At 38.4% G+C, this 72,089-nt stretch overlaps 1 protein-coding gene across 1 annotated transcript; it reads right to left on the minus strand.

Moving 5' to 3' along the window:
* Window positions 1–5,066: 5,066 nt before the first annotated feature.
* Window positions 5,067–44,776, minus strand: CPB1 (carboxypeptidase B1). Its single transcript, XM_029215244.1, has 11 exons — window positions 44,689–44,776; window positions 44,509–44,584; window positions 36,870–36,994; window positions 23,358–23,457; window positions 23,168–23,269; window positions 22,231–22,332; window positions 19,774–19,884; window positions 19,594–19,684; window positions 18,714–18,916; window positions 7,161–7,245; window positions 5,067–5,438 (listed from the first exon to the last, which is right to left on the minus strand). Exons 1-11 carry the CDS (start codon window positions 44,757–44,759, stop codon window positions 5,251–5,253), a joined length of 1,254 nt encoding a protein of 417 aa, XP_029071077.1. The 5' UTR covers window positions 44,760–44,776; the 3' UTR covers window positions 5,067–5,250.
* Between the last annotated feature and the right edge of the window lie 27,313 nt (window positions 44,777–72,089).

Below are 72,089 nucleotides of genomic sequence, written 5' to 3' on the forward strand. Positions count from 1 at the left end.
GACTTGGTGGATGGTAGGTACAAAAAACATGCCTGTGTCCCCTAAGCAGTTAATACAATTGTCAAGTTCTGTAAACACACTTGCTGGCCACTGTCAGGCTGCAGAACTGATGAGTATCGGCATGTATCCTGTGGTAGGTTAAAGTGGTAGCTGTGTCCTGTAAGGCCAAAATCTCTCTCTGTATTTGTTTTAATGTGGACTTCTTAAAGAAAAAACAATTTTATGTTATAGTTTTGCTTTTTGGAATTTTGTTTGGATTCTAAAATAATGATAATAATAAATGCCCATTGAAAATAATTTAGCAAAATATGGAAAAGTTGAAGGAAGAAAATAGAAGTCACTCTTAATTCTAGCATTCTGATACACTTTCCATGTTAAAGCCTTTTTCTGGGTGACTGCTTTTAAAACTGTATAGAGAAGGCTTGTGTGTCTGTTTTTCAGGTCAGCTAGGAAGGACACTTTTATTTGGGTAACTAAATGTTTGAAGGATCCTGGTATTTCTCAAGATAAGACTTTGATGATAAATAATCTTTGACTTCTTAATATCTGTTGCATATTGACAATTCCTTGTTTCTGGAATAGGACATAGACATATGATGCTTTAAGACCTCCCACCCCTCCCCAATCTATTTAGCCTCTGAAAAACAGTACAATAGATGGATTTCAAGAATATTTTGGAGCTCTTTCTCAGAACAAGTATGGTTTCTTAGCAGGCATAGTTCAGTAAAACCTTGTATTACTGAATCAAGATTTATGAAAGGTCTTGGCATATGTATGGAGTAGGATGAATAGTTGTTAGACACCATATCATTTTAGGATGGACTATGTAAGATGGTGTGATGTTTCATAGGTTAATTTAATCTCTTTAAAAATATTTAAAGTTGAATGCTTCACACGACAATAATTTTTCCATCTTTCTGGATCTTTGCACTCCTAGGATTTTTGTATGTCTAGACACAGTTAAAAATACCACTGTATTTTTTAAACTATGCTTTTCTGCATATTTTTCAAACATTATCACTATGAAAGAAATGTCCTAGAAAATGGTATTGAAAGTTCTCTTGTGATTTACTACAGTCTTTCAAATAATTCTCTATCTTCAAATCAAATATAGTAAACTTCTGGAATACCTTTAGATATCTCATAAAGGATATGTTGAAAGAAAAATGTGTTGCCTTTAGTTACGGATATTGGATTTTTTAACATTGAAATTAAACTGCCCTGGAAAATGCTGCAGAGAAGCTTGTCTTTTATTAGTTGCAGGAAAGGTGGCATTTCTGGACAGAGACGTGGGTGAGTGATTCAGGCAGTGTCAGACCTGGCTAGAGGGGGAGTGACTACCTGCTCAAATGAGATGACCTAAGAGGCTCATCAAGACCCCATTTGGCCCCCAAATCATTAACTATCATGGTTCCTCCGTCTTCCTTCTACTCCTGAAATTCTCTCTTTGTCCAGTGCATATAGGTTATCTGGCAAAGCAGGTGAACACATGAGATGTGATTCTAGATATGTAGACCTCCCATATTCCAGACTGGAAAACCAGTCTTGCTATTTTGTAGCAACACTGTTTGAGGTAGGAAAGATCCAGGGGGCCGAGCCCCTGCTGTTTGTTAATTGCTGCTTTGGGGAGGTGAGAGTTAGGGACTGAAGGAGCCTAGAGCCAGTCCTAGGTCCTTCTCAGGGTGGGAATTAGCCAAAGAAAGGGAGAAGAGAGGTGCCGTCACAGCCAGGGGCTCCTGTGTGGGCAAGGCTGGGCAATGTCTGGTCTGGCAAGGCAGCAGAGTCTCTGGTCAGCCGGGCAGGAAGGCATAAAGTACTATATTGCAGTAGGAAGGCCTAAAGCAGAAACTTCTTTTCTCTTTTTTCTTGGTGAAGCTCAGGCAAGTGGCACTGCTAGCTGCTAGCTGTTAACTTTCAGTTGGCAAGAGATATAGCAAAAATATCTCCAGTGCAGGAAATCTCAGGTACATGGATTTTACTTGCTTTCCTATTTCTAATTCTTCTTAAAAATTCCTTGAAATTTTAGAAAAGCCCATGTATATTCCTAATTTCTGTTTTAAAGCACTGAACTTTGGGCCACAGCATCCCTTAGTTAGAAGTCGATGGCATCTGCTAGAGGTAGGGTAAGGGAGTGTCCTGTGGAACTGAGTTGAATGATACACCTCCAGCAACAGAATGGGAGAGAGAAACAATAATTTCGCTAAATTACATCTATTTTTAAAATTAGCATCAATACTGCTTAAGAATTTATGGGAATTTCTTTTTTGGCACTTAAGGGTCTCTCTTTTTCTGTGCCTATTTAAATGATATATTACTAAATTATTTTGAAGGTGGTTGCCTGACAAATTGTAGCAGCTGCACTGCTACCATCTAGTGGACAATTAATGCAATTAATCATTCTTTGGCTTGACAGCTTCCAAACAAATCATTGTGACGTTAATGGATTCTGTTTTTGAATGGAACACTGTTATAGATAATTCAACATATTATGCTAGATATGGAATCTTCTCTTCCTTGAATCTACATGGAAAACAATGAGGTAATGTTTTGTTTTATGATTTTAAATAAGCAATGCCCCCAAATTATAATCTAAATACATATTATTATATTTTAAAATTTGAACTTTGCACAGTACTCTCCAACATTACTAGCACGTTCAGTTTTAATTCTGGAAAACTTCAAGTCATGTTTGACATACAAGTCCCTGGTACCTTCTTGTTTCACTTCCAGTCTGCTTTCCACACCGTAGCCTGGCTGGTGTTTAAAAAAACAAAAAACAAACTCTTATCATGTCATTTACAATTTAACATCTCCAGTGGCTTCTCATTGCTCTTTTTTTATTGAATGAAAGTTTCTTTAAATTCTATAGTACTTTACAGTTTTCAAAAGTTTCACACACTTGATTTCATATAATCACATAATAACCCCTTTTTCCCCCTATCCCTATATTGCCCCTTCCACATTCCCTCTCCCCACTAGTAACCACTAGTTTGTTCTCTATATCTGTGAATCTGCCTACTTTTTTTTTTATTCACTAGTTTGTTGTATTTTTTAGATTCCATATATAGTGATATTGTACAGTATTTGTCTTTCTCTGTCTGACTTATTTCACTCAGCGTAATGCCCTCCAAGTCCATCCATGTTGCTGCAAATGGCAAAATTTCATTCTTTTTTATGAATGAGTAGTATTCCATTGTATCTATGTACCACATCTTCTTCATCCATTCATCTGTTGATGGACACATGTTGCTTCCATATATTGGCAATTGTAAATAATGCTGCTGTGAACATTGGGGTGCATGTATCATTTCAAATTAGTGTTTAGGGCTTCCCTGGTGGCGCAGTGGTTGAGAATCCTCCTGCCGATGCAGGGGACAGGGGTTCGTGCCCCGGTCTGGGAAGATCTCACATGCTGCGGAGTGGCTGGGCCCGTGAGCCATGGCCGCTGAGCCTGCACGTCCAGAGCCTGTGCTCCGCAACGGGAGAGGCCACAACAGTGAGAGGCCCGCGTACCACAAAAAAAAAAAAAAAAAAAAAAATTAGTGTTTATATTTTTTGGGATGTATACCCAGGAGTGGAATTGCTGGGTCATATGGTAGTTCCACTTTTAGTTTTTTGAGAAACTTCCATACTGTTTTCCACAGTGGCTGCACCAATTTACATTCCCACCAACAGTGTAGGAGGGTTCCCTTTTCTCCACACCCTCACAACACTTGTTATTTGTGTTCTTTTTGATGATAGCCATTCTGACAGGTGTGAGGTGATATCTCGTTGTTATTTTGATTTGCATTTCCCTGATGATTAGTGATGTAGAGCATCTTTTCATGTGCCTGTTGGCCATCTGCATTTTCCCTTTGGGAAAATGTCTATTCAGTTCTTCTGCCCATTTTTTAATCCGGTTGTTTATTTTTTTGATGTTGAGTTGTATGAGCTGTTTATATAAGTCGGGTATTAACCCCTCATCAGTCAAATCATTTGCAAATATCTTCTCCCATTCAGTAGGTTGCCTTTTTGTTTTGTCAATGGTTTTCTTTGCTGTGCAAAAGCTTTTAAGTTTAATTAGGTCCCATTTGTTTATTTTTGCTTTGGTTTCCTTTACTTATTAATGTATGACAAAAGAGGCAAGAATATACAATGGAGAAAAGACAGTCTCTTCAGTAAGTGGTGCTGGGAAAACTGGACAGCCACTTGTAAAAGAATGAAATTAGAACATTCTCTAATACCATACACAAAAATAAACTCGAAATGGCTTAAAGACCTAAATGTAAGACCGGATACTATAAAACTCCTAGAGGAAACCATAGGCAGGACACTCTGTGACACAAATCACAGCAGTACTTTTTTGGATCCGTCTCCTAAGGCTTCTCATTGTTCTTAGATCAGTTGTTCCAAATCCTTAACATGACCTCTAACCCTGCCTGATATGATCCCCAACTCCCTCCTCAGCCCTTTCACATGCCCGTGTTCCCTCAGTTCTCTGAGTTCCACCCTCTCTTGCTTTCTTCTTACAGCTTCTGCATAGTTACAGGGCCTGGAAGGGGTGCTCCCTTCTTCGAGCTAACTGTGAATCATTCTTCAGGCTTTAGCACTTCCTGAGAGAGCTTCCTCCTCCACGTCAGATAGGTAATATAAATTAAATCACTAATTGCTACATAATTAGTTAAATAATTATTTGTTTCATGTCCATCTTCTCAAGTGGCTTATACAACCATTGAGGGCAGAAATGTTTTTTTTCTTTTTCATTGCTCTGTCCTCAGTTGCTTAGCAAAGTGCTTGGCATGTGGTAAACAGCTCAGAAAATAACTTGAGTGAGCCGACATGAAAGCTAAACCATGATTGGATCGTTTCACCTATACCACATTTTACAGTCCTGGATTTCCCCTTACATGTCTTCTTCCTCATCAGCACCTCGCTATAACCTGTGCACGTCTGCAGTCTGCCAGGGTTGGCAACACTCCAAGGACTTTAACTCCCGTATGGCTGACCTACATCATTGGTTGTGCATGGCTTGCCTTAGTCATCCGTTCACATCTTTTTTCCCCCAAAGAAGTAGACAGTCTGTCAGGTTTTTCAATTGTAATGGTTCATTTTTATTATGATCAATATTAAAGACCCAGGTAGTTTAATAGACCCAGAATCTTAAAAGAAAGAGGAGGATCTGGAAAACATCTAGGCAAACAAAAGTCAGAATTCAGGATAGAAAAGAAACAAAGAGTGCGCATTTAGAGATAAGGCTGTTAGTGCTCTGGGCTAGTACAGATGTTCCAGGACATAGCCGGTAATGTATTTGATCGCCAGCATTGTCTCCTCACAGGTTGGCCGGATCTGGGATTCAGGGAGGGCAAAGCCATATCTGCCTTTATCCCGGAGTTCAAAGGTGAAGGAATATTTGATTCCTTGGTCATAAGCCCAGTCATCAGAGCCCCCAGCAGCAGGATCTGAAATGAGCAAACAGAAGAAAGAAAAATTTTAAATCTAGGAAGGAGATTTAAAAACCCCACCAGCTTTCTTTTATAATTACAAATGTTTTACTGCACAAAACAGTATAGGTAGGCGAATTTTCTAGTAAACTGGATCACAAAAGCTATGGGGGCTGTTTTAAAAATTTGTCCAGTCTTACCTCTAAGTCTACTTAGTGGGAGTGATGTGTTTAATACCCCAGGAAGTATGTAATTTGTAATATATAAACTTCTCAGAGTGCTTGTATGCTGAGGTAAACTGTGCTATGTAGTGTGTAATCTGTTTACAAAATATATACAGTTTCTGGGAAAAGAATGTGTATCTCCTAGAAAAATAAGGAAAACTGCATGATGACTGGTAAGAGGAGAGGACTCCAAACCCTGCTGAAACTGTGCTGAGTGATGAAACTGGAGCAGCTTGAGGGCAGGGCTGTGCCTTCATTTTTGTTTCTTCAGGGTCTAGCATATGGCCTGGCACAGATTAGGCATTCCTTCAGTTATTCATTTGGTGACAGTTATGATGTCATTCATTTATTCAATCACTCATTTGTTCATTCATTCATTCAGTCAACAGTTGTATAGCTCTCACTTAGTAGTAGGCCATGTGCTCAATCAACTCCGGAGATGCTAGGACAAAGGAAAGACATGGCCCCTGCCCTCCAGGGGCTTACACTGTAATGGAAAGAGAAACCTCATTGAACTTGCCTGAAGAAAACCTACAAGACGTTCACCATATGTGAATAGGTGCAATGTCACTGGGTTATTTCTGATAGAACCCCCTTAAGAAAATAGTATACCCCATCTGATACAGAGAAGTTTAATAAAGAACAAGAATACAGGAAACTGTATTCTACATGAAGCTTTTAGAAACCCCTCAGGTTTGGAACCTCTCCAACTGCATTGAAGCCCCCCTTGATGATGGGACTGGCCTTTTTTCCTTGTATTTCTGGTCCTTTAAGACCTGGGGCAGAAAGAGATCATGCAAAGGCAAATATATGTAGAAATTGAAAATGGGGCCTGCAGAATGCGCCTTCCCAGCGGAATCTGAACTGCAGCCCCAAGGCTCTGGGGTCTAGCCGCTATCTAACTCTTTTGCCACTTGCTTGCATCCCTTGCAAATAGCTTGAGCCTGAAGTAGCCTTTCGAAACTGCCATCTGTTAGCCAGGAAAACCTTCCCTTTACTGCTTTCCTCCAGCAATTGTCCTTCCAGATAAAGCTTCTGTGTCATCATCCTGGGAACTTATTCCTGATACTGTGGAGTGGGGTGGTTAGTCTTTGGGTGTGCTCTTTTCTTAGACATCCTTCTGTCGCAGCACTTAGCTCCTGTATGACAATTAATGTTTACTCTTCCCGCTTCCCTGCTGTGGGTTCTTTGAAGATTGCTCCAGCCCTCCTCCTTCCTTCCCCCTTCCCTCTTGCCTTCTCTCCATCCTTCTTTCCTTTCTCTCCTAGCATCTGTTGAGGGCCTGGCAAGTGGTAGACGCTCAATAGATGTTTACGGAGAGCAAATGTTTCCGTGGGCTGAAAGGGATATTTCTCCCCCTTTTTTCTGAACAGGAAACTGATTACGTATTTTTAAAAAAAATTCACTGTCAGGCAAAAGTCACATGCTTTAAATGATAGAAAGGAAAGACGCTGGGAACTGTTTGTTGCCTTTGAAGCACGTGGGTTCTTTGCACAGTTCTGACGCCAAGACTTACAGATTGTTGAAGCTCCTGGGCCATATTTGTACTTGGTGCTGTACAGTGTGGCAAGTTCTTTAATGGCAGCTTTAGCCATGCTGTTCTGCAAAAGAGCCAGCAGTAAGTGAGTGAAGAAATAAAAGCACACACCGACAAAAACCAAACATTTGTACATTATTTTTAAGACGTTGAAGACATGTAAGTCACAGCTCGGGTTAGTGTTTTAAACTTATTCAGTGCGCATCCCCATTTTCCAGCGAACTTTGTCATATGATCCAAGTGATTCTTGTGGAAGGATGTCTTCCCTAATGCCCTCCTCAAGCACTCACTCTGAGCTTCTCTTTGTCACACACAGAGTTGTGTCATATTGTGTCAATACCATTAGCTGCCCTCTGAGTTCTCAGTGACTTTTTCTGTCCTTTATCTCCGTGTCCCCAGGGCCTAGCCCAGGGTTTGTTACTTAGTGGTTACTCAGTAACTGTTTGTTGAAGCTCTGAGATGGTTAGTACTCTTCTTACCCTATTATTTGAGAATTAGGTCCTTACATTTATTTTAAATGATCGTTGCAGTAAAATCTGGGTCCTAGCTGTAAACTCTGTTGTATCCAGAGTTTATTCTTTTACTTTGTTTTCTTTTTTATTTACATAGAATTTAGTTGCTCTTTTTTTTTTCCTGGAATTCTTATTTAGGCTTGTTAAACATTTTTTTTAAAACCTTAGTTCAGGCTGGAGAAATGAGGCTATAGCGATTTGTAACTGTCCCAGATACCACATTTATTGACATAGTAAAATGTCACTGTGTGTGAAGAATTAGGTTGTATCTAAGGATTAGTCTGGCAAATCTATCTTGTCTCTGGAGCTTGTGAGAGAAAAGCAGGAGGCAAGGAGGTCTTTGTGGTTGTGCAAAGAGATTGTCTACCTATTAGAGGCAAACAAAAATCAAAAACGTACAAAATAATTCCAAACAAAACAATGCAAAAACCACCTGGAAATAGGGCAGGTTATAAAGTGAAGATTAAGTCATGACAGGATTATGTGAGTTGGGGTAGGAGTGTTAAAAACCACTCAAAAGAATGATTGGATAGTCGGTTGCAACCTTCAGTGATAGTGTAAAAATGTTTAAGAATGGACAATTCCAAGGAGGAGTGGTAGTTCCAGCGTGGAAGATTTTTTAGACCGAAAAATGAGAGAATATTTATTTTATTTCAAAAGGCAGAACATTGGAATTCCAGAATTAAAAAAAGTAGCAAGTATTAACTTACTTTTTTTTTTTTTTATTATTAGAAGCAGCATCACCTTTTCATCAGACCCACTGCCCTCCAGCCCCTACACCCAGCCCCTCAGGGAGAAGGGCTGTGCACTCAGCTCCTCCCTGCACAGTAAACTCTCCAGTGTCCACTGACAAATTGTCTATTTAACTGAATCACTTTGAAATCAAGCTTTACTTTTCTGTCTGGAGAACACAGATTTGTGAATCTGATTGTTACTACAGGAGAATTAGCCATAACTCATTCTGGCTATGAAACTAGCTATATTTCTTACTTTGGCATCATAATTGTCTTGTACATATGCCTGGAAAACTGTTGAAGTTGGTGATGACATCAGAATAATTCTGTTTCTACAAAGTAGCAGCTTCCCTTAATCCTTGTTCTAATATTAAAACCAGTTCAGTCAAGTCTTAAGTCAAATTGATGAGGGCATGGCTGTAAGACTTTAAGAATTTCAGCTCCCAAAGCATCAATGCTTCATCGAAACAAGAGGTAAATTTGGAAATTTAAAAGGAATTATAAAACTTAAATCATGACTTTCTGGTCTGAAATGATGCAATCAGTTTCTTGGAACTAACTTATTATTCTTAGAGTTTTGGGACAGTAATTTGAACATTTTAGGGTTTCATTTCCCTTTTTCCCAAACTGGTAAACTAATATGTGCTTTGTCATACTGTATGGAATCTTTACTGTTGTGATCTAAAGGTATTGTTTCTGTTGTTTAATCTTATTCTAACCAACATACTAGAGTTAGGTCTTCTCTCCATCCTTTAGTATAAGGCCTGTTGCCAGTTGAAATCAGAAATAATGTGTAAACATTGCACAATGCTCAGAATACATTTAAAACCATCTTTTAGAGATGTGAAACATGGTGAGGTACTTGTTCTTTTGGTAGGCAAACAACATGTTTCCTACTGTTCTACAATTTCTTTAACTTGCGATTCATCCAAGGAAATTTCTAGTTACTTATTTTTCTGTAAGGCAGAACCCCTAATCCTAAAGAACTCTTATTCCTTCCCTAGCTACCTTCCTCAGGCTTTTCTTCTGTTCTGCTTTTTTCCCCCCTTAAACCTTGAATTCTTACTTTTAGTTAGTAGAAATAAGATTCTAATAAATTCCAGGCATGTAATGTACAGCGGGGGTCCCCAACCCCTGGGCCGTGGACCAGTACTAGTCCGTGGCCTGTTAGGAGCCGGGCCGCACAGCAGGAGGCGAGTGGTGGGTGAGTAAGCGAAGCTCCGTCGGCCGCCCCCCCATTGCTCGTATTACTGCCTGAACCATCCCCCTGCCCCACCCCCAGTCCATGGAAAAATTGTCTTCCATGAAACCGGTCCCTGGTGCCAAAAAGGTTGGGGACCGCTGCTGTATAGCACTGTGACTGTAGTTAACAATACTGCGTCGTATACTTAAAGATGCCAATGAGAATAGAGCTTTAATGTTCTCACCGTAACAACAAAATGACAATTATGTGAGGTAGAGGGTGTGTAAACTAATGTGGTAAACATTTTACAGTATATACGTGTATCAAATCATCACATTGTTATATGTCAATTACATACCAGTAAAGCTGTAAAAAAAGGAAATTCTTCAGGATTAGTTCCAAATGTGAGAATTTATGATGACTATAGACAATTTAAGACAAGATCATTGTCTTTATCTCTTGACCTCCTGTGTGTCAGATGGCTTTCAAGTCTCTCAATCTTTTTATTGGTGTAACATAAGAATTGAGTTATCTGGCAAAATTGAAGGGGCTTACTTGTGATCTGTTATTGCTTCTGATTTATCAACTTATCCATTTAGTCATAACTACCCTTAGGGCCACACAAAAATGTTTAGTTTGCCTTTCCTTAGAGCGATAACCAAGTGCTTTCTAAGCCTTCAGAGGCATCTTTTGGAAACAGTTGCTCTGCCTGTGATGCTGAGGCAATATCTAAGATTGATGTTAACTTAAAATGGCTGTTATTTTGTTCCTGTCACGGGTACCCACTGAAGGAACATCTAGTCTGTGTCTCAGCCTTGGTTCTCCTTGTCCTAAGTTGCTCTCTCATCTTGATGTCTACCTCATCACTTGTCCTCTGACCATCACCTCACCATCACATCCTTCAATGACTCGCTCACCTTCTGTTGGAAGTCTGGCCTCCTTTCTTGACATAAAGAGCCTTTGTGAGCTTGTCCCCCTCTTCCCTCTCAGGCTGCATCACTTGCCGTGCATCCCCATGTTCCTTCCGAGCCAGGTTTCCCTGAACTACTTTCCGTACCCTTCCCCGCCTCTCCTTACCTCCGTGACGTTGGGTGTCCTTCTCCCTTTGTAGGAAATCTCATTCCCTCTTTGTTCACAAGGAGGCTTGCTATTGTTCTTCCAAATTCAGTCTAAATGTCATCTTCTTTGCAAAGCTGCCCCCAACTCTCTTAGGGAGCAATGAGCACCCCTTCTTTGTGAGGGCTCACATGTCTCTATCAGAGTTCCTATCACTCTGTGCTGTAATCATTTGTTTTTGCATCTATTTGTCCCCTAGGTGAGCTTTTTGTGGGGGGAGGATTCTTGGCTATTCATCTTGTATCCTCAGCGGATTGCATTAACACCTAGCACATTGTTGGTTGGTTGATTTAGTCTCTTCCTAGGGCTTCAGGTGAGCCTGATTTGGATGGGGGTGCAGAGTGCTGAGCTCTACAAAGGCTGGACTGTGACCCCCCTGAGTGGAGATTGAGGATGCTTGTGGGGAGAGTGGTGGTACCATGCAGTGATGGTTGATGGGTTACCACATTTAGACATTGACCTCTGCTGGGCACTTAACTTATTTCCTTTGATTAAAAAAAAAGTGAAGTCTGTAGACCCTTTCTCTCAGCCCCTCTGAGGCCAAGGGACAAAAAAGTCAGAGCAGACGTTAATCAACCAAAATATCATATTTTAAGTTCCAAGTATTGTAACAAAAATCCCTGGAATCAGTGTGGGTCTTTTTTTTTAAGAGTTCAAATACTTTTACAAATGTTGCTCATTTATCTTCCTAACATTATCTGTCCACATTTCATCAACACAGAATTTTCTAGCAGAATGGAATGCCATGGGGGCAGCACGCTTGGTGGGAATGTTCCAACCAAGCTGGGTGACTGACCCCTGCCAGAAATGGTAGAGAGAGGGGTGATTCCTGAATTTGCTAAAATATTAGAGAGGTAACTCCTTTTCCTTGTATGTTTCTGTAAAAAGGGACTAAGACAGCTGACAAAAGACTGGCAGAAACAATAGTACATCAGAGAGCATGATCCATGTCTTGAAACTCTAATTAATGACATTTTCTATGTAACCTGTCATTTGAGGGAGATCTTACATCCTTGCTCAGTGGGTTCAAAATAAGAACTAACATTTACATAAAACCTTAGACTTTGACAAAGAGCTCTTGATAAGAGCTAGATATTTTTATCCCCATTTTACAGATAAAAGAACTGAAACTCGGAGAGGATAAAAGAACTTGCCCAAGGGCATGCAGCCCCATAAGTGGCTGACTTGAGCTAGGTTCTTCTTGCTTTAAATCCTGTGCTCTTTTTCACTTCTCCTTGTGGCCTTGGAATACTTCAAAAGAAGTGTTGCTAGAGCTGGTTTTACCAGTTGTAAAGAACAGAAGGAAGCTAAATATAAATCAGCCTCAGAGAAAACTTTGCTTTCAGTCAAGGCCAAACATGGCCAGCCTTTATTAATCCTTAGATATGAGTTTCCTACCACGTCTTATGCATGTTCTCTTTTGTCACCTGTTTTCTTAAAAAGAGGCCTTGGTCATAGAGCAAAAGACAGAGAGAGTCTAAAATGTCACATCTAACTCAAAGCCCAAGAGACAAAGGACCAACTAGTGTAACATTTCCCCAGGCTCTGAGCTCCAGGGGGCTGGTGAGATGAATAAGGCGAGGGTGTTCTTTTCCACAGACCTGCATTCCTAAGGAACATGTGATCAGGAAGCCCCGTCTCGTGACTGTGCTCATGGTCGTCATTGCAACCTCTACGTACACAGCCAAGTGTCATGACAGTGGGGTCTCGCCTCTTCTAATCTTCCACTGGTCCATCATTACCGTACAAGAAAACGAAAGCCCCAAACTGACGGTGGGGTATATACCAATTCAAAGGGAATTTTCTTCAGAACTTTGCTTCTAACTTCAAGTTCTGAGTTTAACCATCCCTCTGGGTGAATACATGTGATAATGGAAGCGTCAAAATGATCTTTAGCAGCAGTTTCCTTCCTTCTGTCCTGTGATAATGGGTAGCTTACACCAAGGGACCAATGAGGAATTGAACTTTTATAAGTTTGGTGCGAAAGGAGAAGCCTCCAAGGCCTACTGAGGCAGGGACTGAGGAGAAAGCCTTTGAAACAAATATGTTTCTGAGAAAAAGGAGGAGAGTAAACAAGTGCAGGCTCTGGTTGCAAAGCCTTGAGATGAAGAAAAGGCAAGGAGTGTGGGAAGGCCTGCTTTAGAGAGCAGGGCCTGTCTGTTCTGGCAGACTCCATGGGGAGCGTGGCAATGCTTTCACTGATGGAAACCAAATTCTTTCTTTGCCTGATCTGAATACATATTTTTAAGCTCTTTAAAATTCAGGTAAAATGTGAGGCACGAGTCAGCTGAAGTTGCAAAGTCCAGAATTTTTTTTTTTTCCCCCGGTGGCGGTAGCGCTTCTTCCAAATAAATGTTAAAAAATAAATGCCGTATGATGGGAATGTACTCTCCCACGCTTGAGATTTGCAGAAAATTGTAAGCTCTTTGTGAGGAGGTGTAGGATCCTGAAAGCCAGGGACCTTTGGCCAGGAATGAGACTTTTCTTACCTTTGCTTAAAGCAGGGTTTCTCCACCTTGGCACTTGTGACACGTGGGCTGGATAATCCTTTGCTGTGGAGGCTTGTCGTGAGCTTTGTAGGGTGTTTATCAGTCTCCCCTGGCCTCCACCCAAGGCATGCCAGGAGCATTCCCACAGTGACAACAATCAAAAAGGCCCCCCACCCCCACCCCCGCCAGATGTCCTCTGGGGGAAGGGAAGGAGGCAAAATTAGCTTAAAGGAAAGTCAGATAAAAGATGTAATTATGTTAAAGAAGAAAGTATTTTAGAGAGAAAAACTGAAAAAGAAGACAGCTGGTTTTAAAGGTGCTCTGAATGCCTTGTTTTCCTCTGCTGACGATAGTACAAGTGTCTCCGAAGCCCCGCTGCTAGGTCACACCTGCCAAAATCACACTTTACCTGCAGGGTTGCCAGATTTAGCCAAAAATACAGGATACCCAGTTAAATTTAAATTTCAGGTAAACAATGAATGCTTTTCCAGTATAAGTCTGTCCCATGCGATATTTGGAGCATACTTAAACACTAAAAATTATTTGTTGTTTATCTGAAATCAGATCTAACTGGGAGCTCTGTATTTGACGTGGCCATTCTGTTTACCAGGTTACTGGCACCAGGGCCCGCTGTGACACAGGAGTCATCCTGACATTAAAGTCCTCGGTAACCTGGTTACCTCACTCCCACTCTTCCTTCGAGAGAACATTCACAACAGGCTGACCCCCTCTGCTCCCTTCCTCACGGCAGGAACCAGGGTTTATGCCGAGCACTTAATAGGTGCTCAGTGGAATTTCTGGTAATTGCCTGATGAGTCATGTACTGACCAGGCCCTGCAAGAGAACTTTAACAGGCCAGAAAGCCACTTAAAATGTATAATGGTAAATCAGCACCCGGTTTCTCTAATCAAAGAAATTCTGCAGTTGTCACTTAAAATTTCTTTGGTCTTATAAGTGAGATTAGAAATTCTGAGAAAATTCCTGAAGCAAATGTTCTGTGCCTCCAGTCCTGCCTAAGCTGCTGGCAGCCTGCCTGACACAGGGACTGTGACCCGGTTGCTCTTGTTATTAGGCAAGGACGTGGTGACAGCAGTGATGGAGTGTGCGCATGACCCTGCAATTGTCCACCTCCTAATCACAATATTTCTTCCCCCCTGATTTTTACGTTTATCTCTAATCATAGTCCCGGCTTATGCTCACGTGCTTGGGTGGAGCAGTGGGTTTCTGTTTTGGTGGCTCATTAACTAAAGCTTTAATTAAGAGGTAGTGAGGTGTCTCTGGACTAGAAGGTGTTAGATTTTAGAAATGGATTTCTATCTTTTGGTCAAGTTTAATAATTTTTCAGAAATTTTTAAACTGTCATATTTCTCCTGGTTAATGTACGTATACCCATGCAAGTACTGGCCAGAATCATGAAGACTGGGCCCTGAGAAGTCAGGGATCTTACTTGACCAGTGTAAATCCTTAGCAGTGTCCGGGGTCAGAGGTAATAATGATATATTTGTGGGATAAAAGACTTTATTTAATGAATGGTCTTTTGCAAACCAGCTGCATGGAGCACCACCATAGAACACGGCCACACAAATATGTGTGTGTGCATCTTTGGAAGTTGGGGCAGCTTAGGAAATTCTTCAGCATGCACTAGCTCCATGCCCAAGGCTGCCTCTACTACTGGTGTTGGCTTAACCAAGCCTTCATTGTCTAAGCTAGAAAATGAGAAAGCAGAACCAGAGAAATTCCAAGATTTCCACCTGTGAAATTCTGTGCTTCTAATGTAGAAATGTAATGATAGATGCATGCCCTGGATTGGTATCTTTGTGTAGTATCCATCAGCTTTCCATTTGGTCAGTCTGGGAAATGGGTGAAGATACTTAGTTGATTGGTATTATTCTGGGTTTCTGCTTTTGAATTTAGGAGTAGTGTTATAGTAATAATTATTATTAACAGAGCCGTGTGTGCCTCCTTGGGGGGAAGGTAGACCAAAGATTGGGAGCTTTTCCATGCTCAATAAATGCAAAGATATGGATAGGTTTGGGAGCCTTTTCAATTATGTCTCCTAGTTTTTATTTCCTCTGATGATGAAGAGGTCATATAACTCAATATTTCATTACCCTTTAGAATTTTGGAAATGTAAAGATATTCTTTTTCTGGATATTAAAACTTCCTTTGAAGATAGTGATAGCTTTATACTGAAGAAGTCAACGCTGAGGGACTGGACGTTTATGAAGTCATTGGAAACTCACAGTGCATTTTGTATTCTTTCTTTAAATAGTATATGCGTGTAAAAACAGTTTGCAGTCAGGAAAGCATTATGCATGTAAGACACTCTTATGTTTCCTCAAACTTTTTTTTACTCATCTGCTGAAGATGTATTTTTTGGTAGCCTTTGTAATCCAGGCTATTACTTCTGTACTTTAACTTCATTGGTCTTTTGCATTCCCATCTCTGCCTTTCTTCCCTCTGAAGGTTGTCTCCTGATATAAGTAATTGTCAGGTAATCTACATGTAAGATCTTTCAGAAATGAAGCCGTACACATTTTCATCACGACTCAAATGTCAAAGGATTGCTACTTAACGGTATGTTCTAAATTTGAACTGAGAGAGTGCTAATGTTTCTATACAGAATAATTCCCTTCCAATTATTTCACTGAAGCATTTTTTTAGCTACAAATATGATTTTATATACATGCATATATATATACTAAAATCTGTATAAGACAAAGTCAGCTTTGTAGTCCTGTAAGAAAATTCTGAGTTATCTATAATGTGGTATGGTGCCAATAATTCATCTTATTAGTCTTTTACTATCTTTTGTTTTCTACAGTGGGGTCACATTTTTCTAATTGAGAATTAATATGGAGGCACTAGATTTGGGTGGAACATTCATCTTTCTAGGTCAAGAGTTTTAGTTTTTTAAAGTGATATCCTCATTACAAATAAAAACCATGGAAAAGCCAATATCTTTCTTCTTGGGAGACTCAAATTCTCTTTTGGCTATACATGTATTTGTGATAACACTATAGTTATGAGTTGTTCTAGCAAAATGTTCTTAGGAAGTAAGTGAATTAGATTTATACAAAATAAGAAAAAGACTGAAAGGATTTCTAGTTAACTATTCAAATGATTTAAATTGTTTTGGGGTGCCAACTAAATTCAGATCTCAAATGAATCAAATAATCAAATAATATGCATCTTAGATTTTACTGATGGCATTTAAGTATCTCTTTTAAGATACTAGGCAAAATTTTAATCACAGAAAAGATTATTGGAAATTAAAGTAACTTTTAAATCAATGTGTGTGATATAAGTGCAAAGAATTTTTTATTTTATTCACCTATCTTATGCTCTAGAAAACATAAGAAGTAACATGTCCTTTTCCTTGAATTTATTAGATTTGTGGGTATAAATTTAAACAAGGTAAGATTATTTTGTGGTTTATGCTTGTTTGAGAATTGATTATGAATATTTTACTTTGATATAGTTCTGTTTCACTTCTTTGTTAATTAGAATTTAAAAACAATTTTGGAGGATGGAATTTCTAATATATATATATATATATTTTACTATTACCTCTCTTTCCTTGATTTTAAATGAAGAAGTGATTCTTAGAGGAAAGTATCAGTGGATCACATTCTCTGGAATGGTTTCACACCATTTGGGGCACATATTGAATTGGCCCACTAAACCCACTTTGAGTCTTGGGTCTTTTCCTGGAGAAACCACAGGAAGTAGCAAGAATTATTCATGAGATTCTAAAGGTAGAACTTACTTGATTCTTTTTTTTAAAGGAAAGTTTGTAGACTTCTAGAGCAGTCATATACTATGTTATTGTATGGAGCCAGTGGGGCAACAAAGTTTTCATTGCTAAAAGGGCTTAAACTTATTCCCCAAGTAAGAAAAAGTATTGAAACTTCGTGCAGCAGCTCAATTCCAAAGAACACTTTAAGCTTTTCTGTTAGCATTAGTCTTTTAGTGTTTATGTTTAAAACTAGTTATTAAGCAAATTGGATATATTGGTGGTTACATTTAATATGGTTTATAATTTTAGTTTTAATATTTTACTTACTAACTCATTCGTGCTTAGTTTGTATGGCTTTGTGTTTTTCTCTTTTGATGTGGTACAGCTTAAACATATTCACATGAGTTAAGCAAACAACATACCCCCACCTCCTCTCCTCTGGTGGCCCTGGAAATCGAGGACTGAAATGAGGAGCTGACCACACCCATCTCTGGGACAGCAGGCCTGTGAGCACCCACTGCTGGGAACACTTACAGACTGAGCCTAATTGGAAAACTGAAATATTGAATGGTTCCAACTAATGATGTCCTGTTTTGTTTTTTGGCTACAGATAGGGAAAATGGGAAGATTTTCCTGAAATGAAATGAAATGAAAAATAGCTTTTTTTTTTTTTTTTTTTTAAAGAACAGGACCTGGCTAACTATTAGCTATCAGTTTTCTAAGAAGCTGAGTTATTTTTCCATTTTGCTCTTCACAAGATATTTACAGCATTACATGTTTTATTTGGTCTCTGAAAGACTGAATCTGAAAGTACAAAACAGTTTCCAGTTGACAAAGTTATTGGGTCTTTGAATTTATGCATTTAGGTAAGCCAAATATCTATGTCGTTGTCTAGGTGGAATACTTTTTTTTTTTTTTTGGCATAACTCAAATGCTTTAAATCTTACACTTGTTCTTTCAGATCATTGGTCCCAACTTCTGGCAGCCAGATGTTCATAAATTTAAAAAAAAGTTGAAGGATTCAAACCTGCTTATTTAAAAAATTTATACATTGATGTACCATATTTGTTAATTTGAATAGTATAAAACTCTTATATTATTTAACTTTTCATGTGGTTGTATCTTGATTCTCCAACAAGATTGCTAATTTTTTGAGTCAGGGATAGTTCATTTTCTTTGCAATATTTCTCATATATAGTAAGGACCCATTCACATCATTTGTTCATTGATTGATTTACATCTGTGTCTCACCTAATCCAACAATTTAGAAATAAGCAATATTAGGATCTTATCACTTAACCAGATATCAACCAAATGTGCAAATTCCTAACGACATCTGCCGTACTCTGCCTGTGCATGTCAAATCCAGCTCAAGGCAACTTGATAAAATTGACTTTCTGATTAAGATTATGTATGAAGTGAAGGAACTTTGTTGATTATCTCAGATGCGTCTGAAATCATCATGTGTGTCAGTGCTGTGGTGAAGCAGGAAGAAGTGGAACTGTTGTCATTTTGAAGATTAGTGAATTAACCGCATTTTGGCGATCATTCCCTACATCAAAATCACATTTCTTCTAGCCAATTTATGTAGCCAATTTCAGATGCCTTGTAAATTTGTGTTGGTAAGTTTTTTGCTTCTATTACCGAAAATCAAGAATGGAACTTCCCGAAATTTTTTGTATATATATATATTTTTTCCAGGAATAGAATTTAAAAATCTCAACAGTGAAATACTATATCTACTACCATGACTACTTACCAACTCAGCATTGTTCTTGGGGAGTTTGTAATCATAGGAGTAAGGGTAGAGTATCATCTGGGAGTATGAGTGGATTGTCAGATATGCTTTGATGGAAGAGAGGTTGTTGCGGATGAAATTAGCCAGGGCCTTGGTCTCTTTTTCAGACTCTGCAGCAGATCCACAGTAAGTTTCATCACAGGGGTTTTTAGAGGCTCCGATAGCTGGAAAAACGTATTGTTGTTAATGGCAAATGGTCATCTACTGACATTCCCACAGGTCATGTTTCAAAATTTCAAATTAGAGAGTTAGAGGGTTAAAAAATAAGTTGTTTTCACAGGAGTTTTTATAATCATCCTCATGTATGTGTACATTATAAAGTATGCATACATTTAATCACAAGAGTAGGGTGTTTTTAAGCTAACAGGCTAAAAAGTTGCATGTGAAATCACCAGTATGTCCCTGTGTAGTGCTAAACAATGAGATCAATATAGTGTAAGAAGATTAATAAGTAGGAACAAACTAATATCCATGAGAAATTTCTATATTAGTATAATCATTTACTGAGAGTTGAATCACAATTTTATTTAAATAATTGTTTAAATAATTATTTAATGATGGTCTCCTCTAGATTTTACATTCCACAAGTAGTAGGATTATGTCTGGTTTGTTCAGTCTTATGTTTCCAGCGTCTAGCACAGCTGGGAACATAATAAAATAAGCAATACATTTTTATTGACTGAATAAACAAGCTGTTTATTGTCTGTGCTTTCAGAAAGTTAGAACTCTAAAATATAAAATTTTATATTTTTTTCTTATTTTAGACACTAATGTGTTTTCCTGTTACTTTCTTCCTATGCTTTTCAAAAGATGCATGCAAAATGGTCAGCCAGATACTTACTGCACCAACCAGCATCAAAATTTCTGTTGGGGTCTGTGCCAATGCAGGTGGATCCAGCGTTGGTGGAGCGGGTCTTTCTCCACATTCGGTACTGAAAAGTGCAGTTTATGGTTAGGACAAGTATAGTAGAAAGTGGTTGGTTTTAATTTCATTGGCCCCTCTCAGTATTGGTTCATATACCTTGGTCCAGGTATAGATGTAGCCATCGATATTGACCACAGGCAAGACATAAAAGTCTAGCTTGTCGAGAAATTCTGTCATGTTGCTCTCATGTCCATAGGTGCCAACAGCCTGTGTATAAATTACAAAGCAGAATTTCATGGAAAAATGGAATGCATTATGCTGCTAAAATTTACATAGACGAGATGAATGTTGACTTTGGTAACAAAAGTGGCATCCCCTTTTGAAGTAGATATTATTAATATTTAAAAAGCAAATAGCAAAATATTACTGACAGTTTTGTTTAAAATAGTTTCTAGTTCTTCCCTTTTTCTAGGATACTCTGTTTCAGTGGTCCCCAACCTTTTTGGCACCAGGCACCGGTTTCGTGGAAGACAGTTTTTCCACGGATGGGGGTGGGGGGTGTTCAGGCGGTAACGCGAGTGATGGTTCAGGCGGTAACGCGAGCGCTGGGGAGCGGCAGATGAAGCTTCACTCGCTCACCCGCCACTCACCTCCTGCTGTGCGGCCCAGTTCCTGACAGGCCGTGGACAGGTACCAGTCCACAGCCCGGGCGTTGGGGACCCCTGCTCTATTTCATCCATATATACCTCATATAATTATTACTTTTTATTTTAACTACTTTAAAGATGAACGAAAATTCAATAAAATTAAAGACTTAAAGAACGTGAATACTCATTTCCTTTGAAATAGTAACTGTGATAACTTTTTTTCAAAGTTAGTAGGATATGAGGGTAAGAACTTTCTTTCAAAGTTAGTAGGCTATGAGGGTATTCCTAGTAAGTAAGGAATGTCTGTGGATGGCTCTGCATGTTCCTAATACTGTCATCTAGAAATTTGTTTAATTTTGGTGAGACCTCCTGTAGATGGTCTCAGTAGAGGAAGAAGAATGAAAAAGGCTCCCACTATGAAGTGAGATCACACTGATGGATTTTGGAGAGGCTCTCACCAAGTCTCAAGTTGCATAATGATGGAAGTCTTCTTCTTATTCCTCTTACTTGAGAAGGGAACTCTGTTAAGGGTCTAGCTCTCCCTGCTAAGTGATGTGGATACCTATCTATGAATGAAGGACCTCATACCCATTTATTATGTTCTCTTAGTCACAGTTCTTCAGCCCCAGGATTACATTAAATTTACGTTCAACTCTTCCCTAGGCTTGCTTGAAGGGATTTTTAAGATATTTACGGTTTCTGTGTAGTAACAGTTTTTATATATTCTTCATGGCTCTATACATGTATGTTTATTAAAATAACACATGGTAAAGCATGTGCTTTTTCTGTTGGAAGAGCTATAGAACCATGTTCTGTTAGTGGTCTGTGATTAGTGGTAACCAAAGTAATGATGAAAGTCTTTCTTTCTAGATGGCAGATAATGAGATACTCACTGAAATTAAATGGTGCCAGTTGGACACATAACATGTCTAGAAACCAAGAGCCTAAAGAATAGATACAGAAGTGCTTTACCCAAAAGAAATTATCTTGTATATAATAATAGTCTTATATTTTTAAAGTATTTCAATATTTTAAACTTTACTTTTGAAATAATTTTAGACTTATAGAAGAGTTGCAGATACAGGGAGTTCTCATATACCTTTTACCCAGCTTCCCCGCACTGTAGTTGGTCGTCACGTCTCCTCTTATCTGTGACAATTCCTCAGACTTTCCTTTATGACTTTGACACAGGTGTTGTTAACCTTGATCACCTGGTTAAGGTAGTTTCTGCTAGGCTTCTCCACTGTAAATTTTGCCTTTGTAATGTAATACATATTTTTTAAGAGATACTTTGCTGCTGCAAATAACCTAGTTGTCTTTAAACTTTTACCCACTAATCCTTGTATCCATCTGTAGATTTTCATGAAGTAGTTATTACTGTGGTGTTCTAATGGTAACTTTCTATTTTGCTCATTTGTACATGTATTAGTTGTAATTCTTCTATAAGAAAGAGTTGTTCCTTCTCTCCCTTTTTTTTAATTTATTGAATCATCTATACCATTATGGACTCATGGATATTTAAAAGGGTTTTTACATATATCTTACCATTAGAATTATAAAGGAGTGGAAAACAGTATCATTTAGAATAGGGACCACTATGTATTGTTTTCTTTTACTCTGAAGTATACATTGATTATTACCTAGGAGATAATGATCAAGTTAGTGGTTTTTCCACAATCATTAACTTTTAAATGACCTATCCACGATATTTACTACCTGTTAGCCTTTCTACCAAAGGTGGGTAAGAAAGTTAAGATGAGTGAAATACAAATAAATACCATTTGCTAGCTGTTTAAAAATTTTGCCTTATCAAGTTTCTTGGTGACCTTTATAGCTTGGACCTTGGAATTATGAATTTTTTCTATGCTATTATTCTCTTTTATTATAGTTAGATTACAAGGGATTGATTGAAATAAAAAAAAATACTTTCTACTTTCCTCTGCCAGTAATCATTCTACATACTGACCTCTCTCACAAACCACTGGCAAAATGCAGGGGAAATCCACTCTCTGGCATGGAAACCGCAGTCCATGAAAATGGCAGGCTTATTTGGTCCAGGTCTCCCAACCTATTACAAACAAAAGGAAAAGGGAAACTGTGATTCATCATATTCAGGGGTTAACATTCACTACCCATCTGGGCTTTGGACTCAACAGGTGAAACCTGACAGCAGCAAGAGGTACATTCCATGATTAAATTAAAACATAATACTAGCACGGTATGTTCTTGCCTCTAGACACTCACAATATTTGAGCTGAAGGCTTACATGGCTGTTTATTATTTTTATTAAGCTTGACAAGCTCATATTTTTCAGAAGATGCTTGATTACCCTGCTTAATTGTACTCACATGGAGGTTATTTTCTGCTGCTACTATTAGGAGACGTGACCAAGACAACTGGATGAGTAATTAGAAGTAATCATGATTCTTGCTAATCTTGTAAGAAGTTTTCCTTCTCTCCCATTTATTCCATGTCTTTTTATTTTCTTCATTAGAATTGCATGATAAAAATGGCATTAGAGGACGACAGAAACAAATTGTTGATACGCTGTGTACCGTTGTCTGATAGATATGAAGTTTATGAACCTCTTTAGCAAATGGATTTGCAAACAACATCTGGGAGAGGACAATTTCATCAAGGTAGATGATCATTTACATTGCTTACAGGAATGTGGTTAAATTTATAGAACTGCTCTTATTTTATTGCATTTTTTCTTTTGAATAAATCAAAATAATGATTTTAAAATTTACATATGATAAAACAATCTGGGGAATCTGTTTGAGGCAGGGAAAGAGTTATAACAATGTTTGGGATGAATATGTCTGTGAAACAGATGTTAATGTGTTAGAATTCATTGATTTAAAGCCCTCAGACATGGGAAGGTTATGGTTAAAAAGGATTACCTTGAGGAGGTATATAGTGTTTCCTAAAAATGTAGTTCCGATGGCACTGCGAGAGATGAGGTCTGGATTTTCACTGGCGACTTGTTGAGTCCAAGCCTCTATCTACCAAATGGAACCATCTGTGAGTTAATGTGACATTCTTGGTTCAATTCCCAAAGCAATGTCTGTCTAAATCACGTGCGCATCATACCGTTTCCCAGTTGTTGTAATTCTCGTAACTGTGTCCAGTTGCACGGAACCTGCTATCAAACTGAGCCTCCAGCACAGATCTGAGGTTGCTTATTAATACCCTGTAATAAATCAGAGGGGGTGCTCCTGTAAACATAAGCATGTCTCCCAGTCAGCAAAAACCCAGAGTTTCTGCTTTAGCCGATGGTACAGTACATTCTCCATGAAGTCAGATCTGTCCTCTGATTATGCCTTTCAACTTGAGCTACTCATCACAAAGTAAGTAAATCATTGAGAAGGATACTGGAGACTATGAGCAAGGCAGGCTCTTCTTTGGCCCAAACTTCACCTGTTTGGGGGTCCTTGGACCTTAAACTTGGAAAATGATTTCCCTGGTACCTGGGGCATTCTGCATCAGGGCCTTGGGCTCAACACAGAAGCATGCCCTTAAGCCCCATCGATGGTCTTTCTTCCTCAAGATTTTCCTTGTTTTAGCACTGAAAGTCCCATGTCCCAGGAACCTACTCAATCCCAGGTAGATTGGGACAGCCAGTCACCTGAGGCCTTTCTCTAGGTTTTGAGAAAAATATCTTGATGGGTGGAAATTCAGAAATATTGACAAGCTAAAGATTTTTTTAGACCAAAGAATACTGAGTTTAAAGTATTCGTTTCTGCTTGCCTTTCTTTTGGCTGGTTTAAAGTAATATAAGAATGGTTCTGTAGCAAGGTAATATGAAAATTGGTGACAGAAACTTTGAGGCTTGCTTATTTCTAAAAATGATTATTCAGGTGAAAGGTCTTATTATAAGAGGCACGTGTGAAGGTGTGGGTATATATGACTTTGTTTCTCTTTGCTACTTTTGAGTGGAAAGTGTGTTCTGAAGGGACAAAATTTTATGAGCATTAATGTCCTTGATCATAGACTGTAAATATCATGGGCAGTAGTTAGTTTACAGAAACTTCTATTATCCACAGTCAAGCCTTGAAATGTTTTTATCTGACACACAGAGAATTGTAGCCGCATATCAAAAGTCTACTTCTCCTCCAGCTGCCCCAAGGGCATTCTGATCAAGTATGTCAGGGACATCCTCTGAACCTCCCTCCTGCTCTCTCCTTCTTTTGGTTAACTGTGCATGAACTTGTGTCTGTTTATGGAAAATACAATAAATTAATACTAAATGATATTTGTTTCCTAGCAAGAGGCAAATACTGTCTTAAGGGCTTAACTATCTTAAGGTAGTATTAAAAAAGAAAAAAAGAAAAGGAGAAGAGTTTAATATTTATTCCGTGGAAAGAAAATTTCCCATTAAGCAGCCATCAGTACTTTGTTAGTGCTTTCATTTCTATGGCTGCTATAAGTTACCACAAACTAAGTGGCTTAAAACAACATGAATTTATTATTTTACAGCTTAGAAGTCCAACACAGGTCTCACTGGGCTAAGATCAACATGTGAACAGTGAAGTGCTTTCTGGAAGCTCTAGGGGAGAGTCTGATTCCTTGCCCTTTAAAGGCTGCCCACATTCCTTGGCTGTTTGCCCTTCTCCATCTTCAAAGCCAGCAATAGCAGCTCAAGTCCTTCTCATGTTTCATCACTCTGACTTCCTCTCCTGCCTCCCTCTTCCACTTGTAAGGACCCTGTGGTTACTTTGGACTTCTCAGGACAATTTAGGATAATCTACCTATTTTAAGTTCAGCTGCTTAGCAAACCTTAATTCCATCTACAATCCTAACTTCTCTTTGCCATTAGCATATATTCAGATGTTCTAGGGGTTGGGATGTAGACATTTTGGAGGGACAGTCATTCTGCCTGCTATAGTTAGGAACAATGATTATAGTAAGTGCTATAATTAATTATATTCAACACCCAAATTGGATTGTTAGGGAACAGGGTGGAATTAGAAAGAATCTAGAATTAGAAATCAAAAGATCAGGGTCATAGTTTTGCCTAACATGTAAATTGGTTTCAGCAAAGTCATTTAATCTCTGGGCCTTATTTCATAATTTGTACAATGGGATATTTATTAGCTGGTATTCAATGTCCTTTTCAGTTCTAAAATGCAATGACTTGACTCAAATTCCTAGGCCTTGGTCATTTACATAGATGTCTTCCAAGGTTTATGAAGAAAAAAAAATTAAACTACAGTAAAGTTGCCAGTTACCACCTTCATAAACTCTAGGGAAACATCTAGAATAGAGATAGTTTAGGTAAATGATTTTCAAATATAGCTAAAAACTAAAAACAAAACCAAAACAAGTAAAACAAAAACCTTGAAAACTGAAAATCAACAGGCAGAAAGCTTTAAGAAAACAACTGTATTCCAAGATTATCAGTTTGAAAGAACAAACTGATAATTCCAAGATTGTCAGTTTGAAAGAACAAATCCTGCCTAACAAGGATGAACTTCTCTGACAGAATGGCAAAACTAAAAATCCAAGAGGAAATGGTAAATGACATCTACTTTCCCTTTAACAAGATTTTCCATTGACAGCGAGTAAAATAATCATCTAGGTCGCATGGCTTCTTAGTGGTGGTCCAGAGAAAAGAAATCATCAGTTAATTGCTCCCAGGCATTCTACAGCCTCAGGACATTCAGTAGACATTTGTCCCTAAGACCATAGCCATAATGATCTCTGACCTACCAGGAACCAGCTCTGAGTAGAGGGGGGAAATAGGGCTTCCACAGCGTATTGCAATATCCTTCTTTTGCATACAATCCTCAAATTCAAATTATTTGGGAGAATAAGTGACAATGTGGAGGTTAGTGTTTTGTTTGGTACTAAGAAGAGACAATCTGTTAGAGTTATTATTATGTTAATATTTAAACATTTTCATCAATAATCAGGACAAAGAAGCATAATAAAACCAGTTAGATTTAAGATGACACCCAAGAGTAAAAGTGTCCTCTAGTAACTTGCAAAAGAGTATCAGAATGAGGTTGAAATGTGGTGCTTTTGCCTGAAGGTGGGAAATTGACCTTAAATGATCCTTTCCAGCCCTATGATTTTATTAGATTTAGAACAAAGTACTACTTTAGCCACATTACAAAATATTATTACTAAATAATGAGCTTCTATTCTAGGAGATTAAAATAATGACTCATAATGTAATAGGGACTGCATTACAGCTGCAAAATACAGAGACACGTACACTATTTTATACTTTTATATGTTCCTTTTATAGTGCTATCCCACTTCTTTTTTTTTTTTTTTTTTCTAAGCATGCAGGCAAATTAGATAACGGGACTCCCAACAAAGCAAGAAACACAATGTCTGAGGAGTAGAGACATGAGTTAGTTTTCTCCCCCTTTCAGATTCCTGAAAAAGGAGTATTAGGTCAGTCCCCAGACTACACACCCATTGCTATTGAAGAACATTACTATGTACACATTGTTATCCAAGGACACTTTACTGATCGAATCTGAAATATGCAGAAAAATGTTATAGGCAGATAGCAACCATCAGTCTCTTCCTGCATTGGATAGGGCATAGACCACCTTACTGAAATTTGTAAGAAGGAATTCTGTGAAGGCCCACCCACCGAAAGATTCTGTCAACTTGGCTTCAGAACCATAAGTGGGAGATTTACACCATCCAATTCCTAGTCTTTCTGTACCTAGGGTGTGACATAAGCATTTAAAAATACAGTTATGGGGGGGGTGAAGTCAAGATGGCAGTGTGGGAAGATGCAGAGTTCACGTCTCCCCACAACTAGGGTGCCTGCCGGATGCTGGTGGGGGACACCGATGCCCAAGGAGACGGGAAGAACCCCCAAGCGAACTGGTAGGACATGGGAGTATGGAGGCCAGACAGGACTGGCGCCCCTGAGGGGTGGCTGAGAGGGACCCTTGGGGACTCAGATCAGGGGGGGAATGGGCCCAGCGTTTCCCCTGCCCAATCGGCCAGGGAAGTCTGCCCAGCTCTCGGGCCAGGTCCTATGACCTCAGAGGTCCCCTCCAGGCCGGGTTGGTCCTGGGAGCATAGGAGGGAGCCCAGGAGAGAACAGGAAAGGCAGGTGGGGGGGCCCTCCAGGACCAGAGGAGTAGAAAGGAGCAGAGGGCGTTTGCCCCACCCACTCGGGCTGGGGGAGCCTGCTGAGCTCCCAAGCCAGTCCCCTGCACTCCAAAGTCCCCTCCAGGCCACGTGGGCCCTGGGGGCATAGGAGGGAGATCAGGAGAGGCAGGTGAGAGGAGACCTCCAGGAGGAACAGGAGAGGAGTGGAGGAAGCCTGCTGGGCTCCCAGGTGGGGTCCTCTGCCCTCTGAGACCAGAGGTGGGAAGCACACCTGGGCCTCTTCTGTTGAGCCTAAGGCCCCCCCACCCTCGGACTTTTCCAGCCCTGTGGGTCCTAAGCAGAGGCCCCGCCCACCACCCAAACCTCACCCCTACTTAGGCCCTGCCCTCCACAGCCAAGGGCTTTTCCACCTTTTTTTTTCTTCCTTCTCTTTTTTTTACTATTGTGGCTCTGTTTTACCTTCCAGTTGTTGTTTCATCTATATTTTTATTTTTATATGTTTTCTAACATAGCTGTTAGTTTCTAAGTCTAATTTTACTTTTTACTTTGTTATTGTCTTTTTTTTTTTTTTTTTTTTGGCCATCCTGCACAACTTGCAGGATCTTGGTTCATGAGCCAGGGGTTGGGACGAAGCTCCTGTGGTGGGAGCTCTGAGTCCGAACCACTGGACTAACAGAAAGCCTCAGACCCCAGGGAATATTCATTGGAGTGAGGTCTCCTGGAGGTCCTCATCTCAGCGCCAAGACCCAGCTCTACCCAACAGCCTACAAACTCCAGTGTTGGAAGCCTCAGGCCCAACAACCAGTAAGACGGGAACACAATCTCACTTATAACAAAAAAGGAAAAAGAAAATTGAGACAGCAAAATAAAAATGTCACAGATGAAGAAGCAAGGTAAAAATCTACAAGACTAAATAAATGAAGAGGAAGTAGGCAATCTACCTGAAAAAGAATTCAGAGTAATGATAGTAAAGATGATCCAGAATCTCTGAAATAGAATGGAGGCATGGATTGAGAAAATACAAGAAATGTTTAACAAAGATCTAGAAGTACTAAAGAACAAACAGAGATGAAAAACACAGTAACTGAAATGGAAAATACACTATAAGGAATCAATAACAGAATAACTGAGGCAGAAGAACGAATAAGTGAGCGGGAAGACAAAATGGTGGAAATAACTGCTGAGGAACAGAACAAAGAAAAAAGAATGAAAAGAGTTGAAGACAATCTCAGAGACCTCTGGGACAACACTAAACGCGCCAACATTCAAATTATAGGGGTCCCAGAAGAAGAAAAAGAAAGGGTCTGAGAAAACATTTGAAGAGATTATAGTGGAAAACTTCCCAAACATGGGAAAGGAAATAGTCACCCAAATCCAGGAAGCACAGAGCATCCCATACAGGATAAACCCTAGGAGAAACACACCAAGACACATATTAATCAAACTAACAAAAATTAAATTCAAAGAAAAAATATTAAAAGAAGCAAGGGAAAACAAAAAATAACATACAAAGGAATCCCCATAAGGTTATCAGCTGATTTTTCAGCAGAAACTCTGCAGGCCAGAAGGGAGTAGTAGGATATACTTAAAGTGATGAAAGAGAAGAACCTACAACCAAGATTGCTCTACCCAGCAACGATCTCATTCAGATTCAACAGAGAAATCAAAAGCTTTTCAGACAAACAAAAGCTAAGAGAATTAAGCAGCACCAAACCAGCTTTACAACAAATGCTAAAGAAACTTCTCTAGGCGGGAAACACAAGAGAAGGAAAGACCCACAAAAAAAACCCCCAAACAATTAAGGAAATGGTAATAGGAACATACATATCAATAATAACCTTGATACAGATGAAGCAGTTTGCAGGGCAGAAGTTGAGACACAGATGTAGAGAACAAACGTATGGACACCAAGGGGGGGAAAGCCATGGGGGGTAGGGATGGTGGTGTGCTGAATTGGGCAATTGAGATTGACATGTATACACTGATGTGTATAAAATTGATGACTAATAAGAACCTGCAGTATAAACAAACAAACAAAAAAACAACTAATACTAAACTTTCTTTGGGTTATTTGTATGGAAATATGTTAATATAAATGTTTCAGACATTACATGAAATTTCTAAAAATCTTATATGTTCTGCTATAATGTTATAAGTCATAATTCTAGTTATTACTTTAAAATATATATCTCAGAAATAACTAAATTTCCTTGTCAATTGCATTATTATGAACTTTCATCAAACCTTTAACCGTGGTCACTTTTAAGTCTTTTGTCATTTACAGATAGTTCTGGGTATACTCTGATGCTTTTGCAAAAATGTTCCTATAAAAGGGTTTCATCTTCAAGGAATTCATGGAAAAGACTGACAAGTACAGGTTTCTGGTAACTGACTATACTGCTGAACTGAATGAATAAGCATTTTCAGAACTCTAATGGAAAACTGATGAATTCATAAAAGTGCTAACAAAAGATCAAGTTGAAAAAAATTAATTACATGGGACTGAGTGAACTGATGAGGATGATTATAATTTTTGTGACTTTCTGTTTGAATTAAAAAAAAAAATCCCACAAGGACTCAGAGGCAAAAAAATATACAAATCAATTTTCACTGCAAAGTAAAGGAGCTGTTACAGTGGAGGATTACAGGACTGAATGTCAATATTATGACATAGTATGAGTGTGTTTTGTGTTTGGTAATTGCAATCATTGTTGCTTTTGTTGTGGTCATCCATTTACAATGCTTGGTGTCAGTTTATTTATCTGTTGTAAAAAAAATACAGTGTATGTGTGTGAAAAGAAAAAAAATAACCTTGAATGTAAATGGATTAAATCCTCCAACCAAAAGACACAGACTGGCTGAATGATACAGAAACAAGACCCATATATATGCTGTCTACAAGAGACCCACTTCAGACCTAGGGATACATACAGACTGAAAGTGAAGGGATGGAAAAAGATATTCCATGCAAATGGAAATCAAAAGAAAGCTGGAGTAGCAAACTCATATCAGATGAAATAGACTTTAAAATAAAGGCTGTTACAAGAGATAAGGAAGGACACTACATAATGATCAAGGGATCAATGCAAGAAGAAGATATAACAATTATAAATGTTTATGCACCCAACATAGGAGCATCTCAACACATAAGGCAAATGCTAACAACCATGAAATGGGAAATCAACAGTAACACAATAAAAATAGGGGACTTTAACACCCCACTTACACCAATTGACAGATCATCCAAATAGAAAATAAATAAGGAAACACAAGCTTTAAATGACACAGTAGACCAGATAGATTTAATTGATATTTATAGAACATTCCACCTGAAAGTGGCAGAATACACTTTCTTCTCAAGTGCACACGGAACATTCTCCAGGATAGATCGCATCTTGGGTCACAAATCAAGCCTCAGAAAATTTAAGAAAATTGAAATTGTATCAGGCATCTTTTCTGACCACAATGCTATGAGACTGGAAATCAATTACAGGGAAAAACCTGTAAAACCCACAAATACATGGAGGCTGAAGTGCACTACTAAATAACCAAGAGGTCACTGAAGAAATAAAAGAAGGAAAAAAATACATAGAAACAAATGACAATAAAAACATAACGACCCAAAACCTATGGGATGCAGCAAAAGCATTTCTAAGAGGGAAGTTTATAGCAATTCAATCTCACCTCAAGAAACAAGAAAAATCTCAAATAAACAATCTAACCCTATACCTAAAGCAGCTAGGGAAAGAAGAACAAAGAAAACCAATGTCAGTATAGAAGGAAAGAAATCATAAAGATCGGAGCAGAAATAAATGAAATAGAAACGAAGGAAACAATAGCAAAGATTAATAAAACTAAAAGTTGGTTCTTTGAGAAGATAGACGAAACTGATAAACCCTTAGCCAGACTGATCAAGAAAATAAGGGAGAGGATGCAAATCAATAAAATTAGAAATGATAAAGGAAAATCACAACTGACACCACAGAAATACAAAGGATTATAAGAGACTACTACAAACAACTATATGCCAATAAAATGGACAACCACGAAGAAATGGACAAATTCTTGGAAAGGTACAGCTTTCCAAGACTGAACCAGGAAGAATTAGAAAATATAAACAGACCTATCACAAGTAATGAAATTGAAAGTGTAATTAAAAATCTTACAACAAAAAAAAGTCCAGGACCAGGTGGCTTCACAGGCAAATTCTATCAAATATTTAGAGAAGAGCTAGCACCCATCCTTCTCAAACTCTTCCAAAACATTGCAGAAGGAGGAACACTCTCAAATTCATTCTATGAAGCCACCATCCCCCTGATACCAAACCAGAGAGGTATCACAAAAAAAGAAAACTATAGAACAATATCACTGATGAATATAGATGCAAAAATCCTGAACAAAATACTAGCAAACAGAATCCAACAACATATTAAAAGGATCATACACCATGATCAAGTGGGATTTATCCCAGGGATGCAGGGATTCTTCAATATATGCAAATCAATCAATGTGATACACCATATTAACAAATTGAAGGATAAAAACCATATTATCATCTCAATAGATGCAGAAAAAGCTTTTGTCAAAATTCAACACCCATTTATGTTAAAAACTCTTCAGAAAATGGTCATAGAGGGAACCTACCACAATATAATAAAGGCCATATATGACAAACCCACAGCAAATACTATACTCAGTGGTGAAAAAATGAAAGCGTTTCCACTAAGATCAGGAAGAAGACAAGGTTGTACTCTCTTGCTCTTAGTCAACATAGTTTTGGAAGTCCTAGTCACGGCAGTCAGAGAAGAAAAAAGAAATAAAAGGGATACAAGTTGGAAAAGAAGAAGTAAAACTGTCACTCTTTGCAGATGACATGATACTATACATAGAAAATCCTAAAGATGCCACCAGAAAACAAATGGAACTAATTAGGGAATTTGGTAAGGTTGCAAGATACAAAATTAATGCACAGAAATCTCTGGCATTCCTATACACTAACAACGAAAAATCAGAAAGAGAAATTAGGGAAACAATCCCATTTACCACTGCAACAAAAAGAATAAAATACCTAGGAATAAACCTACCTAAGGAGGCAAAAGACTTGTACTCAGAAAACTATAAAACACTGATGAAAGAAATTAAAGGTGAGATAAACAGATGGAGAAATATACCATGTTCTTGGATAGGAAGAATCAACATTGTGAAAATGACTCTAGTACCCAAAGAAATCTACAGATTCAATGCAATCCCTTTCAAACTACCAGTGGCATTCTTCACAGAATTAGAACAAAAAATTTTACAATTTATATGGAAACACAAAAGACCCTGAATAGCCAAAGTAGTCTTGAGGGATAAAAACAGAGCTGGAGGAATCAGGCTCCCTGACTTCAAACTATACTACAAAGCTACAGTAATCAAGACAGTATGGTACTGGCACAAAAACAGAAATATAGATCAGTGGAACAGGATAGAAAGCCCAGAGATAAACCCATGCACATATGATCAACCTAATTTATGACAAAGGAGGCAAGAATATACAATGGAGAAAAGACAGCCTCTTTAGTAAGTGGTGCTGGGAAAACTGGACAGCTACATCTAAAAGGATGAAATTAGAACACTCTCTAACACCATACACAAAAATAAACTCAAAGTGGATTAAAGACATAAATATAAGACCAGACAGTATAAAACTCTTAGAGGAAAACATAGGCAGAACACTCTTTGACGTAAACCACAGCAAGATCTTTTTTGACCCACCTCCTAGAGTAATGGAAATAAAAACAAAAATAAATAAATGGGACCTAATGGAACTTCAAAGCTTTTGCACAGCAAAGGAAACCATAAACAAGATGAAAAGACAACCATCAGAACGGGAGAAAATACTTGCAACTGAAACAACAGAGAAAGGATTAATCTCCAAAATATACAGACAGCTCATGGAGCTCAATATCAAAAAAACAAACAATCCAATCCAAAAATGGGCAGAAAACCTAAATAGACATTTCACTGAAGAAAACATACAGATGGCCAAGAGGCACATGAAAAGATGCTCAACATCACTAATTACTAGAGAAATGCAAATCAAAACTACAGTGAGGGGCTTCCCTGGTGGCGCAGTGGTTGGGAGTCTGCCTGCCGACGCGGGGAGCACGGGTTCGTGCCCCGGTCCGGGAGGACCCCACATGCTGCGGAGTGGCTGGGCCCGTGGGCCGTGGCCACTGGGCCTGCGCGTCTGGGGCCTGTGCTCTGCAGTGGGAGAGACCACAGCAGTGAGAGGCCCACATACGACAAAAAAAAAAACAAACAAAACTACAGTGAGGTATCACCACACAGCAGTCAGAATGGCCATTATAAAAAAATCTAGAAACAATAAATAGTGGAAAGGGTGTGGTGAAAAGGGAACCCTCTTGCACTGTTGATGGGAATGTAAATTTGTACAGCCACTATGGAGAACATTATGGAGGTTCCTTAAAAAACTAAAAATAGAATTACCATATGACCCAGCAATCCCACTACTGGGCATATACGCAGAGAAAACCATAATTCAAAAAGACACGTGGACCCTAATGTTCATTGCAGTACTATTTACAATAGCCAGGACATAGAAGCAACCTAAGTATCCATCGACAGATGAATGGATAAAGTAGATGTGGCATATATATACAATGGAATATTACTCAGCCATAAAAAGAAATGAAACAGTTATTTGTAGTGAGGTGGATAGACCTAGAGTCTGTCATACAGAGTGAAGTAAGTCAGAAAGAGAAAAACAAATACCGTATGTAACACATATATATGGAATCTAAAAAAAAAAAGAGAATGGTACTGATGAACCTAGTGGTGGGGCAGAATAAAGACATAGACTTAGATAATGGACTTGCAGACATGGGGTGGCGGGGGAAGCTGGGGCGAAGTGAGAGAGTGGCATGGACATTTATACACTACCAAATGTAAAATGGGTAGCTAGAGGGAGGGGATGTGGAGATATATTTATGCATATGGCTGATTCACTTTGTTGTACAACAGAGACTAACACAGTATTGTGAAGCAATTACACTCCAATAAAGATCTATTAAAAAATACTGTTATTTTTCTCGGTGCACACATTTTAAATTTTTTCCCATGGTAATTCAGAATCTGATTAAAACTACCAAATGATGAAAGTCTTAGTGAAGAGGGTTGGAACCACTGAAAAATCTGAAAATCTATTTTGGTAGAACTTGTACAGTAGATGGTTCCTGTTACATAGAAGAAACAACTGCAAATTCTTGCCAGCAGGAAACCATCTAAATACATATTAGTTACCACATGAGGTAATAATGGGATGCACAGGGACTGCTTGCAGCCCCGGCAAGGATATTGCTGGTGTGCTGCTCCAGGATTTCTAGGGAGTTATTATTACTTAATATTTAGGAAATTATATGCCATAATGTGCTAAGCAAAAATTAACAAGATCTTAGCCTTCAGGGAACATCCTATATTCTACGTGAGACAGCATTCATACACAATTCCCTAAACGTTTACGCATTAAAAAAAGACATGAATTTTCCTCCTGGTAAAAGGAGATTGTTACCTGATTAGAAGCTGTTTTACTACTTTGTGTTCTGAGTAGAATTAGGATGTCAATTCAGGTGGCTAGGGTTAGCTTATGGTCACTGGTCTTCCTTCTGTTTTTCTTAAAGAACTATAAGGAAACTCATCTTTTTGAATATTATTAAGGGCTCCTATAGGCTAGGATTTTAGAAGTCCTTCCTAGTGTAATAGAAAGAGCAAAATATCACAGACGTGAATCTTAATCACATTTTGAAACTTACTGTATTATATCTTTGTTTTAAAAAGACGGTCAATTCTTAAGGTCACATTTTGACACTTCCCTCAAGCAGAAGCAGATAGCTAAGCTGTGTGAAGCATGATAATGGGGTTAAACAAAACAGTTTCTGTTGACCTTTAAAAGATGTATAATCTACCTCTTTGTACAAGAGTAAACTATAGCAGCATTCACAGCAATAAAAGTATCAGTTGCAATTTACTTAAATATTGTTTTATTTCATCTTCACAACAGCCCTTTGAGAGTGGCATTATATATATCTTCACTTTACGAAGATAAGGTTAGAAGGATCCTTTCCTTATAAAGACAAGGGAACTGAAGCTCAGAAAGGTTAAGCAAATTATCCAAGGTCAGACAGCCAGGAAGTTGCAGAGTCAGGATTTAAGCCGTGTCTGTTTTTTCTCAAGGCATTTGCTTGTTGCATTATGCTGTACCACTTCTTCTAATGGAGATGCAGATTTTATAGGTGACAATTCTGATATCTTTACTAGCATAAATACTATTCTGTAGTTTTAGGATGTGAAAAATAAGAGAAAATTTCTGTTAAAATTATGTAGGTCACAGTTTCTCAAAATATAATGGAGACTTGAGCTTATGGTAGGGGATTGTTTGCTAAACATTCGAATGCTCAAGACTGGAGTGTGAGATTGTCTCTTTGCTCCTTGCTGATCCACTCTCTGGAGGAAAAACTCTGCTTTAGACTAAAGACCTCATTTCCTCCTTCCCTCAAATGCAGATTGAGGAAGGTTCTAAGCCTTAACATACAGTCTGTTCTCTACCTAGACTATGATTTTTCATTGTCTTTGTTTGGATAACTCCTCGTCTTTTAGTTCTCAGCTGAAGCCTCCTTTCCTAGTATGGCCCTCCGTGATCCGTAGACTTGATCTATTCCCCTGCAATTCCAGCTCTTTACTCTTCTTGACATCTGTTACACATATTGCAATTCTTTGTTCATTTTCCTCTGAAGGGGATGGGTCCTATCTATTTTTTCAGCATTTGTTATATGTAGATGCTCACTATCTATTTGTTGGATCAACAGATGGACAACTGTCTCCACTTAGAGGACATTCTCATCTTAAAAGGCTTAGATGGATCAGTGCGGTATTTGGGGAAGATTCATGGAGTGATCAGCTTAGCCACCTCTACTCTAGGCCTTTGGGGAACCACTTTCCTTTCTTTCAGTCCTTCTCTCCATGCCTTCTCCTACCATTAGAGATAGCTGGGGACTTTGGGAGGAAAAAGGACAGAAGGACCACTCAGTCTGACTCTAGTCTGGTCCTTAATCTAAAGGAGCATGAAGAACCCTCATGGCTCACAATAGATCTGGTGATCACCTGGCAAGAAGACTTGATATGGTTTGGGACTAAAACTGTGTTGGGCTGATAATAGAATATCCATTGGTTTGGCCTTTAGTCTATATATCACTTGTAAACCAGTAGCAGGTCAAATATCTGGCTAAAGAGTTGGGATTCAAGAGTCAAACCTGTTTTTATTAGAGCAATAACTAAACACAAAATCTACCAGACTTGACATCTTAAGACTTGGAATTCAGGGCCAGCTCTGCCATGACCTATTTGTGGGGCCCTGGGGAAGCCATTATCTTGGTCTTATTTTTATCTTCTCAGGTTTTTTTGGAGACTAGGATGAGAGCATACATGAGAGAGAATTTTCATAACTATAAAACATAAACTTACTCGTATTGTAGTTCATTCTGCTTCAGAAAGTCTTCCACAGTGAAAATATCTTCTGCTTTAACACGGAAGTCAACTGTACTGTGAGGTTTGATTTGTGTGACAGAATCTGGTTTCCAGAAGTCAATCTGAATAAGGAATAAGATGTATTGTACTAGACGCCTATAATTCAATGGGTGGATTAAAAATCTCTCCCTTGAATGAATAAGAGTTGCGACCAAGCAGTTAGATGTCAATAAAAGTGTTTACACATACATGCATAGCATTAATTGATTATGAACAAGCATGAAGAGCATATAGTTATCTCCCATAATGCTAGTTAATGGCAGTATTCTGTAACTGCTCTCTTCTATTTATTGATTTTCTAGAACAGTTGCTTATTGTGATAGCAGTGTTTGTGGTAATGGATGCATGTGCTGAATGAATGATGCTGAATTAACCGGAGCCACAAAATTTAAAAGCGAGAAATTGAGCTTTCTCTTACTTTTTAATGGACTCATTTTATGAGTTTATCTTGGAACTCAGTGCTATACAAGTCATAGTAATGTGTGGAACCAAGAACATCCCTGACCTGTGGAGGATCCATCAGGGAGGAAAAATGTATCTTTCCACAGTGGTTATGTTGGAACCATGGCCAGAAACAAAATATTCTTGAGGATCCAATAATGTGCTGACATTTTCATTTGTTCAATTATTCATCAGCTATTACTGAGGACCTACTATGTGCTAGGCTCTGTGCCTGAGACCAGGAATACACTAGTGAGCAAATCAAACATGGGGAGATTTTAGAGGAAATTGTGCACAAAAGTAGTATGACATATTTGATAATTCTAATGTTTTTCTTTGTGGATGTGTGGTTTCAGATCTCCTTTTTCCTTTGGAAAATATTAACCCATGACATTCCGCCTCTCACAGGTCTCTGTTTTTCTGTTCTTTGCTTGAGCTGAGTAAAGGCCTAGAAACCTGAGGTGACCCTGACATTGGATCTTTCTCTGCCCTGTTTCTCACTGAATACCTGTTTAGATATTTATGAGCTAGTCTAGAAACCTGAGGTGACCCTGACATTGGATCTTTCTCTGCCCTGTTTCTCACTGAATACCTGTTTAGATATTTATGAGCTAGTCTCAGGATGGAGATGTGACAGGTGGTGGTACTTAAGACCATTGCTTTGGAACTTAGAAGGGAGTTTGGGCACACTTAGAGGTTGTGAAATAGAAACTGATGATGTAAGATAATAAGATGACTCAATTTTAGATATACCTGTGGAGAATCCAGGTGCCTATATCCTGTCCTGGTAATCTTCAAACCTCTGTAGATGTCTAGAGGGTACTGAATCATGAGTCAGGGTCATAGGGAAGGTCAGGGGAATGGGATGCAGGGACATTAGGATTACACAGGAGGGATTCCAGAAGAAATAGTGTGAGTATGGTTGTCACTAAGGTATTGAAAAGAGAGAGTACTGATAATTTGACAAGGATTGGCTGCAGATTGTGATCTATTGAGTCGAAGATGAGAGGATAAAGGTGAGAGGTTAAAGGATAGTGGAGGGGGACTCCCCTGGTGGTCCAGTGGTTGAGAATCCGCCTGCCAATGCAGGGCACGCGGGTTTGATCCCTGGTCGGGAAACTAAGATCTCACATGCCAAGGGGCAACTAAACCTGCATGCTCTAGAACCGCACGCCTCAGCTACAGAGAAGCCTGCATGCTACAATGAAGAGCCCGTGAGCACAACGAAGATCCTGCGTGCCGCAAGTAAGACCCAACACAGCCAAATAAATAAATAGATAAATATTAAAAAAAAATAAAAGGTAGTGGAGGAAGTATAAAGGCTTATCATGATAAAGACAGAGAAAGCAAGGGCTGGTGATGAATTCTAGTTAGCCAGCGTTGTAAAGAGAAGGGCCATGAAGACAAGCACGTTATAGGAGAAAGCATATTTTTAAAAGTTAACTCTGAATTTGTGTTCTTAATAAATGCCTGTCATTCCATGGTGGGATGGGAGAGGGAGGTGTATCTTTATTATAGACACAGAGGTTTAGAATTGGTAAAGCACATAAGCATCTGTAGGCAACTTGACAGCGCCTACACTCATACGTAACACTGGGGCCTTTTAGCGTGCTCAGGAGACTCCCCACTGCCAAGATCTGCATCTCTGTGCTTGAAAACTCCCCCAAACTGGAAAAAGCCTAACAGCTCGCAGCAGGTAGGAGGTGCCAAAGAAATAACTCTTTCCAGAGAAGTGCTTAACCAATGACCCTAGCAAGTTGATGTCTAAATATTCCAAATCTGTCATTTCTCAGGTGGGATAATTTTGATGCATGTGGTTTGCACCCTTTCCTGGAATTTCTCTGTAGGGTTAAGCTCTAGTCATCCTCTGTGATAGCTGGCTTAATAGTGCCCCTTTTGTTTGCTGCCCTCCCTTCTTTGTATCACTTCTCACTTGTCTACCCAGCCTCCCTGTACTTTCCAAATGAAATCTTTGCCCTTGAATCTTTGTCTAAGGGTCTGCTCTGGAAGAACCTACATTAAGATGGTAGCTTCCCACTTAGAGTAACAAATACCTGCACAATATCCTTGGTGATGGTTCTGATACAATCTTGAGTATATCTAGTACTACTTCAGAACAGCCTAATTGCCTTTTGATGGTTTTCCTTCTGATATTAAGTTGCAAGTTGCCTTCCCTAATCGTCTAACCTCTTGTACAAACGTTTGTCCTGGCTCTGCCAAATATTGGGAGAAATTATATATATATATATATATATATATATATATATATATAATTTCTCAACCCCATTTAAGAAAATATATATATATATTTTTAAATAGGGTAGAGAAATCTCATAAGCATGTTTGACAGAACTTGCAGACCTAACTTGAGGTCCTGTAAAAACTCTCCTTTGACAAGGAGAAAATTGGTCAGCAAACATACCAACATCCAACACTATGGAGTCCTGCAAATATGATGCAGACTTAGTAACCTGGAGTTAGTCTCCAGTTCTTAGGAGAAACGGAGCCAAAAATCAGGAGCAACATTATAGCCTTATAGATGTTTACAATGCATTAAGTATGGTTACAAATAATGAACTTAAAATATTGGTACAGGGAGATAAATATAAATTTTGGTAATTACCAACACTTTGTGAATGAGATCTATGTTTAAAATATGGAAGTGGAGTAAAGTATGTGATATGAGATATGAGGAATTGAATTATTATATGTAAAGGAGTTACAAAACTGAGGTTATAAAATTATAAATCCAGGAACCTTAGTGACAACCATTTGTTGGAAGATAAAGCAATATCTTTAAGTGATACCACTGTGGGAATGTCAACTTAATCAGCCAGCTGGCTAATATTTAAAGAGTCTTTCCTAAAATATATTACAAAACCAGCACAAAAGCAAGTAGTGTATTCACCTTAAATTCTTTTGGGAAAAAGAAGGATTCATAAAAGAATAAATATTTGTGTTGGGGAATTTTGGTTCTTCACATATTTATAAAAATTTGTTTCTTCACGTTACGTTTGACTATGAGTTGAGCATATGATAGACTCTTCCTTTATCTTGATGGAATTTTCCTTTCTTGTTGGAAGAGGAAATGACTTCTACTCTAGGCCTAGTTCCAGACAGCAGGGAGAAGCTTACAATCATAATGGAAGTGATGGGAACATTGGAAGACTGTAACCAAGTTACCTTGGGCATGCATCTGAAACTACAGAAACGGAGTTCAAGAAAGTACTGAGCAAAGAGAATAGGTTTTGTGGGGAATGTCTCCAATAAAGGAACAAGGAGATAAAATAAAACCCTTACTATACAATTACATATGGAAAGAGGGAGGCTGCTAGAGTCCATTGTGGTCACAGGTCTCTCCAATACATTCAACTTTTAAAAGGACATGTTCAAAAGCAGGGAGGAAGGACACATGGCCAAGGATGAATACAAAGACTAGATGCCCTTGTAATGATCTTATCAGGAAGGCTACAGTCCAGAATATGCTGCACTTGCAAGATTGCTAAGGAGAGTAAAACTTCCTTTTTTTTTAACATCTTTATTGGAGTATAATTGCTTTACAATGTTGTGTTAGTTTCTGCTTTATAACAAAGTGAATCAGCTATATGTGTACATATATCCCCATATGTCCTCCCTCTTGCATCTCCCTCCCACCTTCTCTATCCCAGCCCTCTAGGCGGTCACAAAGCACCGAGCTGATCTCCCTGTGCTATGCAGCTGCTTCCCACTATCTATCTATTTTACATTTGGTAGTATATATTAGTCCACGCCACTCTCTCACTTCGTCCCAGCTTATCCTTCCCCCTCCCCATGTGCTCAAGTCCATTCTCTAGGTCTGCGTCTTTATTCCTGTCCTGCACCTAGGTTCTTCAGAACCATTTTTTTTAAAATTCCATATATATATGTTAGCATACGGTATTTGTCTTTCTCTTTCTGACTTACTTCACTCTGTATGACAGACTCTAAGTCCATCCACCTCACTACAAATAACTCAATTTCGTTTCTTTTTATGGCTGAGTAATATTCCGTTGTATATATGTACCACACCTTCTTTATCCGTCCATCTGTCGATTAAAAATCTCTTTTTCAATCATGTTGGAAATAAAATGAATAAAGAAGAAACACGCAGTCTCACTGCTTGGAGCTAAAGTATGTTTGCAGCTGGAAGAGAGGAAGCAGCCAGATTGAACTCTTGTTTGGCTTTTGTCTTTTCTAAGGAGTTATACTATCTCTTGTTTTTTCTACTTCTATTGAGAGATGAAATTACCATAAGTAAAGAAATTTTCAAATATTATGATTTTAGCAGAAAAACCTTCTTTGGAAAGAGAACATTGAGGCCCAGGATAGATAAGCAGAGAGGGGATTAGTCTGGTAATGCAAAGTGCATTCAAAATCCTGGATCTAATGACAGTAATGATAACAAACGCTTACATAGTTTTTACTATGTAAGTTCTTTCTAAGTGCTTTACTTATATTAATTCTTTTAAATCTCACAACAATCCTGTGAGGTAAATGCTCTTATTCTCCTTATTTGACAAATGAGAAAGTTGAGACCCGGAGAGGCATCCAAGGTCCAGCTAGCAAGTGGTGGAGCCAGGAATCGAACCCAGGAAGTCTGAGTCCGGATTCTCTGCTCTTGGCCACCAGAAAATGTTGAATTTTAGGTAACTAAAAAAATACTGAGGATGTGATTGCAGAACTTTCTCAGCAATCTTGGAGGAATCAGAGCTTGAAGGGATCACTGAGGAGTGGAGGGGGCATGTCTTGGATTTCGTGAACAGGAAGACACGTGAATCCCAGAAGCGGGAGCTCCAGGGGCCTGGCATGGATACTGGCAAAGTAAACTGGAAGCAGATGGACTGTGAATATTCAGAAAAGGAAGCCATGATCCTTGGGAGCCAGCACGGTTTAAAGCAAGAATAAGTCAAGCCAAAAAAAAGAAAAAAAAAAAGAATAAGTCAAGCCCAATTAACTTCATGTTATTCTTGAAAGAGACCACTAGCCTGATAGGATGCTGAATCTGGATCTTAGCAAAGCGTTTGACCAAGTCTGTGCATTTATATTCCTCTTTACAAGCTGGAAAGCACAGTGTTAGCTGTAGGTAACACCACAGTAACTTGGGTAGTAGAGCAAACTCATCCAAGGAGAGTTGGTTAATGAACCACTTTCAGTGCTTACTTAACACTGTGTCTGGTGTATTGGAGCCTCATGATAAATAGGTATTAAATGAATGAACCATGAAGGGTGCCTCTAATTCTGTGCTGACCCCTGACTTACTTAATGTTTTTCCTTTATCAGTGACAAAGATAAAAGTCAAAAAGGCATGTTTATCAAACTTGCTGGTGATACAAAGTTAGGGCAAAGAATTATTTGGATGAGTGAATTAATTTTTAAAACTGTCTCAATATGCTATCAAGATAATTTTTAACAGAGTAAATCTAAAATCCTGCATTTAGGTTAAAAAATCAATTAGGCAAGTATAGAAGGAAGAATACCTTGCTTGAGGGTGATTCATGTGAGAAAAAAATAGCCTAATAGTTTTGATCGGCAATAGGTTTACTATAAGCTAAGAGCATTCTAACTGTTCAAGATGCTAAAAAGAATCTTAGGCCCCATTAGTAAGTGTCTGCTTTACAAATGAAAGCAGGCAATGGTCCTACAGTTTGTATTAATCAGAGCACACCTGGAGGTCCATTGTCAATTCTGAGAGCTGCATTTTGAAAAAGAAATATAGACAGAAAGATTGAGCTATATTCAGAGGTGACCAGAATGATCAAGTGTCTGTAAACCAGTGCTAAGAGAAATGATGGAAGGCCTGGAAAAGATAAATCTTAGAAGTGAGACAGTATTTGACTCAGCTAGGTCCAGTGGGTCAAAGATAGAGAAGGTAGCTTTCAGCTCAGTATAACTATTAAAATGATTTGTAAGGGCTTCCCTGGTGGCGCAGTGGTTGAGAGTCCGCCTGCCGATGCAGGGGACACGGGTTTATGCCCCGGTCCAGGAAGATCCCACATGCCGCGGAGCGGCTGGGCCCGTGAGCCATGGTCGCTGAGCCTGCACGTTCGGAGCCTGTGCTCCGCAACGGGAGAGGCCGCAACAGTGAGAGGCCCGCGTACCGCAAAAAAAAAAAAAAAAAAAAAAATTTGTAAGGCAAATTTGCTACCTTGAAAAAGCAGTATTCCTACTATCCTTGGAAATACTCAAACAGTTTTTATCAGGGCTAGTAACCACGGATGCTGTTTCCACTGAGGAAGTTCAAATTTGAGTGGAAGGCTGCAATAGATGGCTTTATATTCTTTTTCAATTCTAACCTTCTGAATCTGTTTCAGATTATGACACTCTTTACCTTCTTTTTTCCTCCACACCTTAAAAGCTAAAAAGATAACTATAGAAAGATGGATGGATGGATAGATAGATACTTAGGAGCTAGTAGAATATTTTGGTTTCTATATTCATGAAAAGACAGCATTGGATCAAGTAAACTATTGTGGTCAGCAATAGCTTCCTGACACACTATATATATATAATTAAAACTGTCAGTTTTCATCCCATATACAGTGATTTTTTTAAAATAAAGTAGCCTAGAGATTTTGGTTTCTTGAAAGTAAAATATGAAAATCACTCCTGGCTTTTTACCTTCTTTACCTCCTTCATGCCATATCATTAAGAGGGCCTGAATCAAGGTCATGAAAACTCAAGCTGTTTGATTTGGAATGAAAGAAAATCAAAGAGAACAGATGATACATGGGATGTGGAAATGAATATCAAGTTGGACAAAAGCCCAGTTTTTCTGTAATATCCAAGCTGATCATTTTTCTCTTTTGCCTTAGAAGGGAAGTTACTGTACATTAGATGTTCTATGACCTTTGCAACAGTTTCAGCTCATTCAGTTGTCATGCTCTGGAAGCTGTTTAAAAGTTACCCTGGATTTATAATACTATAGGGCTTATGGCCATCTAATTTAAGCAGAAAAAGAAGGCATGGGGGCACTAAATGTTTTTCAAGTTTTTATTTCTTGCTACAAAAGCGCTATAGTTAATATTTCATGTCATTCTTCCTTTGATGGAATCATAGTGTAATCTAAGATTTTAAAATAAGTGTGAAGGAAACCCTATAGCATAGAATTGTTATTTACCTGCCTGGTGCTGGCCAATTCACGGAGAAAGTTGATGTCATTTTCATTTTCAACACTGACACGGAACACCTTCTCCCTGAATGGTGAAATAAGAAGGAGAGAAAATTTAAAATTGGGTAATGTGTTCAAATTTTTTGGCTAGCAAAGAAGGGCTTCTCATTTAAGGTGTCAGTCACTTACCCTTCAAAGTTTTCACCAGAATGGTGAGCAGAGGCTAGGGTCACAGTCGCAAGAATCAAGAACGCCAACATTGTGCCTGATTAGGTCTTCTGGTGGGTTTCACCTGCTTTTATAATTGGGGTGTTCTTTGTTTACTTCTCCTGATTGCAAATAGGCACTATCAAGTCTTGATTAAAGGTTTTCCTGGCATTGTTGCCCTGGTAGCTGTGTAAAGTCTGCGAGTATATCTCTCTTAACACCTGTGGAAACAGCAAATAATCTGAAGTTCAGCCTGTCTGATTTGGATGTCAGACCTAGAATAGTCTGGAGGTAAAGGAGTTTTAAATAAAATCTATTTTATAGCCTTTAACATTTTTTTGATTTGAGAATTATATAGAACAAAGTCTATAGAATTTGACATCCCAGTCAAGGTGTAGAACATTTTCATCAGCCTAAGAAGTTCCTTTAAGCATCTTTCCAGTCTATTTCTGTACTCCCCTCAGGCAACCACCATTCCCATTTCTAGCTGCATGCGTTAATTTTGTCTGTACTAAAACTTCATATAAATGAGGTCATATGGTATATATTTCTTTGTGTCTGGCTTCTTTCATTCAAGATAACACTTTTGAGATTTATTAGTGTTTTGTTTGTATTATTGCTTTGTTCCTTTTTATTAACGAGTGGTATTCTATTGTATACCACAGTTTATTTTCCTGTTGGTGGATATCTGTATTGTTTCCAGTTTTGTGTTATCATGAATAAAGCTGCAATAAACCTTGTATACAAGACCTTTTGTAGATATATGTTTTCATTTTGGAGGGAGGTAAATATAAGAATGGAATTGCTAAATAATAATGTAGGAGGGTTTCACACTATTAAGATTCTGCCAAACATTTTTCCACAGTTGTTGTATCATTTTAAGTTTCCCCCAGTATCCAGTTGCTCTGCATTCTCCCTAACATTTTGGTGTTATAGTCTTTAATTTTGGTAATTTTAGTGAGTGTGCAATGGTATCTAATTGTGGTTTTAATTCATATTTCCCTGATGCCAATGACATTAAACATCTTGTAATGAATTCGTTGGCCATTTGTAAGTCCTCTTTTGTGAAGCATCTACTGAAGTCTTTTGCCTTTTAAAAGAAGTTAATTGTTTGCCTTTTTATTATTGTTTTTGTTTTATAATTTGGGTCTTTTACATTTTTTCCCAAGAAGTCTTTGACTATCCCAAGGCCTCAAACATATTTGCCTATGTTTTCTTATGGGAGCTTTGTAGTTTAGGTCATTATGCACAATATAAGTTATGGATCAACACATTTAAAAAAACATGGGTATCCAGTAGATCCAGTACTATTTGTTGAGAAGGCTTTTCTTTCCCCATTGAATTATAGTCGGTGTCTGTGTCAAATTCATTTGGCCGTATATGTGCGGGGTAATTTCTGGATTTCATATTGTGTTCCATTGATCTATTTCTCTAATTTCATACAACTATCACAATGTCTTAATTACTATATAGTAAATCTTAAGGTCAGAGAGTATATAAATCCTTCAGCTTAGTTCTTTTCCAAGATTGCTTTGGCTACTCTAAGTACTTTACATTTCCATATATATTTCAGTGTCCACTTGTCAATTTGTATGAAAATAGAAAAATCCTGCTGGAATTTTGATTGGTGTTGCACTGATCTATAGATCAGTTTGGGGAGAATTGATATAATTATACTTTTGAGTCTGCCAACTTATAAGCCTGTTATCTCTGTACATTAATCTGGGTCTTTGTCAAAAAGTGTGAAGGGTCTGAGATACTATCCTACGTACAAGATAAAACGTTATCCAGCCACAGTTTCATAGATGCTGGCAGAAGACAAAACTCCTGGATCAAAATTGAAGGACTTTATTATGCAAGCACAGCATAAGCTTTATGTTTGTTTCAGTCCTTTTACTCCCCAGTCCTATGACGATGATGTGGAGGTGGGCCCAGGTAGATGCTGGGTGCAAAGGTTTGTGTCACAATTGAGGTATACCAAGTTTAGGAACCTCTCAATCTTATAAGGGAGCTGCTAGCCAATCTGCCCAACTTTTACCCCGGAGGAGACATTAGCTTTAATATCCTGAATGGCAAACAGAACTTTCCTTTGCCCTAGAGGGGGATGTCATTTCTGTCTTTCAAGTTGTTTGCTGTACAAACATCTTTGAAAAGATAGTCCAAAATAAAAGCTGTCCCAAGACATGCAGAAACAGAGGGATCCATGAAGACTTGTCTCTCAACAGTTCCTACCTCTTTCTATACACTCTTGACTTCTGGTGAATTTTTCCGTGAGTGTGCTACTCTGTTGGTCACTCTTACTAATCTGACTGAGAGGGACTGGGACCAAATCCATTCAAATTGCCTAATACGGCATTTGATTAAGGTTAATATCAACAGGACTCCCAACAGTATGAGGAAACTAATCTGTAGTATTGACCTCAGCCATGCCTCCCCTAGGGTACCAGATCTAACCAGCTGAAGAAATTCCATAAAACATCAGTGTCTGCTTTAGAAAGTCAGGTAGCTTTTTTCTTAAATTTCAGTATTGACTGTTCCACTGAGACAACAATACAGTTACAACAGGAAATATTAGCTATTGTATAAACTCCACCATCGCCTGAAAGAAGGGAGTCTAGAGCAACTCTGTCATGTGTGACAACTTAGAGTAGGGGTTCGGATCTGGATGGCTAAAAAAAGAATGACATAATCGTTTGTGGATGACTTGTGGTATTGTACTTGGGATGGTAAGCAGGCTAGAGAATTTATTTCAATTGGTGCTTTGTGAATCCAAGTGGAGGGCAATTAGGATTTTCAGTTAGTAATTAACATTTGTTTTTGTTAGTTGCAATAATTTTTCATAGATATTAAAGTTGCTGCTTCCCATCTCATGTTTATATATTTAAATTCTTCTTTTTTATGCACAGCTTTGGTGATTAATAAGCCAAGAGGCACCTTTGTGTCTGTTTGCGTTTCATGTAACAGCATGAGATTTGGGAGAGGCTGTAAACTGCCCCATGGAGTTATGATTCATCCTATGTGATGTCTCACTTTCTGGAAGAGCACTTCCCCAAGCATATTCCATGGTGTTAAGTAGGAAAGGGTTCTAAGGTCAAACGTGTTTGCTTTAAACTAAAGTAAACAAACTCATTTAGTGTTGGACTTTTTAGAGTTGTTAATATGTATTGTAAATTATCAAAAAGGGGCTCTGATACAGCATTTCCCAAACTTATCTCACAGTAGAGTGCCAGGTTGGTTAAGTCCAGCTAAATTAGAAGGTTTAGGACTATTGCTAGACCATTGTGTTTGGTTGTGGAACGTTTTCCTCAAAAGCATCACTTAGGACCAGTGATTTGGGGAACACATTTTGGGAAACTCTAGACTGAGTTAACAAAGGGAATGACATTAACTTGTGGATTCTTGGTCTGTTTTGTTCAAGGCCAAAAAGTTTATTGTGACTTCAGTGTTAAGGTCAGTGGGCTAAGTGCTATCGGTGTGATTGTAAAATACTAAGAATATATTCAGAAGAATGTTTACAGGCATGTTTTGAACACCTACCTTGGATTATAAGTTATACTGTTTAGATGGAAGTTCAGTGAATATATACAAATGTATATATGGTTACATTTGATTACATTTAATTATATGATTTATGATATTGAAGTATAACTTGTTTTCGGAGCTGTATAAATAAAGCTTCACTGAAGGATAGACAGGTCCAAGAGAAGGAGAGATGGACCTGCACTCTCTATGTTTCTAAACAGTACCCTGCCTCCAGGATGATGTTGTCATGGATGTCAGGTTCTCCCAAGTTTCACCAGGCAGATAAGTCACTCCTCCTCTCAGGAGGGGCAAGTACTGATCACCCCTCCTGGGAGGAGTGACTCAAAGTGACTCTGAGTATTCAGAGATGAAAAGGGCTTGATTTCTGCTCTTCAAGCCCTGCTGTGCCAGGTATATTAGTGGTTAGACACAAATTTTAAGGAAGTAGTTTTCTTGACATCTTTCTTATTTTTTGTAGAGTGTGGGTTTAACAATTGGGTCAATTGATGATTCTGGGCAAACCATTCTCTCAACTTGAGTGCTACCTAGAACTGATGGGTGAGAAGTAAATAGAGGGCACTTTAGTGTTAAAGGACCAGATGATTCAAGGGAAGAGAGATAAATCAGGGAATGTGCAATTTCTGTTAAGTCAGAGAAGACAGTTCTAATGACTTGGAGGAGTTCAGTTACTTTATACATATATTTGTGTCTATTGGATATTGAATAGGAAACATTTTATATAAAAATTATTCTCTCAGAAACCCAGTATCATCATCATTGTTGTCGTCATCACCATCATATTCTGTCATCAGTTGCTAGACCATTTACTATGAAAGAGGAACATTATTACTTCAATTCTGATGTTTAAAACATGATAGGATTTTAGGTGATAGAAGAGGGAAGTTCCTAAATGGGAAGTTATTTTTGAAAAAAGTTAGCTTTTGTTTCCGTTTGCATACAGTCAAAATAACTGATTGTCAGTCAATGCAGTGAAAATTCTGCTCACATTTTATCATAACTGAACTGTCCAGTTGTTTGTGAAGCAGCCAGAATTTCTGTGTAATTTGAGTGGTATAACTGATTGATGACACAGTCTGTGGTATGGCTCCAAGGAGGGCGAAAACGACCTGAAAATGTTATCCAGGTGTACCAATGGCCTGTTAGCTTTGTGTAATTATATTTAATATTCAGATAGACTGCCTTTTTATGGATGTGAAGAGGGAGGCTAGTAAACATTTTCTTGGAGGCTTTTCTCTCTGCCATCTACTGCTTTTGGTACATGCATGTATTTTTTTAAACATGTCATCATCATTAATGGGCATAGTCTGCATATCTCTGGTGGGAATGTTGTTTTGTTACTGAATTGCAGACCAGTATTTTTGAAAGCTGGGGGATAAACAGGACAACTTCATCCCATAAATCTTGCCACCTGACTCATCAGTTTGAGGTTCCTTATTGAAACAAGGAAAACATCTTTAATCATGCAAATATTTGGAAACTGCAAGCATATCTCTATTAGGAATTTGGGACATAATTAAAATGGACAAGTTATGATTGATTAACTCATGAAGAATGGGTTGGTTAAAAGGCTGTTGGTTCTTGTTTTATCCTTATATCAACACCCCATCAATAGGAATTAAGAAAACAGCATAACTAGGTTACAGCTCCTTGCTGAGGGCAATTAATCAGGACAGAAGAGTGGGGAGGTAAATTGGAATGATGCCAAATAAATCAACCTGTTTTTGGATCTACAAAAGATTTATCTTTGTTAATTCTTATAGACCATCTTAATATTTTGATCTTTGATTTGTGTATTAGATGATAGATTTTAGGGAAAGATTCGAGGTATTTTGAATTTTTAAATTAATAAATGACCTTTTTTGTATTTCCATCTTAACAGCTTTGGAAACAAACTTGTAAGAAGGTGTACATTTCCACCTTTAATTCAAATAGAAATATTTGTTTTATTCTAGTTTGTAAGATAATGGCGAGCTATTTTTATCTTAAAATGCTGTAACAGAACATTCAAACTCCTTAAAACCTTTTGAGGAAAGGGCAGTGTTTTAATAAATAAATGTTAATAATATAAAATGCCATATGGGTAGAAAAATAAAAGCATAAAATCAATTCTGAAAAGAAAATGTCAATATTCTCTGACAACCTGTTTACTCTTTACCTGATACGAATCTTCAAAAAGGTCTGTGTTCTACTTTGCATGGCTCCAGTTCAATTTCAATTTATTCTTAAAATTAGTTTGGAAGGGAAGCCTCCAGGCACACAGATAATGCCCCTGATGCTGTCATTTGGCAATCTGGTTCTAACTACCAGATTGGTGGTTTTCTCTTCCCAGGTTCTAAGTCATTGAGACTCTTGTGTTTCTTTTATATTATTATGAGGTAATTTTATAGCCAAATACTATGACACCCACTCAGGTTGACGCTTGAGAGTAACAGGTTAACAACAGATTCTTCTGTAGTTGTTTGAAAAAGTTAACATTTGAGTGCTCAGAAAGATGGTCAGTACAATGGGTGTTAGCACTTGGATTTTCACCCTTTAGGAGTGGTGTATATTTTAATGTTGGAATGTTTTCAGGTCCCTTTGGAGGACTAGGTATATCACCATACTTTTAAATAATAAAATTCTTCCGAAGAACTCTGAGAATTAAATAGCTAAATTGACACCTTTATTGAGATTTAAAAGAAGATTCCAGAATCTTGGATTGTTCAGGTTTTTTTTTTTTAACTTCAGAGTTTTTTGGTCTCCAAATGCAAGCAGGGGTGAGCTTGCTTCACAATTAATGACCTAATTTTGTAGCACTGCATGCTGCTCCCCAGCATTGATCTGACTGGGAGGCAAGTCTGTTAAACATGATGTCAGCAGAAATTATTTTGACAGCTGCCAGAAGCAGTAACGTAAGTCTCAAAAAGTATTCATTTTAGAGTGTGGTGGTCTAGAATATTGGTCTGATATATACATACTAATGGACAATCAAAGACAGTAGCACAGTATTCAAGAGAAGAACCCATAAGGAAAAGCAATAACATTAATGGAACGTTGGGAGATAAGGCCAAAGCACACAAAAATATCCCCTTTAATTTCAAATTAGAACAGCAGAATCAAAGCACGTTCTTCTTCTTGATGGCCTCTGGTATTGCTTTACTGTCATGAGAAGTGATTCCACACTGTATGAAATGCCATCCCTGATACATGGAGTATTGGCTGTTGATAATACTCTTAATTACTCTTGATATTGGGCCCTCTTAATCTGAAGAGAGTGCCTCTGTGGATGGGCTACTGTTTTCATTCTCAGGATTGATGATCCAGCATCAGGTTACGTGATAAACTTGCTCAAAGCATGGCCTTGTGTTTTCTAACAGTGTTAGATAAACATTCAGTGTCTGCATTTCAGAGTGGTAACACAAGGATGAGTCAAATAGCAAATTAAATTTAGGTATGCCATCTGCTGCCTTTATTTTATGAATTCCAGCCCATAGGACATTGACTGGGCATGAATGTATAAGCCATTGTCTTCTATTGTTGGACTTACTACAAACATTGGATAAATGTTCACCCATGCTGTCGGTCTTCTTAGAAAGAGTAAAATTCAGCAAAAATGAATTTTTTTTAGTTGTTGTAAGTTTTTTGTTTTAATAAAAATAAACCTCAACAGAAGAAAAACAGCATGTACTCGTTTCTCTGAGTGCCACATCTCAGCAGGCTTCAGGAACTCATCCACAAGGGGTAAATTGTTTAATGCGTAATTGTAAGCAGAACTGTAAAAAGCCATATTAGGCTTCCATGATTTTATTCTCCTCTTCTGGTAAAAGATCATTACTTCTCCCTGGGCCCCTCATGGTTAAGCCTTTTATAACTTTTCCAAGAAAGTTCTTGATTTCTTCTGATGGTGGCTCTTATGCTGTGTTTTTCCTTCACAGTGGTTTCTTTAAGAAATCATGTTTTCCCAAATGTTTCTGAGGCATTTTTCTTATTTTCTTTCAAAACTTAAATTATAAAAAGTCTCCATTTTGGAAGGACAATAGGTACATTTTCTTTGAGCAGTTTAATGTAAAGTATGAGTTTATAGACATGAAATTACAGTTTGGTGCCATCATTTAGAGGCATTCTTATCTTTCAATATCTGTTCCCAGTCTGGCTCTTTAAGAGCATCTGCTCAGATGCAGTGCTTACCAGGACCATTAAGAACTGCTTTTCAAGGACTTTTGTAGATTTTTAGCTAACACCATAAAATGAGCTCTCCATTTCCGAGGCTAATAAAAGTCTTAATGATATGTGCATCCAACAGATGGGACAGAGGGCTATTTTGGCAGTGGGCAGTTGAAATCTGCCCTCAGTTGTTTGTATAAGGCTCTCACTAAAGTCAATAAAAGGTAATTTTCACACACAATTTAGTTCAGAGTATAAAATGTGGGAAAGAGTGGCTGGTTTAAGTCCAATGGGCATAAGGGTAGCAGCTGGTAAAAGTTTAGTTTGATGGCAAATTCTAACCGACAGACTGACAAGTTGCTCAAGAATAATACAGGACCAAGTCACAAACTGTGGACAATGGCAGCGCTTCAGAAGCTGAGAGAAGGATGTAGCTGAAGTAATTATCCCCAACATCTCTGGCATAAGCCTTGATGATTCCTTTTTCTGAAAAGCTCTTTCTCTCACTCTCTTTTTCTGTTCCCAGTCTTCTTTCTTTTTCACTCTCTAACTCATACCCATTTTTAAACTCATTCATTTGCTTATTTCTGCTTAGCATTTTGTCCATCAAATGGAATGTTTATATATATTAATACCTCAGTGAGAGTATCATAATGGCATCAGGCAGATGCAGAATATAATGTACATTCCTTCCCTGCAGGGTCAGGTGTGTGGCTCAAATCTGCTGATATGAAAGATGGACTCCATGTATTCTTCCTGGTTATGGTAGGGGATATTATGTTTAAGGCAGGTAAGACTTGAATGGGGATGAGAAAGAGTCTAGAGACAGGTTCATAAGTGAAAATGATGCATAGAAACTGTCAGGACTTTGCTCTTTCATGCACTTATTAAATGAATTGTTAATGACTTATGCATATTAATAGCTTCATGTATTTTGGAAATTAGAAAAAAGAGTTAACAATGTTTTTGGCATGCATTATTTTATCTGATGGCTGGTGATCTCTGAATATGGCTTAAATGTATGCATGGTAGGTATGCAGAACAGTTTCGTATTCTAGTTCAATCTTTGAAGGCAAGTACTGTAACTCTGTACTCCAAAAATACATGACAAATGAGAAATGAGCTTAAAGTCATGGAATTAATGATATTTTGTTAGGCTACTGCAGGGTTTCTTAATCTTAACATTATAGAAATTTTGGTCTGGTAATTCTTTGTTCGGGGGTTGTCCTGTGCATTTTAGTCTGTTTAGCAGCATCCCTGGACCCTACCAATTAGATGCCAGTAGTAACCCCCTTATGCCCTCTGAGTTGTGATGACTAAAAGTGTCTTCAGACTTTGCTGAATGTCCCCTCGGGGCTAAACCTGTCCTGTTGAGAACCACTGCTCCACTGGTAGGATTAGCTTGCTTCCAAGCCAAGCTAAGTCTTCTGAACTTTAGTAAGACTGTAGACCCAGATGGAGAGGCAAATCAGGAAGAAGGTATACGTGTAGTATGTTTAGATTAGACATCAGTCATGCCTTTTATGGCTCCATCATCATCCATAAGAACCTATTAGAGCATTACATCACGAGACAACATCAGCGACAATGTGGTACTTACATGCCAGCCTGAAAACGATGCTTGCTCCAATAGATTATTTTCTGGAACTGAGCAGTGCAGAGAGGTTGGTGGCCTTGTAGGCAGCTGCGGTTTTGTGAGGTGAAGTGGAACAACTGTACCCAGGGCAAAAGAAGCCTTGAAACATGGCCTGAGGAGTAGAAGCTCAGATGTGACAAGCTGGAACGCAGCAGCCGTTGCCTACAAAGAGGGTGGCAGTTCCTGAGTGGGAGGCTTTTCTTGACTAGAGGTAACTTGAATTCTTTAAAGTTCCTTGGCATTTGTTTCTTCTGAACTTCTGCAAGCACTTCGAGTCCCCCAGAGGAACTTGAGTTCCATGCACAGTCCAGCTGGGCCTAGAGCCTGTGACCGCAGTAAACAGACTGATGCTTTCTCACTATCCCCCATATTTCTTGGGCTTGATTCCTTCTACCCTTTCCAGGTGAAGACAAGCTGGGGCAGGGGCAACTAGGAGCTGAGTACTTCTAATTTCTTTCTGTTTTAGTTATGATACTACCGCCCCAGAATGAAGTAAAGAGGAGGGGCCCATTTCTTGTTAATTCTTGTCTCCATGATCCAATTAAACGATGTTTGTTATCCTTGACATTTCCCCATAGCACATTCTGAACTTCAGCCTACCTAATGCTGTTAGTTAAAATCTGTGTAAGCACCAGACATCCTTCCTTATTTATGTTTTTTAATTTTACATTGAACACATATTTTTTAAGTTTTAAAGGTATATTCTGTTTATTTAGAATTCTAAAGAACCAGTGTAATTTGCTGATTTCTAAGTTATAGAATTCTTAAAAATGTGTAGCTGCTCACTAGGTGATTTAAAAGAGCGTGGTTTCAAGACGGAAGTGAATGGTGCATCTTCTTTTGAAGTGAGATTGTGCTTCAGTGAGAGTTTGAATGTGGATGCTGAGTACATTTCAGAGGTAGGGGATTATGGGTGATTGTTGAAAGCCTGCTTAGTTGCTCAGATCTTTTTGATAACAGGCTGTTTCAAGTTAGTTTTGGTCTTTCCAGGTGCCATAGTTGCCCAAACACACCAGGCATTTTCAGACACCCATGCGTTTGCTTGTGCTCTGCCAGCTGCTTGAAATAGCTTTCTTTCTGAAGCCCAGCTGAGAAAATTCTTCACCTCCTTCCCACAGTTCTTTGAATCCAAGGCACGGTGTCCCCCTCCCCTTTTTTTTTTTTTTTTTTTTTTAATTTCGGCCAAGCCGCGCAGCTTTCGGGATCTCAATTCCCCGACCAGGGATGGAAAGCAGGCCATGGCAGTGAAAGCGCCACATCCTAACCAGTGGACCACCAGGGAACTCTCCCCGTGTTAATGTGTCCTAATTTGCTGTGATTCTTACAATGAATAGCACATCATAATCAAATTGGTGACTTTTTTTCTTAATGATATGTAAAGTAATGGTTTATTTTGTAACTGATGGTGATTTAGATTTGATGAAATACAATATATGAATCTACACTGCCAATGTATTATCCAAGTAGAAATGTGCAGTAGGCAGTTGGAAGTGATTGTCTGGACCTTTGGAAAGGTGAAGGTACAAAATACATTCACCCATCCCAACATTCCTCAAAGTCTCAGTCCTTTACAGCATCAGCCCTAAGGTGGAAAAGCACACTCCCGAGAGATCATGTAATCTGAGGATTGATGAGAAACCAATGAGGATGTAAATTTATACAGCTGTGTAACTATCACCAAAATCCAAATTTTAGGATCTTTCTATGACCCCAAATAGATCTCTCAGGCCCCTGTGCAGTTAATCACTGCTCCCATCCCCGGTTCCAAGCAATCACTGATCTGCTCTCTATGTCCATAGATTTTTTTCTGGGCATTTCATATAAATTGAATGACCTGGATTATTTCATTTAGCATAATGTTTTTTGAGGTTCATCCATGTTGTAGTATTTATCAGTAGTTCATTCCTTTTTATTGCTGAATAATATTTCATTGTCTAGATGGACCACATTTTGTTTATCCATTTACCAGTTCATGGGTGTTTTTGTTATTATGAATAATAATAAGAACATTCACATATAAGTCTTTGTGTGGATATGTATTTTCATTTCTCTTGGGTAGATACAGAATAATTTCTTGATCAAACTATGTGTTCTTGTCTCAAGAGCAGGATATTCTATAGACATCTTTGCAATCTTTTTTTTTTTTTTTTGTGGCCTCTCCCGTTGCGGAGCACAGGCTCTGGATGCGCAGGCTCAGCGGCCATGGCTCACGGGCCCAGCTGCTCCGCGGCTTGTGGAATCTTCCCAGACCGGGGCACGAACCCGTGTCCCCTGCATCGGCAGGTGGACTCTCAACCACTGTGCCACCAGGGAAGCCCCTGCAATTTTCATTTTTACATGGGGTTGTATTGAAATCTTGAGTTATATACCTAAAAATTAAAATACTAATGAGTATGTGAATATGAGAAGTGCAGCTAAAAGGCTGTTAAAATTTACTTGGCATCTGGTACAATTTACTGTCATTCACTAGTAACTACCTCCAGTCTTCCTGTCTGGAATAAAAATGACATACATTATATTTACTACTCTGCTAATACCACCAAAAAGCCTAGCAATTTTCATTTCCAGACTGCTCTGAGGCAGTGTAGCAATCTAATTCTTTAAAACTGTGTCCTTGAATGTATCATTTCACCTCCTCCCTTTTTTGTCCCTTTATGTTTGAAGGACATTTTACATTTGACAACTGGGATTTAATTGATTCTTAAAGGGGCTAAGAGGAAAAATGTTATTTGTTTTAAAACCTTTTCAAATCCAGAACAACATGCAAGATAGTTTATTAATTTGCCAGAGAAGTTAAGAGGTTAGAAAATTTCCCCCACCTTGATTTGCTCTGTTCTCTGGCTTCTTACAACTGCAGAGCAATCTAGAGTCCAATTCTACATTTGCATATTTTTGACAGTATGAATAGGGAAAATGTGATGATGAATGTTAAAGTAATGTTAACCATAACACTTCTCAGGACATTTCAGCTAAGTTGGTAGTGATAGAATAAGACTTATAATATGATCATTCATTCATTCATTGATTCATCTATTCATTAAACTAGACTTTTATTATTTCTACAGGTATTTATTTAGCATCTTCCCAGTGCTTGACACTGAGCTAGGCACCCTGATTACAACTGTGAACAGCAGTTTAAATTGTACATAGTAAAGAAAGAAACTATTTAGCAGATGGCTTTCCCAACTAATTAAAAAAAGAGTTAATTTGCTTTCGAAGAAGAAATTTGCAACTTTGAGTTACTTGGTTTAAAGATCCTTGGGGCTTCCCTTCAGCTCTTTGATATAATAGCTTGGTCGGCATTTTTCCTAAATCACCCATGAATTTGGTACTGAGCAGCTTCTAAGATCAGGCAAAACATGACCAAGGACAAGAAGAATCATTCTCTAAATTGAAAATTCCAAGACCTCCAAGATGAGGCCTTCTGAACCCTGTGTCTCTTGTTGAAACCTAAGGAGAAAGATATAAATATTGTTCAAAAATAAAAATGCAAGATTAATTACAAGCATCTCAACACAGAATAAAAATGTGCTGTGTTCTATTCATCTAAAATTCTTGCACATTTCTTTACACTATTGATTTTGTACAAGATGCTTAATGTTTGCTTCAGTTGAGTGTGACACAATAGATCCTTGGTTAAAAATGACTGCTCTCTTGGGTGCCAGATCCCCAGATTAATTTCCAGATGAAGCATGATTTAATTTTTAAATTCAAACTTTTCTGCATCAAAATGAGCACTCATCAGGTGACATCTAGGGAGTGAAACTTCTTATAAACCAGAGAAAATGCTATCCTAAGTTTTGGGAAGAAAGCCTAGAAACTAATGATGCTGTCATCTAAGAGAAAAATCATTTTCAACACAGGCATGTATCAAGTTACACTTCAAATTTATTAAATTCTAATTCATAGGAATATGGAGTTGTGCAGTGACCCTACAAAGACAATCTCACTGTAGTCCAACATCTATACTACATTTTCCAAAGTGTGGACATCCATAATACTGGTTGAGTCATACCGGGGTCACTCTTGTTTCTCTCTAGACTTTTCTTATATAACATTAACAAAACATTGAGTTCTAGTACTGTGACGTTGTGATTTATAATAAGAAATATATATTTGGTTTTTGTCCGCATTCCTAGCACAGAGCTCCTAAAACCCTTGGAATTTCCTAAGTGATAAGAGCCATAAAGGTGTCTTGATTTTCATAATAAACCTCTTTCAACCACATCTGAGTGTATGTTAAATGAGGTGACTTTTGGAAAGCACATAAGTATGGGGGCTGGTTGCCGGGAGAACTAACCGTGTAATTAGATGGTTGGAACTTTCAGTCCCACTTGCCTGCCGTTGGGGAGGGAAGAGGAGTGGAGGTTGAATCAGTCACTGATGGCCAATGATTTAATCAATTGTGCCTGTGTAATGAAGTCTTCATAAAACTCCAAAAGGACAGGCCTTGGAGTTTCTGGGTGGGTGAAAGCATGAAGATTCAGGGAGAGTGCTGTACCCAGAGAACATGGAAGCTTCCAGCCCCTTCCCACATAGCTTGCCCTATGCATCTCTTCCATCTGGCTGTTCCTGAGCTATATCCTTTTATAATAAAGCAGTAATCTAGTAAATAAAGTGTTTCTCTGAGTTCTTTGAGCCACTCTAGCAAATTAATTGGGTGGTGGGAACCACTGGTCTACAGCTGGTCAGTCAGAAACACAGGTGATAATCTGGACTTGTGATTGGCATCTTGAAGCAGTGGAGGTGGGTGAGCAAGCCTTGTGGGTCTGAACCCTTAACGTGTAGGATCTGATGCTATCTCCAGGTAGATAGTGTTAGAATTGAGTTATTTCTGCTGGTGTCACAGAAAATTGCTTGGTGGTATTAAACACACACACACACACACACCCCAGAAGTATCAACCAGTGCCAAATTAGTAAGTGCAGTTTAAAGATTCTCTATTTGTTAGTGCAATAGCTTTTTTTTTTTTTTTTTTTGCGGTACACGGGCCTCTTACTGTTGTGGCCTCTCCGGTTGCGGAGCACAGGCTCCGGACGCGCAGGCTCAGCGGCCATGGCTCACGGGCCCAGCTGCTCCGCGGCATGTGGGATCCTCCCCGACCGGGGCACGAACCCGTGTCCCCTGCATCGGCAGGCGGACTCTCAACCACTGTGACACCAGGCAAGCCCAGTGCAATAGCTTTTAAGTAGAAAAAACTGTGTTTGGTTTTGAACTATCAGACTAGGAATACAACCTATGTTTATTGTCTGCCGGGATTAGATCAGAGGTGATCTGAGTTCCATAAATATGCCTTCACTAGCACAGGCCCACAGGAGAAAGTGGGGTTTTGACTATCCAAGGAAGCATGCCCTAAGGAACACTCAGCCTCCTGTTTTCTCCTGGTATTATGCATATGCGGATGGTGGCCAGGTGGAGGGTTTGGCTAGCCCCGCTAATTGCTTTTATCTGGAGGAACAAGCGAATAGTGCAGTAACAGTGTGCTACCCCTAGGTACAAATTAAACAGCACTAAAGTGCACTTAGAAGAAATTAGCCAAGCTCCAGAATGGAAAGTGACTTTAAAAAATTCATTCTCTTTTTATTTCAATTTTACGATTAATGGGAAATGAATAAATGAAAAGACCAAGCAGAGAGAGGAAATGGTAAGGGATTAATACAACACAAAGCTTTTATAGATATATTTGAATGGACTGAATAAAGGAGATGGATTTGTAATCATTTTCCTAGTTTTAAAGATCATTATTACTTAAAAAAATTATTATTTTGGAAATCCCCAGGCTAAGCCAGTGTACTTTGGATTTCAGAGTACAGAAATCACAAAATTTTTATTTGTTCTCCCGAACAGAAGCAGTGCTATAGCTGTCCTCTCCCTCTGTCTAGGCAGATGTGAGTTTTCTTTATGTTGTATCAAGGCAGAAGACTTAGTCCCGGGCATAATATGAGCTGCTTACACTTGAAGTTAAAATTATACTTCTAACAACTTTGGTGTGTAAAAAATGGTACAGCATTGGCACACCATTGGTATATGTTTCACAAAATATAAGGAGAACAAATAGATTCCTAAACAGGTAAAAGGCATTCCACAGTATACAAAATTCAACTCTTCTTCCTCCCCCTAGTTTGAAATATTATCTGATCAGTTGGATGGATCAGTTAAAGACCATCACTGTATTATTTATGAAGACCGTACTCTGTGCCAGGCTCAGTACTAACAACTTACCATAGATTGTCTATTTTGGTTTTCATATTTGTTCTATGAATTACACCTATATTATATTTGAAGAAACTGGGACCTAGAAAAAAGTAATTGTTCAAGGTCACACGATTGGTCAGGGAGCCCAGAACTGAATCAGAGACATTATGTTTATTTGTACTTGAAAGAACAGGAAGGCAGACCTTTGTAAGTCTGGAAAGGGGAGAGTCATCTGGAAAAAACTGGAAAAAAAAAAAAAAGTGTGAACAGGTGTGACTTTCACACAGATGCTTCCACCTGCCTCTTGATTGAGTCTTCTCCATGGTGAATTAAGAACAAAATAACACAAAAACTTCATGTCAGAATATTGAAGTAATTGGAATAGATCTCATTTTCTTTGGTTAGACAACGTAGTATTAAGTGCTTTCTCCCAACTGGCATTCTTATAAATTATCATTATTTTTTTCAGACAGTTTTCTACACAGGTGGCTGAGTTTTTTGTTGCAGAATTAGTTCGCATGGTCTCACAAAAATATGTTAAATGTTGTTACATGTGCTTTACTGAAATGAAATATTTAACATTTAATGAATTCCCTTTCCTCACTGGTAAGTCTAATCTATCTGGCACAATTTAAAAATAAATTTTATTTATGAGTCTCTTGTTTTCCTATTGTTTCCATATTTATTCAGTATCTTTTATTAACTACTTCCTCGGGGATTTAACCATCTTCTGGATTACTCAGCCGTGGTCCAGAAGGCCAACCAGAAAATTCATTGGTCTCTAAGAGAATAATCATGTAAGATGCTTCTAGAATATTATTTGAGGAGGAGGGTGATAAGTGTGTGTGTGTAGTATTGTTACACTTTTGAGTGCTGTGTATTTGAGGTATGTGAATAACAATTTTAAATGCTTGAATTTCCTTACAATCTTCTTGAGTATCCAGAAATATTTTTAGGGTTTTGTTAATACTAATTTCTGTAACAATATGGGATTAACTAATGTAACCTTAGTTTCTATAGGAAGAACTTGATATTTAAATGATAAAAATTATGTCAAATATTCTACTTTGGAGATTGGATGACTTTTGTGACTGTATATTGACTAAAGTTAGCAAATAATTGCCCATTTTCATTCTGAGCTGTGGAGACTACTTTCTTTCTTTCACTTGTGGCAGAGAAGCCTGGCCTGGAGCAAGCTGCATCCATCTCATACCTTGGCCTCACTTCATGATGCATTTCCCTCTGTGCCCAAACCTCCACTGTGTGCCATGGACGGACCAATTCAAGGGCCTGTCCTGATCGGCCTGCTCATGTGCTCAGTGTGTCAAGAGGGGGATTCTGGAAAGTGAGAAAAGAGAATGAAGTGAAGGAAGAGAATGGGAGGAGGAAGTAAGGAAAGAGTGAAGGAAAGACAGATACAGGAAGAAATAGCGAGAAACTGCAGGAAAAGGGGACGGGAAAGGGGTTAAGAGATTTAGGACAAGTCTGGGGAAAGGGAGGAATACAAAGCAGCAGAGAAGACTCTTTTTCCTGTAGCTTTCTTCTCTTAAAGCAGGCTTCTCAGCGTGAGATCCATAGAGAAAAACCAGGGAGTTTGTGAGTTGGGATTTGACAAAATTACATGATTATTTCCTCTCACTTCTAACCAAAAGTTGACATATCCCTCAACTATGAATTTAAGCCACAAAGCACTGTCATATTAGTAACACCCATGACTTTGTCTTTAATAGAAATAACAAATGTTTTCATGTTACAGTGTAATTGTTGCAGATATCTTGAAATATTAACTATCCTCACAACTACTTTGAAATTATGTTCGTTACTAGACTTGCCACTAGATCTTCTTATTTCATGCTTTAATAAAAAAAGCACATATACTATACTACATATACTATATTTGGTTTTTAAATATTTTAAATTGTTTCAGTATAATCAGTTTTCTTTTTAATCTTATGAATTTTATTTTATGCATTTAAAAATATTATTCTGAGAAGGGATCCATAGGCGTCACCAGATACTAAAGGGGTCAGTGGCACAAAAAAGGTTAAGATCCTCTGCTGAACAGTAAAGCTTCCCATGTGAATAGCTTACAGTATATCTGAGATATTTATGCTCTCGGTCGTCAGGGTGGCAGTTTGTAGCTGGAGCAACCCCAGGCAGGTTGCCTGACCTCAGACAGCCTTGTCTGTACAGATATTAGCTTTATGTGTCTTGTGATATGAGAACAGTTGGGGGAGAACTCTTAGGTTACTAGTGATTGGACTCTTTTAACATTAGTCTTCCAAGGATACCACACTTTTTCAAATTATCTCCTACATGGTGTTATTATCTTTATTTCAGGGAAAGTGAGGGTTGATTACAGAGGAGAGGAAGAGCTTAGAGTAACAAGAAGCTTTATGAACTAGCAGGCTCGAGTTCGTGGGGGAGAACCCCTCAGACAAGAGCAAGGTCACTCACCAGGGAAAATGGAGGCCCATTAAAGGGACTCCTTTTGGCTTCTTTCGTGGAACAGGGGGAGATGGTACATGGATTCTTCCTAAGAAATGTACTACCCCTGAGTTCCAGAGACTCTCTTCTATTTGTTTGGGCATAAAGTTCAAATGACTTTGATCTTGCCTACATTCATATCTGACCTGCAAAATTTTAATTCATTAAATTTCATCTCATAGAGCATAATGCTAACAGTGTCTTTAAATATGGGTAGCTATAAAAGGATTAATTTCTCCTCAGTGCCCAGACTTCTCAATGCCCAGAGGTTTGACTGATGAGTTTTCCTTCATGTAGTCATTTTCTTCCTTTTAAGTAATATATAAGGTCAAATTCTAATAAATCCAGAGTCATACTCCATACGTCATTTGGTACTCTCCAATCTAAAATCTGTATACATGCCAATTTCTCCTCAGTTTTTGAACAATAAAATTATTAGAATAAAGGGCATTGTAGTTGATTGGATGGTTGGTTCTTTGCATGGACTCCTGAAGTTTTCTCTGCATCACTTGCTGAGTTCCCAACTTTGCAGTAAAAGGCTTCAAAGTAAATGGAGTCCTTTCCTTTTTAAACTGTAACAAACAATGATGGTCCAAGGACTATACAGAAAGTGTCACACTCAGATGAGCAGTACTGAAGTGTAGAATAATATCACTAACTGGCCATCGATGACATATTCCGTTTCTTGGTATCCAGGAGACCGAAAATCACTTGGTTTTCTTTATCTAGGCTACAGCTGTCTTGGGCCTGATTCCAATCATTTTGATCTGGTGAGGATTCTTGTTGGCAACATAAATGCAGTTGAGGAGGGGCTGTAATGACATGGTGGTGACAGCTGAAATGTGTTTCCTCATTTTGATCTAGGTGCATGTTCTCAGTAGTATTGCTGGAGACCATATGCTTATTCCTCTCACACATCTAGGAGAAGATTTTTTAAAGAGACCAAAAGGTATTTTTTTCCTCCATTAAACTCTGGACAGAGAGCAGTTGTGAGCCAGTGTTGGTTAATCTATCATATTATAAAATATGAAAATCCATAAACAGAAAAAACACACATAAGTACCCCTATGTGCCCACTTGGTCTCAAAGGAATTCATTCGTCAGGAGAGGTGGCATCACAGCAGCTTTGTTAGCCTAATTATGATGTATTTCCTTTTAACTAGTCTGTATACGATAATTGATCAAAAGTCTTCATAGCAGTCTTCCCAGAGCAATTCATTAGTTCAGTAAAACAGTGTAATAGTTGGAACATGCTTGCTTCATAATCATTTTGTTAGGGAAAAAAAAAAGAACAGCAGCTGTAGTTCAGCGTAGTTGGCCATCTGAAACAGTTGATTTATCAAAATGAATTGACCTTGGCAGTTTCCATTCTGGGGCTTAGATAGAGAAACAAAATTAGAATTCAGTGCTGCTCACATTGCCAGAACAAAGTAATGGTGGCTCATTTTCCACTAACATTATGGGTTACACCATGGATAGAAAATGCAGAACTTATCCAGCCGTACAGATTAAGCCACACGTCTAAGTGACCAATAAATGGAGTAAAAGCATTCCCTGCTCTCCCTCCATAGGAAAATGGCAGGCCAATACCTTCTTTTAAACTTGGACCTACTATCTTATCCCAGAGCACAGACAACCAAGGTAATATAACACATTCTAGCATACCAGGAAAACAATGGACTGAGAGAGTTAAAGGTGAGCTTGCAAAATGATTACTCCCGCCTCCCCCTACCCCGCTCCGCCGACCACACAGTAAAATGGAACATCCCTCTGACTTCCATAGGGTTACACTTTGGGAAAATCCACAGCTGCATACATTCAAAACTTTTATCCTTTTCCAATCCACCCTCTCTTCTTAAAAACTGTGGCTTAATTCATTTGGTTTAGCAGCTGCCTCCTTACAGCACATGCCTCCCAGATACACAGATTACATCGGTAACTGACCATCTGTGCTCTACAGTCACCCGTATCAGCTCCAGATCTTTTTGGCTTCTCTCTCCAAGCTCTCAGTGGGATACTTGACCCTCAGGTACTGGGATGCAGTCAGAGATGCAAAGAGGTTTGGATTACACACAAGGGATGTAGAGCTGAATGATTCCATGAAAGTAGCCTGTATATGACTGTGAACATTTTTTTTTAATGCAGGGAGATTCTGCAAAAACCTAAACTTATTTTCCCCTTACCTACCTTATCTTGCCTAAAAGGAAGTAGATTTTCCAGGCCAGTGCTCATTTGTTGTTGCCACTTAGCTTTTAAGGTCCTAAATCAGGCTCTCGCTCACACTGCCAGGAAGAATGCTCAGCTGAATATATTATCAGCTTCCAACATTTTCTCATTCTGGAGACTTTGTGGCCTGCCTAGCTATGTTGCCTTGGGCGCCAAGTCTGTTCTGTGGGGACCAATTGGGGAGCTCGGCAGAGAGACAGTGCACTCGCTCACACACTAGAAGAGTCATGGTCACAGGGCTAAGGGAAAACAAACCAAATCTCCAAATCCCACAGTGAAAAGTCTTTGGTTTGCTGCTGAAGGCAGGAGTAAGAGGGCCATGCTTGGACTCTGCTTAGAGGATGGTGTGAATGAAGGAAATTTGTTGAAGGTCCAGTTCTGTTTAGTTGCTCTAGGCCCTGTCTTGGCATCCATTCTCCTCCAGGTTAGACAACATCAACTCCCAAGAGCTGCCAAGATTTTATGGTCAAATGTATTCATGAACCACAGCGTGATGGAAATAAATTTGTGTTTGGAATAAACAGAGAAAAGACTAGAGATTTGATTCTTATGCTGTTACTTTGCTTTCTGTGAGAAATAGCCGTAATGGCACCTTCTATGTGCAGAAGGTAGTCTGATTAAACTAGTGATTATGGGGAGTAAGAGGCTAGGATTGGAGGCACAGCCTGCTTCCAGAGCTCATCTGGGTTTCCAACTCTTTGTCTATGTTCTTAGGATAAGCAGTAAATAAGGATTGATGATTACTGAGCAATGGTGAGTTCCTCTTCTTAAAGGTCTTCAGATCATGTCATTTTGGAGTATTTTCAGCATTTCATCCAAATCCAGTTGATTAGTAGCTCTTGTTGCTAATTGATTCCCTCCACTCATGGCCTCCCCCCAATTAAAATGTCCTCACGGATGTTGTTTTCTACATATTTGAGGGTATCAGTAGTGTCTATCAGAGGAAGGCCAGAGGGAGATAGCATGGCTTGGGGACAGGGTGTGTGATGTTGGAGGAGCCACTTAACTTTTCTGAAGACAGTGTACTACTCTCAGTAATGAGAGTGTTCCTTTGACACTAAGATCCTATTGTGAACCTTAGACAGAAAAATTAATGCTTTCAGCACATACGACAGACTACATTAGTGTTTGTAAATATAAGCTACATGTATTAGCATCAACATGATATAAGTAGAAAATAAATAGTATATCTTGGAGGTGTTAAAAAAGTTAACGTACTCTCATCCCCTTCCCATTCTATTTCAGTTTATAGCTTTGCTGTTCCCAGGAATTCTAAGGATAACGTTATTTAATATTAGCAAGAATTGGACAAAATCGGATATTTCCTGGTGTAGTTGTCTTTAGTAGTTTATGAGAAAAGCTATCTCCAGGATGTGCTTATGGTGTAGCATTCTCATCTTAGCCTAGGGCTTTTCTCACCTCGTCTCTTTCCTTCTCCCCAGAGCCCTATGTCAGCAGCAACCAATGCTTAAGTAGGCTCTGTCAGGAGAGCTCTTGGTGACCTTGGAAACGGTATTTAACCTTTCCCTGGATCAGCATCCAAATTGCAAAGCAAAAATGACAGGAGCTGCCTCTTTCACAAATCTGTGAGTTATGACTGAGAAAAGGGATTGCAAAACACTCTGAAAATCCTAAATGCTACAGACAGGTCTAGTGATGTTAATAATTCACCAGCTCATTCCTGGCGGCCATCACCAGACCCTTAAAGCCAGTCGCCTTGCGGTAGTCCAAATCATTTCCTACTGGAAATGGAAAAAACTAAAATGACAAAAACTTTCACCAGTATTTGATGATTGTTAATAGGGAAACTGTGGATTTGTTGAAGTGCAGGTGAGGCATATCAGTGATCTAAGAGGGTGTTTCTCCTTTGGTTTAGCCAAGGTTATGAGCTGTTAGTGTGACTCCTTTCACTAGCATTAAGTTCACAGAAGTCTCTTCTAACAAGGTTTTTTTCTGAGAAGAAAACAGATTTGGCATAAGTTACATGACAGCCACAATGAGGCTTTCTTATGTATGAAAGACACTGACAATCAGCCCCACGGGGTTTATATAATTTGAGAATATAGCTTTAAAAATCATATTACAGGCGGCAGTACTTAAGATTAATAGAGGCCATTTACCTTTTTATTACATGTTTTATTAGCACTTAGCAGCTTGATTTGTGAAAGAAAAAAATTGAATATAGTGTGTCAAAAGAGAAAGACTGCTCTAGAAAAATTAATATAAGGTGACACTGCACTCCTCAGTTTTAGGAGAGAAAGTTGTGGAAAGTTTTCTGCAGAATGTGTCTGTGGATTCCCTGGGAGATGATCTCGTAGGAAGGGCTAAAGGAGAATTAGGGGAGGACTTCTCTGGGAAGGTGGAAATGGTGGGAAGACCAAAGGGAACATGTTGATCGTGGGCTGTGAGGGAAAGTGGGAGGCCATCCAGACAGAGGGAACAGCATCTGCAAAGCCCTAAGGTGAGAAAGAGCTTGCCATATTCTGGGAGCAGGTAGAAGAATAGTGTGGCTGGGACATCATCAACAGGGTGGATCATGGCAAAGTGAAGTTTAAGAGATATGCAGTTAAAACTTTTTATTAAAAAACTGGTAGTTTGTAAAATATAAACCTTAGTTTACTTGTTGATGTATCAAAACTTATTGCATCTATAATAAAATTGTGGACATAAATTTTAACACAGTGATTCCATTTCTAGGGAATTCTAAGGATATGATTAAATATATATAAAGAAGGTTATATCCAAGAATGTTTATTATAGTGTTGATAACTTTCTTTTAATCATACTTACTCAGTTTCTATGGTTTTATTCCTTATCCAGCTTTCTATAAGATTGATCATGTTTTTCTCATATTTTTCTCTACTAATTTGGAAGTTGTTTTTTTTTTTTAATTTGGAAGTTTTTAACTCTATATCTACCTTACGTTACCTTTAAATTTCTATGTGCCTTCTTAAATTCTAAAGTTAAACAGTACATCTATATCTTCCTGTGAACCAATGTAAGGCCCTTGCAAATCCTTAATTCTGAATTATCCCACTCATTTTCTTAGTTTTTGTCCCATATTTTAATCCCCTTGTCTTATTTTTTAAATTTTTATTTATTTATTTTTGATCAGAGCATAGTTGCTTTACAATGTTGTGTTAGTTTCTACCGGACAGTCCCCTTGTTTTAAAATCATTTCTGTTCTAGGTTCCAAATAATTCACTGTTAGCTGTGCCTGCTCTACTGCTTGACATTTTTATTCTTTTAAATTGAAATAATTTCAAACCTAGAGAAAACTTGTAAGAATAGGATGAAGAACTTTTCTTCCTGACATATTTAAGAGTAAGTGGCTGGTGTGATGCCTTATCACTTCTGATTACTCTAGTGTGTAATTCTTTTTTTTAATTTAATTTAATTTATTTTTTTATACAGCAGGTTCTTATTAGTCATCAATTTTATACACATCAGTGTATACCTGGCAATCCCAATCGCCCAATTCATCACACCACCACCACCACCACACCGCTTTCCCCGCTTGGTGTCCATACATTTGTTCTCTACATCTGTGTCTCAATTTCTGCCCTGCAAACCGGTGCATCTGTACCATTTTTCTAGGTTCCACATATATGTGTTAATATACGATATCTGTTTTTCTCTTTCTGACTTACTTCACTCCGTATGACAGTCTCTGGATCTATCCACGTCTCAACAAATGACCCAGTTTCGTTCCTTTTTATGGCTAATATTCCATTATAAATATGTACCACATCTTCTTTATCCATTCGTCAGTCGAAGGGCATTTAGGTTACTTCCATGACCTGGCTATTGTAAACAGTGCTGCAGTGAACATTGGGGTGCATGTGTCTTTTAGAATTCTGGTTTTCTCTGGGTATATGCCCAGTAGTGGTATTGCTGGATCATATGGTAATTCTATTTTTAGTTTTTTAAGGGACCTCCATACTGTTCTCCATAGTGGCTGTATCAATTTACATTCCCACCAACAGTTCAAGAGGGTTCCCTTTTCTCCACACCCTCTCTAGCATTTGTTGTTTGTAGATTTTCTGATGATGCCCATTCAAACTGGTGTGAGGTGATACCTCATTGTAGTTTTGATTTGCATTTTTCTAATAATTAATGTTGAGCAGCTTTACATGTGCTTCTTGGCCATGTGTATGTCTTCTTTGGAGAAATGTCTATTTAGGTCTTCTGCCCATTTTTTGATTGGGTTGTTTGTTTTTTTTATATTGAGCTGCATGAGCTGTTTATATATTTTGAAGATTACCCTTCCTCTGTTGATTCATTTGCAAACATTTTCTCCCATTCTGAGGGTTGTCTTTTCATCTTGTTTATGGTTTCCTTTGCTGTGCAAAAGCTTTGGAGTTTCATTAGGTCCCATTTGTTTATTTTTGTTTTTATTTCCATTACTCTAGGAGGTGGATCAAAAAAGATCTTGCTGTGATTTATGTCAAAGAGTGTTCTTCCTATGTTTTCCTCTAAGAGTTTTATAGTGTCTGGTCTTACATTTAGGTCTCAAATCCATTTTGAGTTTATTTTTGTGTATGGTGTTAGGGAGTGTTCTAATTTCATTCTTTTAGATGTAGCTGTCCAGTTTTCCCAGCACCAATTATTAAAGAGACTGTCTTCTCTCCATTGTATATCCTTGCATCCTTTGTCATAGATTAGTTGACCACAGGTGTGTGGGTTTATCTCTGGACTTTCTATCTTGTTCCATTGATCTATGCTTCTGTTTTTGTGCCAGTACCATATTGTCTTGATTACTGTAGCTTTATAGTATAGTCTGAAGTCAGGGAGTCTGATTCCTCTAGCTCCGTTGTTTTCCCTCAAGACTGCTTTGGCTATTTGGGGTCGTTTGTGTCTCCTTACAAATTTTAGGATTTTTTGTTCTAGTTCTGTAAAAAATGCCATTGGTAATTTGATAGGGATTGCATTGAATCTGTAGATTGCTTTGGGTAGTATAGTCATTTTCACAATATTGATTCTTCCAGTCCAAGAACATGGTATATCTCTCCATCTGTTGTTATCATCTTTAATTTCTTTCACCAGCGTCCTACAGTTTTCTGCATACAGGTCTTTTTTCTCCCTAGGTAGGTTTATTCCTAGGTATTTTATTCTTTTTTTGCAATGGAAAATGGGAGTGTTTCCTTAACTTCTCTTTCAGATTTTTCATCATTAGTGTATAGGAATGCAAGAGATTTCTGTGCATTAATTTTGTATCCTGAAACCTTACCAGATTCATTGATTAGCTCTAGTAGTTTCCTGGTGACATCTTTAGGATTCTCTATATATAGTATCATGTTATCTGCAAACAGTGACGGTTTTATATCTTCTTTTCCAATTTGAATTCCTTTTATTTCTTTTTCTTCTCTGATTGCCGAGGCTAGGACTTCCAAAACTATGTTGAATAATAGTGGTGAGAGTGGACTTCCTTGTCTTGTTCCAAATCTTAGAGGCAATGCTTTCAGTTTTTCACCATTGAGAATGATGTTTGCTGTGGGTTTGTCATATATGGCCTTTATTATGTTGAGGTAGGTTCCCTCTATGCCCACTTTCTGGAGAGTCTTTATCATAAATGGGTGTTGAATTTTGTCAAAAGCTTTTTCTGCATCTATTGAGATGATCATACGGTTTTTATTCTTCAATTTGTTAATATGGTGTATCACATTGATTGATTTGCGTATACTGAAGAATCCTTGCATCCCTGGGATAGATCCCACTTGTTCATGCTGTAAGATCCTTTTAATGTGTTGTTGGATTCTGTTTGCTAGTAATTTGCTGAGGATTTTTGCATCTGTTCATCAGTGATTTTGGTCTGTAAATTTCTCTTTTTGTTGTATCTTTGTCTGGTTTTGGTATCAGGGTGATGGTGGCCTCATAGAATGAGTTTGGGAATGTTCCTGCCTCCGCAGTTTTTTGGAAGAGTTTGAGAAGGATGGGTGTTAGCTCTTCTCTAAATGTTTGATAGAATTCATCTGTGAAGCCTTCTGGTCCTGGGCTTCTGTTTGTTGGAAGATTTTTTTTTTTTTTTTTTTTGTGGTACGTGGGCCTCTCACTGTTGTGGCCTCTCTCGTTGCGGAGCACAGGCTCTGGACGCGCAGGCTCAGCGGCCATGGCTCACGGGCCTAGTCGCTCCGTGGCATGTGGGATCTTCCCAGACCGGGGAATGAACCTGTGTCCCCTGCATCGGCAGGCGGACTGTCAACCACTGCGCCACCAGGGAAGCCCCTGTTGGAAGATTTTTCATCACAGTTCCAATATCATTACTTGTGATTGGTCTATTCATATTTTCTATTTCTTCCTGGTTCAGTCTTGGAAGTTTATACCTTTCTAAGAATTTGTCCATTTCTTCCAGGTTGTCCATTTTATTGGCATACAGTTGCTTGTAGTAGTCTCTTAGAATGCTTTGTATTTCTGCAGTGTCTGTTGTAAGTTCTCCTTTTTCATTTCTAATTTTATTGATTTGAGTCCTCTCTTTTTCTTGATGAGTCTGGCTAATAGTTTACCAGTTTTGTTTATCTTCTCAAAGAACCAGCTTTTAGTTTTATTGATCTTTGCTATTGTTTCCCTTGTTTCTATTTCATTTATTTCTGCTCTGATCTTTATGATTTCTTTCCTTCTGCTACCTTTGGGTTTTGTTTGTTCTTCTTTCTCTAGTTCCTTTAGGTGTGAGGTTAGGTTGTTTATCTGAGATTTTTGTTGTTTCTTGAGGTAGGCTTGTACAGCTATAAACTTCCCTCTTAGAACTGCTTTTGCTGCATCCCATAGGTTTTGGATCATCGTGTTTTCACTGTCATTTGTCTCTGGGTATTTTTTGGTTTCCTTTTTGATTTCTTCACTGATCTCTTGGTTATTTAGTAACGTATTGTTTAGCCTCCATGTGTTTGTGTTTTTTACATTTTTTCCCCTGTAATTGATTTCTAATCTCATAGTGTTGTGGTCAGAAAAGATGCTTGATATGATTTCAATTTTCTTAAGTTTACTGAGGCTTGATTTGTGACCCAAGATGTGATCTATCCTGGATAGTGTTCCATTCGCACTTGTGAAGAAAGTGCAATCTGCTGTTTTTGGATGGAATGTTTTATAAATATCAGTTAAATCTATCTGGTCTGTTGTGTCATTTAAAGCTTCTGTTTCCTTATTTACTTTCATTTTG

This window comes from Monodon monoceros, unplaced genomic scaffold, assembly GCF_005190385.1.
Source record: "Monodon monoceros isolate NGI ecotype Baffin Bay Population unplaced genomic scaffold, NGI_Narwhal_1 Super_Scaffold_11, whole genome shotgun sequence".
Lineage (NCBI taxonomy): Eukaryota > Metazoa > Chordata > Mammalia > Artiodactyla > Monodontidae > Monodon > Monodon monoceros.

Coding starts and splice junctions, on each gene's coding strand:
- CPB1 (XM_029215244.1), bottom strand. CDS start 44,759: ATGTTGGCGTTCTTGATTCTTGCGACTGTGACCCTAGCCTCTGCTCAC. Junction 44,585..44,688: donor TCTGGTGAAAACTTTGAAGG/GTAAGTGACTGA, acceptor TTCACCATTCAG/GGAGAAGGTGTTCCGTGTCA. Junction 22,333..23,167: donor ACACTATATACCTCCTCAAG/GTAATCCTTTTT, acceptor TGTTTGTAATAG/GTTGGGAGACCTGGACCAAA.